The sequence below is a fragment of the Spinacia oleracea genome, chromosome 4 (genome assembly GCF_020520425.1).
Source record: "Spinacia oleracea cultivar Varoflay chromosome 4, BTI_SOV_V1, whole genome shotgun sequence".
Classification (NCBI taxonomy): Eukaryota; Viridiplantae; Streptophyta; class Magnoliopsida; order Caryophyllales; family Amaranthaceae; genus Spinacia; species Spinacia oleracea.
In genome coordinates, this window is record NC_079490.1 from 164193338 (window position 1) to 164263800 (window position 70463).

Here is a 70463-nt window from a genome sequence, read left to right on the forward strand (position 1 = left end):
GAGGTATAAAATGAACCTAGCACATCATATGGCCTCCCAACTCTTTTCTATAGCCACTAGCACACATACCCCTCGCATTACCGTTGGTGGGTTGATCACCCACATTGCCATGGCCACAATTAACTTTGTTGAGGCTAACCAAACCCCGGTTTTGGGTAGCAACTTACTTGATTTGGCCTATTTTGTTGGGCTCCGTCGCCTACAGGGTGAGCATGGGTTTTTTAGGTCGGGTGCCATGTGGTGGATGTTCGAGGGGAACAAGCTTTTCACCTTGCCTGACCCTCAGGGCCGCACCCGTTTCCGACCCGGTCAGGCTCACTATTTATATGCTGGATTGGAGGGTGAGCCCCAGCCTGACCCGCAGCCCCAGCCTGACCCACAGCCAGAGCCCCACCAGTTCGAGCCCGAGCCTCGCACCTACTTTAGGAGGGGGCGTCGAGGGGATGAGGGGAGGCCACAGGGTAGGCCTACACCAGAGGAGGAGCAGGGGTCCATTCACGAGAGGTTGAGCAGACTTAAGCTCGGTTTCCATGAGTTCGCGACTGATCACCAGAGGACCATGTTCCCTTTCTATGATCAGTATGCCAGGCAGGGCTACATTGCTCCGGATGCTCAGCACCCTTCCTGGTTTACTTATCCCGCGGAGGGATACGGAGTTCCCGGTTCCATGGGCACCTTCACACCTACCCACTACGGTGGGTATGGAGCGGTTACCAGCGGCTATGGTGGTCAAGGTGGTGATGGTGATGATGGTGATGATGGCCAAGGCCATCAGTGATGCTGTTGATGATGATGATGGTTCGGTACCCCTTGAGCCAATGAGGACATTGTCTGATTTGGTTTGGGGGGGGGGGGTCACATTACCTGTACATATTAGGTATGTTTTCCTTTTATTTCAGCATTTACTTATTGTTGTGTGTTTATTTTGGTGTGTTTATTTCTTTCTAGGGTAGTTTATTGCTTTGAAAAAAAAAAATACGTTCCGATGAATACAATATCATGCTTCCCCTGTGCCCCTTGATCGAAAATTGTTTTGATTCTTGGTATTTGATGATGGGAAATGTAGATGTGTTAGCCATGATTTGATATTCGATTGATTTGATGTCTTAACATGAGTCAACTCTGACTAACTATTTGTGGACTTGGTGCTTGACTAGTTGACTTGGTTAGGATGTGTAATAGTTTCCTGGTGTGTCATTGATTTTGAGTATTGATTTACGACTATTAGTAGTGTTTTATGACTCATATACACATGCACATTGTGGAGGACGAAGACATTTTTCTGTTTAGGTAGCCTTCAAATGAATCTAGATACATTTGTTCCCTCCTTTTCTACCCATGTTGTTGCTTGTGCCCTTTATTCGGTGACTAGCCACATTACAAGCCTGTGAAAACCCCATTGGTTACTAGTCCCAAGCCTAGTTTGGGGGAGCTAATAGTAGTGAGGTGAGGGAGTTGTGATGTGCTACATTTTGACCACAAAGTGAGTATTGAAAAAAGGAGTTCGTTTCATCATGTTGTTGTTGAAAATGAGTTGAAAATGAAAGAGATGAAAGAATAAAACAAATGTGAAGGTTACCAAAAAGAAAGAAAAAAAGAGAGATTGAAAAAGAAAAGAAAGAGAAAAATCTATTACTCTCGAAAAAAAAAGGAGAGTTCAAAGTATTTGTTCCAATCAAGTTTTGTAAATTCATACCCTTGTGATGATTGGTTATAATTGTCAAAAAAAGGGCAAGAAAGTATGGTGTTGGTGTTTGTTGTTCCATCATGTGTTGAGTGGGAGGTTTATGGTAATTATTTTGGTTGATCATGGTTGTATTTAGGATTTATGCTCCCCAAAGCCAAGGCTTTAAGCTCACATTTTACCCAAACTTACCACACCCTTACCTAAGCCTAACATTACAAGCTTTGAAGACCTTCCGACCTTTGTGCATAGAGTCGTACTTCTGTGAAAATAGTTGTTTACCAATGCAAGTTATGACATGACACATTCCGAGTCGACTACTAGGTTGAGTGTATGTTTTTCTAAACACAAGAGTGTTGTGAGTTTGGGAGGGCATTGTCCACTTATACGTTGGGAGGAGAGCGAACGGGTACATCTTTTATCCGCCACATAAATGAGTGACGAGTGTGTGAGCACTAGTCTTGAATTCCATTGTGCATTTGTGGTTCGCTTTGCGTGACGATTGTTAAGGTGGATTAGCGGTTGAATGAATTTGATTGGTTGACATTGATGCATGCTTGTTGGATTTTGCCATGAATTATGTTTTTCATTTTGAAATATGTTGGGGGTGAAGTTGGTCTTGTATTCATCGATGATTTCCTTGCTTAGGGACAAGCAAGGATCTAGCTTGGGGGAGTTTGATATGTGTATTTTATATAGTGTTTCACCCCCGTCCCTTAGCACTTTTTTATGTGTCAAATGAGCTCTTAGGAGCCATTTTTAGTACTAATATGCGTTATTGAGTGTGCCTTGAGTTTCAGGTTTGATTATGAGAAATTGGTCTTTTTAGACCCGTTTCATGGTGATTTAGGCCACTACACGAGCCCGAGGAAGTTCGGGACCTTTGTCGTCGACTTTCGGGAGCCTTAGATGCTTATGGTTGAGCCCCGAGAGTTAGACTCGATGATATGGACGAAGGATATTGAAGATTGCAAATCGCCCTGTGAGCTGAGGGCGAAATGCGACCATCGTGCGGAAAGAAGAGGAAATTAAAGTCATCTATGCGCGCCCGATCGGGCGCACTTCGCCCGGTCCGGATCGGGCGGCCAAATGAGAGCAGCTGTGAAGATTTCGCAAACCGCCCGATCGGGCGGAATTTGGCCTGATCGGGTCGACTGTCGAGCACTTCGCCCGATCGGGCGAAGCGTCGCCCGATCGGGCGACGCCAACCTCCAGCAGTTTTCGCGCATTTACTTTTCCGTTTTTAGGCTTTATTTTGGCAAACTATATAAACAAGCCTTAGTTAATTTGAGAGGCATCTTATTTTCTAGTATTAGACCCTTAGTTTATTTGCTCTTAATCTAGTTTTTCTCTCAAATTTGTTCCAAGCACTTATTTTTAGTTTCAATCAAAGCTCCAATTTTTAGTTCATCCTTTTGTTCTACATTTAGGTATTGCTTTCTATTTTGCTTTATTAATTACTTTTGATCATGTTTTCCATTATGTTGATTACTTTGTTATTTGTTATTATGCTTGAGTAGTTTTTTTTCTAGGGTTTGAGGATCCTTAAACAATATAAAGGGATATTGAGTAATGGTGATTGTTGGCATTGTAATTATTTCCTATTGATTGGTTTATTTCACTATACAATTAGATTTGCGCAGGTTTAATTGTGGTAGTTATGCAATATCAAGTTAAGATTCGAGAGATGCAATTTGATGTTTAGGCTTGTGTCAATAGGTGGAATTTGAGTTAATACGTAGCGAGAGCCCGTTAATTCTAAGTCTATGATTAGTATCGATTCGAGAGAGCATGCTAGTCTAATTAATTACTTTGTTGATTATCGTGATTGTTTATTGTCCTGGATTGTTATTTGTTGGTGAACCTATACCCTAGATTCCTTAATATCTTGATTCTTAATTGTTTAATTATCGTAGTAGTCTTAGCAAACCATCAAACCAACTCTTGTTTCCAATAGTCTAGTCTGATTGAATAATAGTAGAAAGAACACTGTTTCCCTGTGGATTCGATCCTGATTTCCCTTGCTACCTAGCTAGTGGACTTAGGTTATTTTTGATTAGGTGATACGACTTAAGCCTGTCATGTTTCTAAGCAGAAGGTCGTGGGTTCGACCCCTACCGTGCTTATTTCTTTTTTTCCATTTCTTAATATTAATTATTAACATTACCAAATTTAACTTATCAACATCAGTGTCTGTAGCTCAATGGATAGAGCGTCTGTTTCATCGCTTCGTTAAAAAAAAATACCAATTTTAATGCTGACGTGGACGGTATGGTGAGAATTAAGTTAAAAAGTGGTGCATTTTGGAAATTTGACGTTCTCTAAGCGATATTGAAGGAAAATAGGAAATCGATAAGCTTTGTCGCTTTGACTTTTTCTAGCCGAGTGAGTAAAATTACACTCTCATAAACTTGGCCTTTTTGGCGCCCGCCACTCTCCCCGTCTACCGGCAGTTTGAGAGAGAGAGAGAGTGTTTTGGGGCAAAACCCCGCAAAATCAACCTCTTTAGATTCCAAAAGGTCTTGCGCGCACAAGGTGCACAATAAATTTATTGTACACCAAAATAACTTTAACTATTTTTTTTGTAACTTTAACTTAGTTTTGATTAACTTTTATATTAGTAAAAAAAATTGATAGATAAATATTTTAAAGGGTTAAATTGTTAATTTTATACATTATTAGTGATTTGGAAGAAATAAGTTTTACTAAAATGAAAAAATTTATCACTTAAAAATAGATAACTTTTACATATATATGCTTAACTTTTAAGCATTTTGAATTAACTTTTACTCCGGTGTACAATATTTATTGTACACCCATTGTAAATAAGAATTTGTGTTTAGATTCCCCCCTCTACTTTCTCTCGCCAATTTATTCCCAGAAATCCCTCGTCATTTCCCCATTTTCTCTCTCCTCCAACTTCATTCCACTTCAATGGCGTCCCAGCAACAGTCAGACGCCATTAAGGTAAACCTCGCTGTACATTTTTGCATAGCTTGCCCTAATTTTCCGCGTTTTCAATAATTAAAGGCTTTACTGTTTCGATTTAAGTTTAAGTGAATTACATCCTTTAATTTGTTTGATTTAATTCGAGTTATTGTTGTTTTTGGTGAAAATTAGGGTGCGAAAGTTTTGATGGTTGGCGCTGGTGGTATTGGCTGTGAACTGCTCAAAACCCTTGCTCTTTCTGGCTTCCAAGATATTCACATAGTGAGATTTTGTCTATTCTCTTCTTTTCTTTTTTGTTGAAATTATCGTTTTTACTGTTCCCCAGGTTAAATTATGTTTGGAGGTATTTTGGGAAGTTGAATTGTTGTACTCCCTCCGTATTTATTTAACATATACACTTGCCTTTTCCGGCCGTATTTATTTAAGAGATGTACTTGCCATTTTTATTAACTTATCAACCCACCCTCTAATTAAATAATATATCTACACCCCACCCCCACCCCTCTTTCCCTAAAATGACATGGTTCCCACTTGTTTTTCTTATTAAAATATCTACTCAACCCCGCTTGTTTTATTACTTTATTTCATTCAATTCTTTTTTTAATACGCGTGCCCGACCAAGTGTATCTCTTAAATAAATACGGAGGGAGTAATAGATGGATTTTAGTTAAATTTGCGCGAAAAGTACTGTATAGAAATTGATTATCTTTTTGCTAACTGCTCAAATTTGGGGAAAAAGTACATCACTGATTGTCTATGAGAATTATTATGTGATTTTTAAGAAAGTTTTAATGCCAATTAAGCTGCTTCTCTGATTTGCATGTAAAGACATACAGGTGAACACATTTTTTCTTGTAATGGAGTTTCTTTTGAAATTTGGCTGTTAACTTTTGTCAAGGATACTGAATAGTTTCATATGTAACTATGTAAGTGATGTCCGAAGACATGTAGGCAAAACATCATATTATTCCAGGTTTTTGTTTAGTAAATCACAGCATAAGCGATTTTTTAATGTGCCAGATTTATGTAACAGATCTGGCTTGTACACGTCTTTGGATTAGATTTACTACCTGGTTTGACTAAGTGTAGGAGATGCATCTTGAACCTGAAACTGAACTATATTTTGTGGAGGATCCTGTTTAATTCTTCAGTTATGGAAGTTATCGATATTTTCACTTGTGACACTGTTTCTCAAGGTGCCTCTTATATCTGGATATAAAAAATGTTGAATTTGAATAAAAAGGACTTTATTGGCAGACATGCTATAAGGTTTATGTGTTCTCTCCAAGGCTCTGACTCTTGAGGTATGACGTGTAGAGTCAAAAGTTCATGGACTTGGATGATGGTTAACTTTGAGGTCTATGTTTAGGATACATGTGTAATTGTATATGTACATTGCTTACTGAGTGGTCTGTACTATACATTTGAGGTGAATTAGCAATGTTCTGATTCTTCTCAATTATGTTGCCCATGTTGGATTGAATCAATTTTTTTGCATCATTGCTATTTTCTCCCGTGTATATGTTATACTGTTCTTTGGAAAGTTGTCAGAAACTACCTATAATTTACCGGCTTTTGTGATTAACTACCTAATGTATGTGTACTGTTCCCTTAGGCGTTACTTTAAGCATCAAGATAGCTCATTATACTGCTTCCTTCCATTAGATACACTGACATCCCCTTTTTTGTTTTTATATTTTCAAACTTGCCTTTAGAAAGAAATAGGAAAAGTATTTATAACGCACAACAAATTCTCACTCTTTTATGCAATTGTATGATGCCCTTAGTTTCAGTCCCCCTCCCCCAAATTGGAAACTTTATTCTCAAAAGTAGTCAAGCCTCCAGCAATTAGTAACCCTTAAACTACCTGCAAGAGCCCTTTAGTTTCAGAAATAAGATGATGGGACATGGTCAATTAACACTGAATTGCTATGCAGAGAAAGAGGGAGAAAGGTGAGGAAATAGAGGGAAGCTGAATTGTGGACCATCTTAATGTTAAAGGTAACAGAAAAAAATCTTTTTTTACAATGTTATGTAGTTTATAAAATAATGTTAAAGGTAGATGTTTATAAAGAGAGGTATGTGATAGGTAGTTTCTGTTTCTGAGAAATTTTCCCTATCATTTTCTCTGATTTAGGGTCTTTTAGAAATAGCTGTTAAAGTCAAAACGGGGAGTTAGGTACTTTTTAAACTATTACTGAGTATCTTATCTTGGGATTTTTCTTAAACAAAAAGGCAAACAGTTCTCTTCTTTTCCTTATCTTCTCTCTTCGTGTCTTTGGAATAAGAACTTGACACATACCATAAAGGAGATTATTATGATAAGAGAAGTTAGTGTAATTAATAATTATTGGAACTGGAAGTTTGAAATCAAATCATGGGAAGTTATATGTTCCATAAAAATGATTGCCTGCTCTAAATAATCCTCCTTTAGCTGGATTATTGGGTAGTTATTTACTTATTTCACAAACTCAAACAGTCAAATATTATTTATCTATAAGCAAGCACTAAATCCTAGAACATCACTTGACATTAAAGGGCTGGCGTGTATTTATTATTGTTGTTGTTGTTATTGTTATTATTATTATTATTTCTTATTTTTATTGTACTTTCTAAAAATGGTTTTACTATGCTTATTTCTTTTCTTTGGTAAATAATATCTGTTAATTTTGATTGCCGTACATCTTGTTATTGTTATTGCTGTTGTGGTTTGTTATTTGTGTCCACTTTTTCTGATGGAGAATGAGGGTAAGAAGGAAGTCATGAAAAGTAATTTTCAGTGTTTATCTGATGCAAAAACATCGAGATTCATTCTAAGCTCATTTCTATCCGCAGATTGATATGGACACGATAGAAGTTAGCAATTTGAATAGGCAATTTTTGTTTCGACAGTCGCATGTTGGACAATCAAAAGCAAAAGTATGTACTTTACCTCTGGCTTAGTGGTTTATGGTTTACTAGGTACTGAATCTATTTTACTAAAATGTCGGCCAGGTTGCTCGAGATGCTGTATTAAAGTTCAGGCCTCATATAAGTATTACGGCCCACCATGCTAATATTAAGAGCTCTGAATTTGACGTGGACTTCTTTCAGAAGTTTGATGTAGTTTTGAACGGTCTTGATAATCTAGATGCTAGGCGACATGTAAATCGCATCCGCTTGGCAGCTGGTGTCCCATTGGTAGAGAGTGGGACCACTGGGTTCTTGGGACAGGTAGTTTTTCTCTTATTTTTTAAATAAGTTATGACAAGAACATGAAAATAAAGCTAGGCATCCTTTTTTATTCCTTCAACATTGCTTACAAGCTACTTTTGTAGAAAGGCTACATGTCATAGTCCTCAATCTTGGTAACCAGGCTTAACTTGGCATGAAACTTGATCACTTGCAGGTTAGCAGCATTGTAGCCTTGACAAATGAGTAGCTTATGAGCTTGGAAACAGGAAATTGTGAACAAGAATGTAGAAACAAAGAATTGCAGAAATAAATCCTTTCAAATTACAATAAGGAAACAGAAACTAAAGCAATAAATCAATAAAACTTCTTAGAAATCTAATACTTCCCATTCTTTTGTTATTAACAAAAAAATGTAAAAGGGATATGAAAGGTAGTTTGGTTTAGTTAAAAAGATTTTACACATGAAAGATCATGTTTTGTTTCCAAAGATCTTGAAGGGGGGAAATATTGTTGGTCTTTAATTAACATCTTGAATGCCCTTAACTTTGGTTTTCAAGCTTGTTAGTTTTGAAAATTGAATATGTTCTTCATGAGGATTTTTCTGCTACGTAGTATCTACCCTGTTGGCCTGTTTGAGGTTTTGATTAATGATGATAATCTTTAAAATGATCATACGTAGGAGCTACTTTTGTTGCAACGAAGTATGTCGGTATGTCCTAGAGTTACACTGGCTATCTAGATCCTGTTACAACTTACATGAAGCCCTATTATTTATTTATTTATTTATTTATTTTATGTTATGTTGATGTAATGGATTATCTCAAATTTCATTATTGCATTATTGTTTTTTTGGGTGTGTGTGGCGATGGAATCAGGTAGCTGTCCATGTGAAGGACAGAACTGAATGCTATGAATGTTATCCTAAGCCCGCTCCGAAATCATATCCTGTTTGTACTATTACTAGTACTCCATCAAAGGTAATTATGTGTTTCTTAACAACCATTTGGCGCATTGTACTATTGATATCAATCTGAACTTTGTCCTGCAGTTTGTTCACTGTATTGTTTGGGCCAAGGATTTGCTCTTTGCCAAGTTGTTTGGTGATAAGAATCAGGAAAATGATCTCAATGTGCGTTCAAGTGATGGTGCAAGCTCTTCAGAACATACTGCTGACATATTTGAGCGCAGAAATGATGAAGATATTGATTGCTATGGAAGGAGAATATACGATCATGTTTTTGGTTACAACATCGAATTAGCTTTGTCTAATGACGAGACTTGGAAGAATCGTACCAGGCCAAAGCCAATATATTCTAGTGATGTTCTATCTGACAATCAGCAAAATGGGAACTTGGATAAAAATTGTTCCAGTAGTGATTTAGTTTTAGTCTCAGCAATGGCAACACTCGGGCTAAAGAATCCACAGGACGTGTGGAACCTGGCAGAGAACAGTAAAGTTTTGCTGGAAGCTGTGAAACTGTTTTTCTTGAAACGGCAGAAGGTTTTTGTCCCGCACTATCTGCTATTTTGATAAGCCTAAGATTCTGATTGGCTTTGGGGTATTAATTTTTCGTTAATGCCTTTAACAGGAAATTGGGAGCCTGACTTTTGATAAAGATGATCAGTTAGCTGTTGAGTTTGTTACTGCTGCTGCTAATATACGGGCTGCCTCTTTTGGTATTCCTTTACACAGCCTCTTTGAAGCGAAAGGCATTGCTGGCAATATTGTACATGCAGTGGCAACAACAAATGCTGTAGTTGCTGGGTTGATTGTTATTGAGGCTTTTAAGTTGCTTAATGAGGACTTGGTAAATGTGAGGTCGGTCCTAGATCTTTTTGTTAGCTATCATCTTTGCATCCCATTATTACTTCTTTTTTTCTATGTATCTTTTGAGATATAATTCAGATTTTGGTTGAAATTTCACACCTTTTATCTTTGCGATGTCCCAAAATAAACTTTTTAATTTTTCTTAAGCTTTATGATTTGTTATTTTGTTATCCCTCTCTATCCCATAACCACTTTTATTGCTTTGTTCCAATACATGCTCCAACTTTTATTTCTCTCTCACTTTTTTTCATTTTTTAACAACTATTAATCATTTGTGTCAAGTCACAAGGGACTAGTTGCTAATAATGGTTTATTCGAACTAGCATTGTGCATTTCCGCGTTCCATGACAATAAGCAATGCTTTTATGTTTATATTATGTTTACCAGCACTACTCTTTTCAGCCAATATGGCTTCAGATCCACTAGATTTATTTTTATTTTTTTTATTTGTTATTACCAGCCCTTTACGTAACTGTATTGACCAATGCCTTATTTGCCGTTTTTCTGTGTTGTTGGCTGCTTGGGCCTATGTTATATACTTTGGTTTTGTTTTCTGTGTCTTTTTTCTGTATTGAATGCTGAAAGTACTGTTTTGTAGACTGTGCATTAACATTGTGTGCCTATTTCTGCTCTAACACCTCCAAGTCTCTAGAAATTTTGTGGTGCATTAAACAAAGTTACTCAGTTTTTATCTTATGTAATGATGATTGACTAAATGCTTGAGTTTTGGGATGGATGCCCCCAAGTTTTTGGTGGCCACTTTCAATTTAATTTGATGTTTTCTTAATTAAATGCAATTCATTTAAATTGCATGTCGCTTACTTAACTAAAGATCTGTATTCTGTTGTGACCTCATGGTAAGTTTATTTATTTATTTGTTTGATTCCAGGATGACTTTTTGTAATGAGCATCCAAAAAGAAAGATGCTTCTTATGCCAGTTGAGCCATTTGAGCCCAACGAAACATGTTTCGTCTGTTCCAAGGTAATAGTTTTTGTCCTTCTCTACGTCATTTGATCTACTGTTGGAGTTCCTTTAATGAGTCTTCTGCTTTTGTCAATGGTGCTATGTCTCTAGACCCCATTGACACTTGAGGTTAATGCTCCGCACACGAAGTTTCGTGATTTTATTGAGAAAATTGTCCGAGAAAAGTTGGGCATGAGTCTGCCAACAGTGATGCAAGGTAATTTCTTGCTGTACGAGGATGGTGATGATCTTGATGAAGACGAAAGACGGAATTATGAAGCCAATCTTGAGAAGGTAAGTTGCTCCCCTTTTTGTTTAAGCTTGATCATCATGTATATTGTGGCATATGAAGTTCTGTTATCTTTGTTTTCTATTTCAGGTGCTTTCCAAGCTTCCATCTCCCGTAACTGGTGGTACAAGCATGTTGGTTGGGGATTTAAATCAGAAATTGTCCTGCGAAATCAACATAAAGCAAAGGTTTCTCTTTCGATTTATTCTAAATATGTCCAACATTTATACTTGTATCTAATTGCACTTATTAAGCCTGAGAAAAAATAGTCCAGTCTTCTGTCTTGTTTGTGTTGGTTTTTTTTGCTTGGAGGTGTCCACAACTGTACCGGTAATTCTCCTGCACAAGGAAACAAAAAAGTTTACTTGGAGAGTTGGAGTCTTATTAGGGTGCTGCCTACATAATTTTGATTGATTTTATTTCTTCATGTTTGGTGAATAAGTATTTGCAGTTGTGCTTTTGGTCTCAGCAAAGGTGGCCATGATTTATTTATTTATACTCTATTTATCTTTTAACTTTGTTGCTTGTAGACGTCATGCAGTCGTTGATTTTCTTGACTGACTTATCCGCTCATCGTTATGACCTGATTACTCGTGGTACGTTGGTATGACTGGTACCTTTTGGTTTAGAAAATCAATGTTGAAGTGCCACATACAATTTGACTTTTGGCCCTCTGGGCAGGAATAAGTGGTTTTTGATCTAAAGGATTGATTGTCTTGAGGAGGATATGCAGGATGTTCATGTTTGTTGGGTCATTGATATCCTAACCAGTTTTGCTGTGAACCTAAAAGGTTGATTTTAACTTTGTTCGTGGAAGGAGTGGGAACATCTGTGGCTTAATTGCCCCCCTTAACTGACCAATGGTGGTTTGGGCGCACTTCTGGCAAGCAAGTCTACAGAGGACAACGAAATTGGAGGGATTTTTTTTTTTTTTTTGGGGGGGGGGGGGGGGTTGACTAGAGACTACGACAACTATTTTGTGGTGGTAAAGAGATCATTTAAACTTGGGACGCTAGGGTTTTGCATGACCTCCTCTCTCTTTCCTGCTGTAGACAGATCCTTCCTTATTCTCCTCAGCTAGCTTGTTTGCTTAGTTTGTGACTTATAAGTGTTATTGACCTAAGGGATCGTGTTTGATTTCTCTAAAACTTCCTTTCCGGTTTCAAACGTAATTCACTGTATGTATATATTAAGATGGATTCTCCCAACCCGCATTCATTCGTTTACATTTTGTGCAGAGAGGAGTTTGATGAGGAAAAGGAGCCTGATGGCATGGTTCTCATTGGATGGTTACAAGCTCCAACTGATACAGAAAATAAAGCTTCTGTTCAAAATGGTGAGAGCACATCAGGTACAGGTGCAAATCAAGCAATGCCTTCAGAGATTGCAGAAGCCAAGGAAGCTGAAGTCAATGCAGCATCTAAGAAAAGAAACTTTTCCGAGCTTTCAAATTCTTCCTTTTCTCACCCTTCAAGTGGTAAAGATAAATCAAGCAAGAATAAAGAGGTAATTTTGGAAGATGAAGGTGATGATCTTATCGTACTTGACCATTTGAATTCTGAAATGGCCAAGAAGAAAAGACTAGTATAAATCATTCTGGACATTTTGACCAAAACTATTTCCCCCTAATTTACATCAATAGAGAGATCTGTTAGATTCGCCCAACACTTGACCGGAGTTGGATCTAGCCTCTCAAGCTTTTGACCCTAACACAGTCTACTTTCGACGTTCGTAATGTAGAATGAATTTCACGGTTTGTCACTCTGTAAATTATTTGACTGATGCACGTTGCTACTGTCTGAACCTATTGAAATCCTGTATTAGCCGACACATGATTTTTGTGTGTGCTAATTTTAACTTTTAATGTTGATTATCAAGCTGTTTTGTATTTTCTTCACTTCTCAGGATTTCCTGTTAGCTGTCTCCTAACCCCATTTAGCATGATTTAACTGATGAGTTTTCATGTGTAAATTAGGGTTCTTCTGCTGAAGGATGTAGATAGTAAATTGAAACCTATGTCTTTCACGACGAATGAAATGGGGTAACTGAACCTCCTGCTTCATTTTGTCAATGATTTGCTTCATTTTGCCACTTGTAAGAGGTTTAACATCATCCATCTTGCACCTTCCAGTTGCAACCTTTTTATGCCTATGATCAAGACCCTGGTTTACTGTACTAATATTAATGTGTACGGAGTACGTTTTAATTTTGGTCATTAGTTAGAATAGTGTTCAATGATTTATTGATTTCCCTGCTGTGGCCTAGTCTTTTCTAAACATTGTGTTTTAAAATTTTCATCTTCTTTATTGGATCTCTAGGAACTACGAAGTATAAGTTTTGAAAACCAAGACCGGCCTGCTTCTGCAAGTAAAATCTTTTGACGGGTGTTGGAAATTTGGTGTTTATACAGAGCATTTTTCTGCTTTTACGAATGCCTTATAAATTCCCTTTCTTTGTTATCCTTTCTTCTGGAACTCAGACGCCGTGCATTGGTAGAAGTTCAGCTACTGGTTGCTGGATCAATCTTTTGTGCATGAATTCAGATATCTTCAGTTCCAAGATCAAACCTGTCCATGGAATCAGGTTAATTCTTGTTATAATGCTTGGTTTTGCTTTTATTCCTTCCTCTCTTTCCCCCTGTAGTATATTGTGCCATTGTGGTGGATTCAATTGCGTCAGAAATATGTGACAATCAAAATGCAGGTTGTTTAAATATAAGGGGATTACATCTTACAAACGGTATTTCCATAATGAAGAATACCTTATCCAAAATCTATTGCTTATGTTATCTTTTTTTCCTAGTCCCTATAATAGTAATTACTATTCTTTTTTACCAAAGATGAACTTATATTAATTATCTAACCGGAAAAAGAAATGAAAGGAAAAGGATTTGTCGCATCTTTTTCTGAAAATTATACTGTTATGCCATTTTGGAGAGGCATTTAAACACCTATGCAAGGCATAGGAGGTTGACTGTTGCTTGACATTTGCCTGCATTGTAAAGGAGGAGCATTCATGGTTTCTTCATCTATGTAGTTCTTCCTCTTCTTTAGCTTCCTATGATCATGTTTCTTCAAGTCGTCCAATGTATGGACATCCGCCAAACACGCAAATGATCTTGATTTCTCCGAGTAGTATCGGGATAACCCTCTCCTATCAACCAAATCAACAAATAATTCAAAGATTAGAATTGAAGTTTGATTCCTTCAATTGTACGAAAGTTTATGCCAACCTTGATATAACAAAACCAAATTTATTTGACCTATTTTGATCATGCATATCAATCTACAGTACCATTGTAACAATATATGACCCGCCCCCGTTCATTTTTACTAGTACCGTTTGTCACTGTCACGCATGTCAATGCACAACTTTGATCATTAATATATTTAATTCTCTTTAAGCAAAAATTATAAAAAGTTAATATTTTGAAAATATATATTAAGACGAATCTAATAAGATCCCACGTGACTATGTTTTAATTTACGTATAAATTAAATCACCAACAGTAGTCAAAATATAATACTTCCTCCGTTCCGAAAATATCGCACCATATTCACACTATGACTTTGGTCATTTTTTGTGATTCGTACGTAAAAATTTCAGTCATGTGGGTCATGTTAGATTCGTATCGATATATATTTTATAAATATTAATTTTTTATAATTTTTACTTGCACGCGATTGAGATATTAAGAGTCAAATTAATGATCAGGGGAGTAAAAGTCAATCATGGTGCGATATTTCCGGAACGGAGGAAGTATGTGAATAATATAGAATTTACCAACATTGCGAGTATTAAAAGTCAGAGGAAGTATTACTTACTTATGAGGAAGATTCGTTACTAGATCATCCATGTCAAAAACATCTGTATTCTCTTCTACATTTTTTTCCATAATTTTTTGAGAGAGGTTTTTGGGGTTGGGGAAGCCTTCTTTGTTTTTTCTATCAATCATATGAGGGATGACATGCACGAGTCAATATAAGCTGGTGGTTGAGGAAGAAGAGTTTGGATGGATAGATTTATTAAATAGTCATATATGGAAGTTGCTAATTTATGATGCGAGGAACATAATTTGATTGGAAAAAATTAAAGAAAAAGACTAATGGATTGAGTTTTCAAGCCTCTAAAATCTATGCATATAAATCACTCTTTAATGGCTGATGCCGCGTGTATTTTGACCATTAATTTACCTTCTTTTTATCTTTAGACGTTTTGACTCCTTGCTCTATCTTTGGCTATGTTTAAAGCTTATCTTAATTTCAAAGTACCATGTATTTTGATGTATGTACCCTAAAATTATGTTTTAAGGCAAAGGGGAATCATGTACTTGAGAGAGTACAATTACTTCTGGTAGCTCATGTTCTTTCTCAATATAGATGCAGTATCAAGTACAAACTTTTATATAAGTCGGTGTTACACAAAAGACCACCTTGATGTCATATAAGTTAAGCAATGAAATTATTTAGTTAAACACTTGAACTAATTAGTTAAACACTGGAACCAATTAGTTAAACAATGAAAATAATTAGTTAAACACTAGAACTAATTAGTTAACCAATATAACCAATTAGTTAAACAATCAAAGTGGTCTTTCCGGTAAGGCGGTCTTACACAAAAGTTGCCGAGTATCAAGGTTCTGGTTCCATATTACGGAGTAGATACATATTCTTTCGTTTATGTCTTAGGAGCAAAGCACACGCACATCCAAGTGTATCACATAGGTTCTTTTTTTGGGTGCTCCTGATCCATAAAGATTATATAAATTACAAATAGGGGAAGATGATCTATTCGAACTTGTGACGTATTGTACACAAGCCCTCGCGATTATTTTGGTCGCCGGTCATAAATGATGCAATGAGAATGAATTTGTATGTAAATTTGTAAGCAAAAATCAAGTTCATTCTCATGATAATGCTAATTCATTCCAAATTATCTCTTTTTCTTCATAAATTTCCATTATCATTTCGGTAGAGCATTTGGTGGGAATGCAAATGAAGAAAAACACCAAATTGAGATATTTTTTTTTTTCCAAATAACTCTTAGATTTATTCCTATTCTTACCATATATCTACTAAGAATCGTCAATGTATTCATACGTTCATGATTCATTCTATTGGCTAATCGGCACGTTTAGTAAGGAATCTTTTAACCAAATTGGCTTATTGAGTATTTATGCTTATAATTGCATGATCTGGGGACTTTTTTTCCCCTCTTGGAAATATCTGAACAGTTTGGCTTTAATTGTTAAAGTGATGACTTCATTTGTTTTTTTTACCCCAGCTCCTTCGTCAAATAAACAATAATACGACCAAAAGATTGAACAAGGATGAAAGAAATTCATTAATTTACTAATATTTGTATTTTCATCAAAGTATAAAGGATGACACAGTCGATTACTTAGTATTTTGTATGACGTATAAAATTGTATATCCTCTTAAATGAGGTCATACTGAGTACTCCGTATATAGTACGGAGTAGTAATAGAATTATGATGATATATCGTTCACTAAAGTCACAATAATCAAAGATGTTCATTTTAACGAATGAATTTGTGACCAGATTAATAAGTTTTGTTTTATTATGTACCTTTTCAAAATTAAGAGGAGGATATGCAGTTTTTGTTAATTTAAATGAATTTTCTTTTTGGAGGAAAATGGTAATGATTTATGAATTTATCTATCTAAAAAAAAAAACTAAAGTGAGCAAGAATAAAAGCTTAGCTGAAAAAATGCTAATACTACTTTTACATGGAAATCTTCTAAGCACAAAACTTTCTATTGCCACTCATCTCTGACATATATATACATGAATCAATGAAGACGAAATCAGCATAATAAGTTATTATCTGCAAGTAAGAGTAAGTTTACGATACACTCATACACCGCGCCAGAGCTTGAGAGAGAAGTAATTTTTTCTAGACATGAACAAGCTATAACAACATCACTAAATAACAGCCATTGAATTGTTTTTTTGACATAGGAAAAGCGAAATAAAACAAAGCCACCATTCATCGATCATCACCGGTACCATCAAAACTCAAAAGTATCTGTACATGAGAATTGGTTTGCAATAATCCAAAAGTCATTGGAATTTTTAAAAAATATAATTTTATCTTCCACTGAGGTTGCTGAATTGTGCTAGTAAAGCAGTTCCAGATCGTTCATCCATGGCTCGTGTCTGTTCAGGAATAATGGCGCTAGGGCGAGTTTCAAGGGTTGTATCTGTTACAACAGGTGTAACAGTAGTAGCAGTAGGATTAGGGTTCAGATTAGGGTTTGTAGTAGCATCGTCTAACTTACCCTGAGCCGATGCCTCTTGAAGTTGCAAAGCATACTCCAGATTCCATAGTACATCACCCATTGTAGGCCTATCACTTCCATACTCAGCCAAACATTTTTCTGCTGCTTCAGAAAATTTCTTCATGGATTCTGGGTTTATCGATCCTACTAAAACCGGGTCTAGGATTTTTTCCAGCATATCCTTCCTCTTCCAATTCATAGCCCATTCAGCAAGGTTGACTTGCTCTCTAGGTAGAGCAGGGTTGATAGCAGGACGAGCACATAAAACCTCAAGCAACACTACTCCGAATGAGTACACATCTGACTTGTCAGTAAGTTGTTGTTTCCTGAAATATTCCGGATCAAGATACCCGAAACTACCCTTAACAGCTGTACTGACATGGTCTGCTTGTTGGCCTGGACCGTCTTTGGAGAGTCCAAAGTCTGCCATCTTTGATACAAAGTTTTCGTCAAGGAGGATGTTGGTTGTCTTGACATCTCGATGGATGATTCCTTGGGCTGAACCTGTGTGGAGGTAGTGCAGCCCACGAGCTGCTCCAATGCTTATCTCGAGTCTCTGCTTCCATGATAATGGAGGCATGTTCTTGCCATAGAGGTGGTCGCGTAGAGGTCCATTGGACATGTACTCGTATACTAGAATCATCTCATTATTCTCGTCACAATACCCTATTAGGGACACCAAATGCTTGTGCCGAAGTTTGGACAACATTTGTATTTCAGTCATGAATTCATTGATACCCTGCTCAGACTGAGGGTTGCCTCGCTTGACTGCTACCTGTTCATGATTGTGAGATCAATGTTAATGTCTATATAGTATATATATAAGGGTTTGTTTTCTTCAACCTTGTACAATATAGTTTTGACACTATGAAAAAAAACTTTGTTTTAATTAGGCTCTGTTATGTTCACCTTATTTCCACTTCTTTCAAGACAAATAAGTTGAGGAAAAATAAGGGTTGAACAAGCACAGTTTTATAATAAAATAAGTTTTAATAAATTCAGATAATATAAGTTCATTAAAAGTAAGTGAAAATCATGTAAATAGAACGCACCCTAATCAATAACAATATATTAGGGGTCGTTTGGTTGATCGTGGGAAGTAGAACCTCATAGGAAGAAACTTTTCTCATGTATAAACATTTCCTAGGAAGTGAGTGATATTGTTTGGTTAAACATGAGAAGTAAATTCCCATTTTCCATGGGGAAAGTTCAATTACCTAGGTTCCCCTAGGTAAACAACTTCCTCCATTTTGTAGGAAGTGTGACCTCCCATGTTTTTGTGAACCAAATAATACTTGAAATGATTTTTCATGTCAACCAAACATCACATTAGTTTAGTTCATCCAGGGTCAACTATACCTTAATAAAGTTGTAACAAAAAGCTTAATAAATAATAATGGCTTAAAAAATAACTTTAGGCTAATAACCTGGGTGGCATCCAACGTTCCAATGTAGACATTGCCAAATCCTCCAACACCAATGACACCACTAGCTTCAAAGTTTTTGGTAGCATCCTTGATCTCGTCGAAGGTGAACCTGCGGCCAAGACCACCGGTGGTGAAAATGCTGCTTTTGTGAGACCCATAATTACTCTTACCGAAGACAGTTGAGTCCCCTGCATGAAGAGGAAGTAACCAAGATGAAAAGCTGTTTCTCCTTTGCCAATCTTGAGGCCTCTTATGCCACTTAATCACCATTGCGCCCAACCCAACAAAGGCTCCAAACATCATAGCAAACCCAACTGCGGCGACTGTTTTCTTATGTTTGCCATCAAAAGCAGCTTTTCCATCTGGACCAAACTCCCCATCCAAACTGCTAACCGTGTTGTTCATCTTGAAAACCTCAACCCCATTGAGGATAGCGTTTTTAGACCCGGAATCAACTTTAGCCGGTCCAATTTGAACAGAGACTTTATCTTGAACCAAAGAGGAATCAACAACAATGTCTTGGTAATTCGGGGTGGCTAATTTACCCGTTATTGAAGATAAATCCAATGAAGAAATAGCGGTTTTCCCATTAATATAGACATTGAAATACAAGTCATTAAGGGATGTACTAACAATGTCACAAAAATGTAGCCTTACTAAGTAAGAGTAAGACTTCTCAACGGTAAAATCCCATGAGACGTTGAAGCTTTGGACCATGGTGTTTGAATCAGCCATTTCAGCTGCAGTTGCATAAACCGTTTGTGGGGCTATATAAGGGGTGACTCCTTGAGGGTACTTAATAACAGAGGTTTGAACATTAACATTTTTCGCCATAGCTTTATTGTTGAGATACTGACCATCTTGAACCCATGTTCGACCAAGGGTGTCATTATCAGCTGTAACTAAATTTCCACCCACATTAACTCGATACATGGTTTCAAGTGAGTTTTGATTCAGACCATTAAACTCACCTACTGGAGATAAAGATTGCCCAGAATCACCAATCAAGGTGTCTGGTGCGGTGGAAACTTCAATGGCATTAATGAAAGCAGCCGAGGATTTTTGAGGCTCAAACTTAATAGAAAACCTTTGTGACTTAACATGGATAAGGTACTCCTTCATTGTAAGGTTGGTTGTACTAAAGCTATGAAGTAATGTGACTTCATTAGTGTAAACATTAAAACTCGCCGTTTCAAGCTTGAAAATGTCGGTCTTAATGGGAAGGAAATGGAGTCGAACCCAATGCCAACCAGAATCCTGCAATGTAAACGTGTAGGTTGCATCCTTTAAGAAAACTCTTGCAGAAGAATATATCTTTGAAGGAACAATTGCATTCGGGTCAGAAACAAGGTACTTATCTTCTGCAGAAAGAAACCCATGAGCGTCTTGATCAGATTGGTAGGATTTTCCATCAGGGGTGCCTATTTTATTATTGCTTCCACAAGCAATGAAGAAACTATCTTTCGGGGTGAAGGCGGTAGGGGCCGCGAGGGTGGAGGTTAGAAGGGAGAGGTAAAGAACAAGGGGTAAAAGCGTGGATATAGACATGGAAATGAAGGATAAAGATGATGATGATGTCCGGGAGGAGGAATGAAGGATAAGTGGTATTTTATTCTTGTCCAACATCATTCCTCCTAACCCAGGAGGGGGTAAAGTGTAAGACTAGGAGAAAGAAAAAAAAATTGAAGCTAAGAGCAACAGAATTTGGGAGAGATTTGGGAGAAAACATCAAAGTAAAAGGAAATTTTTGCTGTTTTTTTTTTCTCCTAGTCTTGAAAATCGGAGATGATTTTGTCTTTGAGGATGTTGGTTGTTGTTTTGTGTATTTTTGATGGATGGTAGAGGTAAACTAAGGTTATTGTCCAAATTTTTTGCCAATTTTTTTGGTTTGATGGTGGTTTTTTTAGACAATAAATATATAAATTAGCATAGATTATGTGTGGGCTATAATTAGAAAAAATGTGATGGTTAATTAAGGACTTAAGAGGTTGTCAATGATCGACTAAATAGTCTTAACATCATTGACATAATCACAACTCAACTCCAAAACTGGATAATTTTAGTATAAAAAAAACTTTGCATGCGATATGGTAGATTAATTATTCATTTATTCAGATTTATTATGCGGAGCCCTTAATAATATAAGGGTATACAAATTATAATTATAGAAACGGCGATTCGGACTCGTGATCTATTATATTCATATATATCGTACCACGCACCAAGGTCTATCTCCTTGGTATAATTAATAAACTATTACAAAGTATTTTGTATTACATTTTGCATTCCACTTGAATGATGTAAATAATTTTATTATCTACACGGGGAGAAATGACATTTAAATTTGTAACTTATTTACTTTCTCCGTTTCTTAAATATTACACCATTTTGATTTTTACACTATTCACAATACCATTTTAGCCATTTTTGGTGATTCATACGTAAGAAAAATTGTACTCATGTGAGATCATATTAGATTCGTATCGATGTATATTTTCTAAATATCAACTTTTATAATTTTACTCACTTTATATACTTCTGTTAACTTTTGAGTATTTTTTCCGTTCTTGTATCCGTTTAACTTTGAGAAGACATACCTAACAAAAACGAATTAAGTAATAAGAGTCGTATATGTGATTAATTTTTTGAGTTGAGATATAGAGTGAAAAAGAAAATTAACCCCACACAGTTATATATATTCGAATATCTCTTGAGGAGGAATATATTTATTTTAATTACTTTTATAAAATATAGTCTTTTTCTTTTAGTTGAAATAAATACTCCGTAGTACTTTGCACTAGGTATGTTCTTTTTCTTTTATAAAGGTTAAAAATCATAATGTAAATATTATAGAGTTTTTAATATATATGTTAAAGGTTGTTTATAGTACTTATGTTCTTAACATATTCTTTTAAGTACACTTTTATGTATTTTATTTAAGCTTGTAGTTAAAAAAAAAAACATGAAAGTGGTTCCAAAATACTTAATTTTCTTATGTTTCTTTGTATAAGGTGTGTTCTTTTAAAGGTCTAGAAAATATTTTAACTAATAAATAACTAGTATGTGGCCGTGCTATTGCACGGGTACCTATAAAAAATACAGAGTATAAAAAAACTCTTAAACGACTATGTTAATTATAATGTTTATTATTTGACAATATTAAAAGGTTTATAGATATTGTATGTCCCTTATGCAAAACTTAAAACCAGAAGTAAGAAACTAAAACAGTATCCAAAATTAAGTTATAGATTTATGAGAGTCTAAAAAAGTGTGAACATATTGTCTACCTTCTCTAGCCAGAATAATCCTAATATGCAAATCTCGATATTCACATTGGTCACGCAATATATGGTTCGAGCATTCCGAAACATCGCCACATATGGATTTACATTGTCAAGCATTTTTGTAGTCCTTCTATATAGGATAATAGGGCTTATCGTGGAAGATTCATAACCATCTATCACATGCATGCGATTTTGTACTTCATTATCAATGTCATAAATGTACAATTACGCAAACTTTAGCAAATTCCTTGGCTCTGGGATTAAAGACCCAATTTTTTAATGATTACTACCACTTATGCGGAAGACATATAGGGCCTTTACCGTCATTAACGTGAATGCCAACAAAGAATTGAATGTTCGAGCTTTATCTATGAAATGGCGATTCGACAAAAGGGAATTGAATACCTTCATTTTATTTATCATTACCTTTTACATTATTTGAATAGCTTAATACCCCCACTTACCCACTTGTATTTTTATTTTAATAAAATTAACTCACCCTCTTAAACTTTGTGCCGGTCAAGTGCACCATTTATTATATATGGATGGAGTATGTTGTTTTTTATAATCATATCAACCGCACGTTACTATAATCCCTTCATCCCAAACTAAGGCAGATTTAATAATGTTTAGTTGGCTATGATATTAATGTTCATCTTTTAGTTAGGCTTAAATGTTTCTTCGAGAATAATGTAGTTATATAACAAAATTAAATTTTAAAAAGGAAGAAGAGGCAAGAGCTGCAGTGATCAACAAAGTGGCAACTACTTCAAATGCATCTCAAAAAGTTTTTGGTACGATAGTTAGGAGGTCATTCAGGTTTCAAAGGACTCTAATATGGTAGAAGGCTTTTCTTCGAAGGCAAAAGACTTACTCCTTTTGTTGTTAGCGGTTCAACAGTGGATAATCCGATTACCATTGTTGAAATGAAAGATGGAGAAATCACCAAAAATTAATTCTCCCAAGTGTCTTAGTAGTGTTTCATCGTTGGCTTGTATAGATAACCAGAATTTTTTGTGGCCTCAAGGTTTATCTAGGTTATTGGGATATTTTGTACAAGGGAGGTATGATCTTATCGTTATTTGCTTCACCAGAAGGGAAGCTGGTTTTGTACCAAACCTACCTTAATGTTTTGTTAATATAATCGTCTTTTCATGTGTTAAAAAATCTATGTGGTATAGTGGTATACCAAGCTTAGTCAAAGGATATCTAACCCAAATTATTAGCATAAGTTTCATTCTTTCTCCTCTTTCTAAGATTTTTCTTTCAATCTTCAACAATCTATATACAATTACTCGTGCTTACACTAGCAAAATTAATAGGTTTGCTGACTTGTATAATTGCATATATTTTTATACTTGGTAAACTAAGAGTATTCCCTTTTAAAAAAAGAAAAAAAAAATCTTTAAGGGTATGTTTTGATTCTTCTTCGGCAGCTTCTTTGGTAGTAGGTGCGATATTGAAGGAGTTCAAGGCTAAGGATCGCTCCTTCGACTGATTGTTCGCATCGGATCTCAGGTTCTCTATTGCACTCCAAGCCATAGGAGTTCAATACTTGTAGCAAGGGTGATGGACTGCTGCTATCCAGAAGAGAGCCTTACTCTATGGGAGTGCTAGCGCTCCTGCTACTAAGACTAGAGCCTTGAGCATTGTACAAAGAATTTGCAGGGTTTTTCTTTGGACTGGGGGTGATGCGGGTTGAAAAGGGGATTTGCTCTTGAAAAATGTCATTTATCTAGATTTAACAACTTCTTAGATCTAGTTTCCCTTATTCTGTTTTTCTTTAGTTGTAAATTTATTTTTAACTAATCTGATCCCCGGTTGATATATTTTTTCTTCATATTCTTATGTGTTATTTTTTTTCCTTTTTCTTGGAATTTGCCGATTTAATTTGATTATAATGGCATGAGATTTGGTAGAATATATGCAATATTACAATAGTAGGGAAATTAATTAAAATGTAGCGATAAGTGGAAAATGCAGAGCTATTGATAATATGTACAATTGTGCATGTAGGCTTAGAAGTGATTTTGTGTAATTTTATTTTCAATGTATAATTCTGCCAAATTTATAATATTTTTATTTTTATTTTCGTATTGTGTAACTATGTAGAATTCGATCTTCCATTGCTAAAATATGTTTTTTTTTTGTAGCAACTAAAATAAGTAACCTTTTCATTTTGTAACATAGATTTGTCATGGAATTTGAAAGTGAATAATTGTTTTAAATTATTTCCTTATTCTTTCATGTCCACTAATTACTCCATCCGAACCTAAATGTTATTCCCGTTTGTCATTTTACGCGGTTATTAAGGAAAAAGAAACATTATAAGATTAACTATTATTAATGTAGTTTTATGGGGAATTGTTTATTTTTGATTCCATTTTCACAAGAAAACAAAATAGTTGAACCAATAGAATTTAAGGAATAAAAATGCCAACTCATTAATCCATCCAAACTTAAACCAACCAATGAGACTATAAGGTTTTTTTATTGATAAACCAATAGAATTACAGAGTTAAAATTACAAGGAAGAGATTAAAAAGGAAATAAAAGAAATGGGAAGATTATTTTGGGACACTAAAAAAGGAAACGGGAATAACATTTAGATTAGGAGGGAGTACCTTTTATTATTGCGATTTCCAATTTAGTCTCTTCATTAATTGTGTGGGGGGTGATTTTGTTGATTTGTTAATTTTTTTTTATTTCCTAAGTTTCTTTAAATAACAAATCATGAGAGGTGAGAGTTGGGGTTTTGGAGCCCTCACATTCCTCACCACTCTTCTTTAATAATATAGATAACCACGTTATTTTGAGTTATTTGATATGTTTTTTTTCCAGTGACTTGTTTTTCAAAGTTTTAGTCAACTCCGTTAAAAAAAAGTCAAAGAACATAAAATTCATTCTAAAAGATAATTTAATTTTCTTATGCTATTTTGTTGAATGTGTATGTTAAAAGGACTAAAAAAACCAATAAAAAAATAGCCAATAGTAGTTATATGTTCTTCTGAATTTCTTAATATGCTCTCTTAATAGTTTGTTCTTTTGTTGAAGGCTTATATTATTTTGTTCAAGTCTTATGTTCTTTTGCGACGGAATTTAATATCGGACACCCATTTTATTTCTTTTTCTTTCTTCAAAATTTCTTAATATGCTCTCTTATAGTTTGTTCTTCTTTGATCTTATATTCCGTTCAAGGCTTATGTTCTTTTGCAACCGAAATTTAATATCAGACAGTCAGACACACATTTTATTTCTTTTTCATGTCATTTTAAACAAAGTAAGGGTGACTTTATCCCCAGACTCATCTTCAATCTTCAGACTCTGCCACATCAGCTTTCCACTAACTTTTTCATTATCCAGACTCACACAAAACTCACCCTATTTTTACACATTATCCACAGACTCACCTCAGACTCACCTAACTCTTAAAATAATATTTTATGTACATATGTTTTTTTTGGTACATTTTCTAAACAATATTGAAACTATGTTTTCTCATATACAAACAAAGTAGACTTGATCAAAAGGCGGGCTGAGCCGGATTCGGGTCGGACCGAGGACATAAAAAATTGTCCATTATGTCGGGGCGGGCCGGGCAAATTTTGTATGCCCAAAACCCGCTATTTCGGGCTAAAAATAGCGGGCTTTTCGGGCCAATTTCGGGCCCGACCAAATTTATAACTAACATTGTTGTTTTGCGTTGTCCAAAGCCCGTATTTTTTTAAAAAAAATCAGGCCGGGGCGGGCCTTCTGCCCAAAACCCGGTAATTTTCGGCCCAGGTCAGGCCGGGACAGTGGGCAGGGCCCATGTTGATCAACGCTAAAACAAAGTAATTTATAATTCGAGAAAAAAAAACAGAAAATGTTAATTTTGAAATTGACCTATATTCCGTACAAATTAGAAATAATAATACAACATATTAAATTCAAAAGATCTAGAACAAAAATTTAAAGGCAATTGAAACAAAATAATACATAAATCATCAATAATTTAGTTAGGTGAAATAAGATAAATTAAGTTTGATGATGTGACATAATTTAATTGGAGGAATAAAAAAGTGGAGTTTTAAGTGAGTGTTGGATTTTCAAACTCATTTCAAGACTTAGTGTAGTATTTTACCACATTATCCCAAGATTTAGACTTGAGACTCACCTCGAGACAATCTTCAAAACTAGGGATAAACTCACCCAAAATACGCGGTGAACATCATGCACAAGCCTGTACAATCCGATTACCTAAGTGGCAGCCTTTGGTCCCTTTCCGACTAAATAAAATAGGATCTGTTTCTTTAGAAATCAGGATACATATTTCTTTTTCAAAAGTTTGGTCCAAAGTTGAGCTTTGTTCTAATGGCGACGGAGGAGGATGTCAAACGCAGGGCCGCCACTTCCGAATATAATAAGAAGCTCCTTCAGCATCGGGAGCTTGAATCTCGGAGCAGGAAAGGTTCTACACAATTAACCCTAAATTTCTCATTTGCTCTATTTTTTCGATTTTTTAGGGTTTCGAATTTACTGATTGTAGTCTCATGGTTTGAAATTGAACCTTAATTTTAGAGGGAATTCGTTTTGGTTTTTATTTTCGTGATTTCTATTCTGGATTTAATTTGGAATTGCTCGTTTTCTTAGAGTTAGGAATTGGTTTACTTAGAAATTGGAGATTTGAGAATTGTTAGTTTATGGTAGGGTTTGAGCTTTTTAATGAAAATTTATGGTCATTGTTAACAGTTAAGTTATCAGTCTGCTGAAAATGATTAACTTTGATTTAATGGTCGAATTAAGGTTTAACAAGGATCAAGAGAATGATCCCTGTCTGCTCAAAATCAGGCTTTTTGAGTTAATACATTGTAGTCTAAACACTGGTTAAGTTACAATTGAAGCTTTATTGAGCCTCGAGAGAATGGTCTCACTTGCGTTTCAAACTGTATGTTGTATACATATGTCACTTAAGGTGAGCAACTGAAATTTTATTAAGGCATGAGATAAGAAATAAGGAATTGGGGGTTGGTAAGGGTAGCTTATCTTGTCAATGGACTCAATACTTTTACTGCTTTTTAAAACTACTCCGTATTACGAAGTACATAGTTTTTCTCCGTCTACGATCTACACGAGTGGAGAAATTGTAATAATATGGTAAGGTTTTGGGTTTATTATGAGCTTGTTTTTGTCATCAATCCCAGTCAAGCCAGAAGGCAATTCAAATTAGATTTTGTTACTTCTCTGTACTAGTTTGTTTGTCAAGTTGCAATAGTCATGAATGGGTCTATGACAAGCCTAATAAAAACAGTCACTTTGTGCTCGGAGTCACATGATTTACCCCTTATTGATCTTGTGCTGGTAGGAGTGTTCAATTTAAATTGTAAGCTTTCTGTATTCTGATTAAAAGTCCACCTAGGTTTTGTGTCGATATTAAAGAACTGATTAAGGGCAGTGTTTTATTAGTGACATAGGGGTCGAATATGTCTATTGCACTGGTACACATGATGATTTCTAAATCTTAGCTTATTAACTATAGCAATACCAATTTTGATGTTTCCAGAGAGGTTGGAGTAGGTCAGTTGTGTGAATATTTCATAAAGAGAGCGATGGCATGTTGATTTTGTAACATAGTAACATACTGTTTGCTGTATCTTGTTGGTGTAGATTGTTTGTGCTGTCGTTTTGTTGTGTTATTATTATTCCAGGTTATTTGTTATAGCTAACGTTTTTGAACTCAATGTACTCAGTGAAGGAGGAGCTGAGAAGTGCAAAAAAAGATTACACTAAAACAGAGGATGATCTTAAGTCTCTTCAGAGCGTTGGACAGATCATTGGAGAAGTTCTTAGGCCTCTTGACGATGAGCGATGTAATTGATCACTTCTTCTTGTCTGTTACAAATCCGGTTGCGTGTAATGAAATAATCTTGTGGGCTTATTGCACCCAGGTTATGCTGGTCTTCTATCACTGAATCCTTGTTGCCAGAGTAAAATGGAGTAAATTCTTTCATCAGTAGGAAAATACGAGCTTGCTAAGTTTGTTTCTAGGGCTTTGACTAAGGCATTCACGTGTTTCCTTTTCCCAGACGCAGACTTTTGTTTCATTCCAAAGAAAATCATTTGTTAAATGATTGCATGCCTTTAGTTGGTTTATTTTTCATTTTTCTCAGCGTCCCTTTTGCTTTGTTTTTCTCTCTGTATCCAAGTGTTGTACACTTGTTCCTGCTTTGTCAAAGACTTTTTTTGCCACTTTTCTTTTTTCTTGATCACCTAGTATTGAAAAAGGTACAATAATTTTTTCACTGAGGGTTGTTTTTATCTGTGCCAGTAATTGTGAAAGCTAGTAGTGGACCAAGATATGTGGTTGGTTGTCGTAGCAAAGTAGACAAGGAGAAACTAACTTCTGGAACACGAGTTGTTCTTGATATGACTACCCTCACTATAATGCGTGCTCTTCCTCGTGAAGTAAGTTTCTTCCCTCTTCTCCTGTGCTCTATTTTTTCCTCCCTGCATCTGTGTTACTTTTATTTATATTTGTTGGAATTCCTTTTTGTGCAATGCGTAAGACTGGAATTATAATTGTTTTGAATATATGGATACCTATGCCTTTATTGAACAAAGGTTAATGTCATTGCACTGCTACATTTAAATACTTAATTTGAGTTCTCATCCTTTGCTTTGAGATGCGTCTTCTTCCCAGGCGAGTGAGACAGGGAAACAGAGTATGCCTCAATCAGTGTTGTAGGTAAAACTCGTAAAAGCATAATTATGAGCAGTGTAAAGGATTTTTATTCTAATGTGAAAGGCAAGGCAAACTGTCCACTCGGGAAGGCCCTTGTCTAACCCAGTTACTTATCATACTTATGATATAATATGCACTGCTATGGACACCATTTTTAAGGTTCTGAGATTTAGTATCTTCACTTATTTGAGCACAGATCTTCATGAATTCCTCTGTAATTTATGTGGACTTCAGCTACTGCAGAGCCGGATAGTTAGGGATATGGTAGGAAAATGGGTCAGGTGTTGAAGGAAAATGGGTCAGGTGTTGTAGGAAAATGGGAATGTGAACAATGACAAGTTAATTACTCTAGTTGCAATGCGTTACTTATTTACTTACTCGAATTCGTCCCTCATCCGTCTAACATCCCTTAGCCAAGCAGTTTGGAGTAACCCACAACCAAGTTCTCAGCGAGTCTACCCTCAGCAGAACAAGTTAGATGTCTCGTCATAATGTCGTCAATGTCGCACATCTTCCCAGCCATTATGTCCTCATACCACTTGTCCCAAGCGTCCTTCGCATTAAACCCAAGTGTTTGAAGCATGCTAGCCCTGCGAAGGGAATTTTCGAGTAAAGAATCCTTCACGCAAGGCCGCTCATGTAAGACATTACCTTTGCATGTATTGGATTATTCTTCCGTAGGCCATGGCAAGGGGCCGAATCGACGGGAGTAGGAACAGGTGGTTGGACCTGAGCCTTCGATTCACCAACAATACCATTCAGTGAGATCGCATCCAGTGATGCTATTTTCGGGATACTCCTAAGGTTGGAAGAAATTCTCTTTTGTTCCTAAATACCCAATGTTGTAGCCCTTGAGTGGTTACAACTTGATGGTAACCGCCCGACAGTTTCAGCAACGAGAAAGGTGTAAGTGGCGACGGTTACTTCCGAGAATTAAGAAAGCACTACTATTGGTGGGCGGTTACTTAACCACCTACGATCCCCACAAGACGGGGCAAAGACCAAGTCAGCAGCATCCCCTATGGGTGACAGTTATAGACTTATAGACTAGTGGGTAGTTACCAACGTTAGTGGCGGAGTGGGATGCCTATGTGGCCGGGTTGTCGCCAGCAGCCATTAGTATAAACAGAGGGCCTCCCTTAGGGTTTTAATGAGCAATAATCTGTATGCTTGTACTCTCTCTCTCAAGTAAAGTCTTGTGTGTGTATCCTCGTAATCTTGTTAGTGTTTGTATAAGCTGGTCTTTGCTTAGTAAAGACGCCATTACGGAAACCTCCATAGCTGTGTGCGAATGAAAAATACTGCTCGAAAAAAAAATCCGTAACAACTGGTCTTGACCTGCCGGAAACTATCGTGCATTCTTTTTCCAGTAGCTCTATGCCTCTATGTACATTAGAAAAGATTGCTTAGGCATAAAAGCATGTCGTTAAAGGTGGTGTAAGAACTTTTTTGAACTGGTTTACATGTTTATGGAGGGAATTTATTCTTCTGGTTTAGTGAGTAGCGAAAGAATCTATCTACATCAGACGACTAGCCCCATTGGAGAATTTGAATTTCACATTGAGAATAATTAGATTACTGTATTTTATTGCCAAGCATGCAGGATTGTTTTTTGAAACTTGCTCACTAGAATAGGCTTTGTTCTTTTGGGGGCTTACTCTCAATGCCCATTGGTCTACACTCTACAGTCACCCTTATTAGTTATTACAATAAATTATTACACATATTTGATTACTAATGCTAAAGTTATATATGTCCTTCTCTCACTCCCCCAAGTGTCACATTCCAGATTGCTCGTATCAATACATTATGAAATGCATGTGGGATCCTAAGTTGTTGATTTATGTAAATGGTAGTTTTTACTTAAAATTTGCTATGCACTTTCGATTTTTTCTAAATCAATGTACCGCTTGGACTGAGAATGCAGGAGTAAAGCTTTAGTTCATTGTATATGGCTTCTTTTGCCAGTTTGGCAGTATAGAAGACTATAATTCTACCTGCCATGTCGCTTTGTGAAATTGCATTAAGCTCCCAAATATTATATATGTAGGTTGATCCAGTTGTATACAATATGCTTCATGAAGATCCTGGGAATATAAGTTATTCTGCCGTGGGAGGGCTGTCTGATCAAATCCGTGAGTTGAGGGAATCCATCGAGCTTCCACTAATGAATCCCGAGCTTTTCATTCGGGTGGGAATTAAACCTCCAAAGGTATGGAATTCACGTTGGACAATACTTTGTTAGTTGATTTGTGTTTCTTTAGGCATTTTCCATGTTCCTGTTCCTTGTGTGGATATTTGTTGGGATGACATTAATTTGGGAGTTACGTTCTTACTTTACAGGGTGTTCTTCTCTATGGGCCTCCAGGGACTGGTAAGACATTGTTAGCTCGAGCTATAGCAAGTAATATAGATGCCAATTTCCTAAAGGTATCAACACATGCATTTGAAAACTGATGTTATAAACGTTACAGAGTAATTTCTTTTGCAGCTTACTAACAATCTTGATTTCTCATGTTGATCTAGGTTGTATCGAGTGCAATCATAGATAAATACATTGGTGAAAGTGCAAGATTGATCCGTGAAATGTTTAATTATGCTAGAGAACACCAGGTGAGATAGTGACATATAATCAACTTTTCATGATATATGATATTGGTTTGACAGGTTACTTAAAGTTAATGTTCCTGTTCGCAGCCCTGCATCATCTTCATGGACGAGATTGATGCTATAGGAGGTCGTCGATTCAGTGAGGGCACAAGTGCTGACCGTGAAATTCAACGAACCCTCATGGAACTGCTAAATCAGCTTGATGGATTTGATCAACTGGGCAAGGTATTATGACTAATTGACTCTTTTGGGTGGGGTAATTTTGTCATAACAGCAGTTGATCACTTTGATGTGATGTTTTGGGAATTGAGGTCCTTTTTTTTTTTACCACTTTGTACATGGTAATTGCAGGTCAAAATGATCATGGCAACAAACAGACCAGACGTGTTGGACCCTGCACTTCTCCGTCCAGGGCGTCTAGATAGAAAGATCGAGATTCCATTGCCAAATGAGCAATCAAGAATGGAAATTCTTAAAATTCATGGTGCTGGGATTGCCAAACATGGTGAAATCGATTATGAAGCAGTTGTTAAGCTAGCAGAGGTGAGCAATTAGCGTAAAGACTTGCATATCACTTTCTGTTACCACATCAATCTAGGGCTTACAATTGTGACTTTTTTCTTCAGGGATTTAATGGGGCTGATCTACGGAACATTTGTACTGAAGCTGGCATGTCTGCTATACGTGCAGAGAGAGATTATGTGATTCATGAAGATTTTATGAAGGTAAAGTTTGTCACGATTAAACCATCAAACATCACGAGTAAACTGCCCAAATAAAAAAGATCATGATTAGTTTCTATTCCATTCTCCTATTAGGCTAAGAATTCAACATTTGGGTTCATTACCCCTTTGGGTTAATAACATTGTTGAAATTAATGCACAAATGATGAGTTTAGTTGACTGATTCTGTTCAAAGTCACAATTTAACCAGTAATGTGGAATGATTTACTGATGTTCATTTGCTCTGCAGGCTGTTAGAAAGCTAAATGAAGCAAAAAAGCTGGAGTCAAGCGCTACGTATAGTGCAGATTTTGGAAAGGACTAGAAATAGTATTTCACTCTTTTGGTTATTTTTTTGTTGTATCATGAAATTTCAAGGTGTAACTATGTTGTTTTTCCCTGAAGTCATTAGCATCAAGATACTCCTGATTCCTTTCCTTTACTCCTCCATGAACCAAACGCCAGCATACAAACTAATACATATAGTGGCAGGACACTTGGTTCCATTTTCACTAAATAGGATTCTCTGCACTACTATTTCATTTTCTACATTCCAGTACGAGTATCAAAGACAAGGAAAAAAAAGAGTGAATGCCAAATTCCTCTTTCATTTTTCTCTCCATCATGCACATATGAACGTCACCTGAAGAAACGGATTAGGACTTCCATAACTAGAAATAGAGAGCTTGTGTTCCATTGGAGTAGGGCTCACTTCTTTTGTTATTTTGTAGTATTTCTGTTCAGTTTAGGTCCAATAAGCTTAAACTAGTTTTGTTCATAGTTAAGTAAAATTCAAATTCTTCCATAAAAAAAAAGTAAAATTCAAATTCATATCCTAACATGTCTACAAAATAGCGTAGATGTAAGTTTTTTTTTTTGAGGGAAGATGTAAGCAAATCTAATGTCAAATGTTTGTGTAAATACATCTCAAATTACGACTAGACTTAATAATCATGCCATTGACACTTCTCCCTCAAATCTTCCTCTTACAATTAAGATATCTACTAATACTTCCTAGGCCTAACAAGGAAGTAAGAAATCAAGCAGTGTCTTATGTCTTGGCCTAATAAGAAGGATTCTACTTTCCAGTCAAGTGGTTGATATTAAATCCCCATCAAGGGCACTTTGAGGAGGGTCGGGGGTTTCCTTACCATTTCCCTCACTTTCAAATTATCTAGCATGCTAACCCGAACCGCGTTGATAGGGAAGAATTCTGGCCCGATAGGGCATTTCATCTTACCTTGTTAGGGGGAGAAAAAAAGAATGAATGAACCTTAGAAAAAAAAATTGTTTGTAACGAATAACCATGTCTTTATATATCTTACTTCTTCCACACTTATGTTTATCACCATTGGAATATACAATACTTATACAATAACTAGGTATACAAAATTATTTTTGTAAAAATGTTACTTAAAAGTTAGGAACTTACCATTTGTGGTAAATGCTAGAAATGATATGTTGGATGTTGGATTTACATGTAACAGGAAATAGAAACCATATGCGTTTTAATTGATAGTTCGAAGGTACAATATATAGGAAATTATACCCAAAGAAAATAATACATTTTGTATAGCAATGGAAGGGTGAAACCGTAAATGCTCTATTGTTAAGAATAAGACAAAATAAAACAAAGAAGGAAATGAGGGGCATGCACGTAAATGCACTATTGGGTGAATAGTAATCAAAGTATGAAGCTTTATAAGTGTTAGGATATGAAAACCTATCGACTTATTTTTTTTGTGACTTTATTAATCTATATACTTGCTTATAAATTCTATATACGTAGTAATAAATTTAAAAGCGTTCCATTTATATGTTGGAAATAATGAATATAATTTTTTTACTCAAATATAAATATTACATAATTCCTCCGTCTTTTAATACTCGCAACGTTTGTTAGTTTCACGCATGTCAATGCACAAGTTTGATCATTTATATCTTAAATTCTCTTTATGCAAAAATTATAAAAAGTTGATATTTTGAAAATACACATTGAGACGAATCTAACAAGATTCCACATGACTATGTTTTATCTTATACAAAAAACACTACGAATAGTCAAAGTAGATTATATGAATAGTGGCAAAAGTCCAAACGTTGCGAGTATTAAAAGACGGAGGAAGTATAATAATACCTTTGATATTACACAATGTCAGATTTTGAGATTATTTAAAGAGAATTATCTTATTCATCAAATTTTGTATCACTATATAATTGTGTATGTTTAAGTTTTAATCAAAGTATTTATTTATAATTTTACCGTGTGATATATCATTGATATTAGGATTTCCCTAACTCTGGCACTTCAAAAATCAATTTGGTAAGGTTCCCTAATTGTTTCAATTGGGTTTCTTGTCGATATAAATAGAGCGAGTATCACCACTTCAGAGGTTCCATTTTACTTTCTGTGCAAGTCTCAAACATATCCTCTCTCTCTCCACTCTCTCGCATCGGAGATCATCAGCAAAGCTCTCTCCAATGTCGACTGAAGAGGAGGTCAAACGTAAGGCCGCGGTTAGCGAATACAACAAGAAGCTTCTTCAGCATCGGGAGCTTGAATCTCGCAGCAGAAAAGGTTTTACATCTCTAAATCCCTCATTTCGGCTAATTTTCTATTAGTTTTCTAATTTTTCGAATTTTAGGGTTTTGAATCTGCTTCTAGTTTATCTCTTGAATCTATGTACTGTTGAACAATTTATTATTGCGAATTTGCATTAATTTTTTAATCTAATTTGGCTTGAGATAGTGAAATTGGATGAATGTTTAGTCTTTCTAGTTAGATTGCGTTAATTATCTACTATAATTGAAGTTGATTTTGTCGTAATCGAGTTTAATGTTCGATTATCCTTCTTCTGCTAGAAAATTAAGCTTGATTATCTGGAATTTATCTCGTTATTCAATTTTGTGATTTCTGGCTGTAATCTCTTATGTCATTTTAAGCTTCCAGTGGAGTTGAAAGGAATTGTTGATCTTCGGAGAAATTTAAGCGAAGTTTTGTGTTTATTAAAGGTTTACTTCTGTCTTTATGAGAAATTTTAGCTTATGCTAGGGTTTTATTCTTCAATAAGTATAATATGAACTTGTGATTTGGGTTTGCGATTAGAACCTGTCAAGCAAGAATCCTGCCTGTTGCTAACTGTAATCTAAGCTTTAATCAAGTTACATAGATGCACGACAACACTTTAACTAGGCTCAATAGAATAATCTTAGTTTTGCTTGGAGTAGCATGCTTTTCTTTTCCTTCTTAGCTGTTATTTTTTGAGACCAGGAAAAATATCAGTTTAGGTGCTCCGTCAGAATTTTCATAAAGGCATAAGAAATAAGGAATGAAGGAGTGACTCGAGTAATGTATCTTGTGTATTCTTTGACTGTATTTTATCTTTTTGTAACAAGTTTATCTCATCTATGTGAGTGGAGATTGTTGTTCGTAACAGTATGAAGGCTATAAACTTGTTTTGTTATTGAACCTAGTCAAGTTGGAAGGCAGTTCATAATCAGACTTCGTAACTTGTATTGTACTAGTCTTTGGTCAAGCTGCATATATTCATGAATGGGGCTTTGGTAAGCCTCAAGTGTACAGACAATTGCAGTCTATTAGTCTATGCTTTCTACCTTTTTTTGTTCTTAGTGTGGCGAGATTTTGTTAGTCTAAACTGCATGCTTTGCATTCGAATGAAATTTCCCTAGGTTTTGTGTTATAAACAAGAAATTCAAACCAGTGCTTATTAAAATAATTGAGCGAGGTCAATGTAGAGAAAACACAAGCATGTGTTGAAAACTTGAAATTCAAACCAGTCCTTTTAAAAATAACTCAGCTAGGGAAATGTGGTACAACAACAAGTTCTATTAGTTGTGGCAGTTATTTTAGAAATATTACTTTTGAGTCTTGGTGTATTAACTGTGAAGAAATACTTGCAAATCCAGTGAGGATGCTCCAAAGTGATTAGAGAGGCCGAGTTTTGTGTACTTTCATAAAAAATTGTTGCTGTTATGTATGTAACTTATTAATTTGCTGTATCTAGTCGCGGATAGTATTTTCTGTCATTTTGTTGTCTTGTGGATTTTTGGCCGTTGCTAATGTACTGGAACTCTATTTTCTCAGTGAAAGAGGAGCTGCGAAGTGCAAAGAAGGACTACACTAAAACAGAGGATGATCTAAAGTCTCTCCAGAGTGTTGGACAGATCATTGGAGAAGTCCTTAGGCCTCTTGACAATGAGAGATGTAAATGATCTCTTGACCTCTTCTTGTCTATTTTACCACTAAATCTGGCCGTATTTAATAGCATGTTTTGCAGGTTTATTCCCTTATTGCACTTAAGGTGTAGATTTTCTGTAATTACTCTTTCTTGATGATAGAAATAAGAATCTCTTTCATTAGTAGCTGAATTAGAGTTGTGATAACTTTGTTGCTTGGTTTTCCAGTTAGGTGCCCATGTGTTTCATTTTCTTGGTAGCAAGCTTGTTTTTTTCCTTTCGATGATGAGGATCTTTAGTATAAAATGCATGTATGGTGTTTCATGCTTATGTTCTGAATTTTTCAATATCTTCTTTTCTTCATCTTATTTTATCTACCCAAGTGTTTTAACTTGTACTTGTGCGTTTACATACTATGTGAACAACATTTTTTGCCACACGTATTTTTCTTTGCAATCATATAGATGGCTGAGTAATGTGTTTTGTGTGTGCCAGTAATTGTGAAAGCTAGCAGTGGGCCAAGGTATGTCGTTGGTTGTCGTAGCAAAGTTGACAAGGAAAAGCTAACTTCTGGAACACGAGTGGTTCTTGACATGACTACCCTCACTATTATGCGCGCTCTTCCACGTGAAGTAAGCTTCTTTGCTGTTATACTGTTTGTTTTATCCTGTTCTGCATCTGAAATACCATGTTTACTTCTTCTCCTTTTTGGTAGAACATATTATTGAACCGTAGTCGTTTATTAAGTATTCTTAAGCATATGCCTTGGAGAAAAAAACTTTAATGTCATTGCCAGCTAAGTTAGGCACTGATGTACCTCAACACGAGATGGAGTCGGTTCATTAAAAATATTATGGTAGGTTAAAACATAAATCAAGAGTAATGAAGGATTTTTTTTTTTCTTTTTTTAATCTGAAGGCAAACGGTTCTCAGGCCTCAAGGAAGGGCTTTGTTTAATTAAATAAGATGACAAATTCTGTTGTAAAAAAAGCAGCGATGCAGACATCTTAATTCTAGTAACTAGTCTTGGAATCCTGAATCATCAACGAGTTTAAAAGGTCTGTATATATTACGGGCCTTGCTCCGTGTTTTATGTGAGTTGCGGCCACTGAAGATCTAATTTATGGTTGATAGAGGATCTGTAGAAAAACGGGCTAGGTATCCTTGACTCCTTGCAACTTTATGGGGTGCCTGTAGCCCTGTACTATATATGATGTATTCAGTCTTTTCATTAGTGTTATGTAAATTAGCGAGTATTGTATTGGCACTAAGTCACATTGTCAAACATGAAGGATAACGGGACAACCTATATAAACTTACTCACATTCCCATTCGGGAATCTATGCTTCTAGCTGACTGGCTTTATATCAGTGAGGACTGAGGAGTAACTTGTGAAATTAATGCATCTACCAGATGCAAAGGTTTGGAGCTTCTCTACGTTAGAAGACTAGATGCAGTGTAAAATATCAACTAACATCACTGATCATTGGGCTAATGCATCGATTCCTACAGGATGCTTTTATGAAGCTTGCTCATAACCGCAAGATTCATTCTTTTCGGTGCTTCTTTTTAATGTCTCTGGACTGTATTTTGGGCTTTTTCCTTATCTATATCTTACACGGATTTTTTTTTTAAAATCATTAGAACACTGAACACTAAATCTTTCACAGATTAAATTACGCCCTAGCTTACCTTTGGTTCTTCGGTGCCCTCCCCCAACAATTGCCAGATTTAAAGTTGTACATGCATTGAATTGAACTTGGCGATCCCGAAAGCTTAATCAAATGCAAGAGTTGATGCTCAAGTTTGCAAAGCACTTATTAAATAGTGTAATTCATGTACATGTAAAGTGTGTTTTTTCTTTCGATAGAAAGCCAGAAGCCCAGAAATGAGTTAAGCAGCTCTCGGATTGGGTGACAGGTCTGTTACAATTCAGCCGCAAGGGGTTGGGGGTGTTAGTGATTGAAATACGATGGATCAGGGGGACATATTCTAATGGTTATGACTAGATAGATTCTAGCTTTATATAGTCGCCTCCTCTTCCTCGATGATTTATCTTTCTCATCTTGTCATCTGTTATACAGATTTGGATGTCAGAATCTTCACTCTCACTGCTTCCTGTAAGGCAGCTTTTAGAGCCATGAATTTGTTTAAGGTGGCACCTTGTGGAGTTGTGGTGTGATAGCACATCTATTTGAGACCATACATATCCCACAATCCTTGAGAATGCCTGCTTGATTCAAACCCCTTTTTTGTCCTGCAAAGATAACCACTTTATCAAAGCATAAGAGGTTATCAATGACAGAGTTTGTTGTTCCCAGGGAATTGATAAGCTTGTAGGGCCTTCGTCCATATCCTTTCTCTTGTTGACTCTTGGTTCTTTTCGTTGCGGTTTGTAGAAAGACTGTCATTTTAAAAATATCCATGGGGCATGTTTTCTCCAAATCCAAGTAGACTACAGCTTGGAGCTCAAATAAACGTTCGGTTCAAATGTTGAACATCACCAGTGTCTATCTTTTTGAAATGTGTCAACCAGTTATCTACCCAATTTGAGAGGTTGGAAGTATAATTATTCAGGACTTGTATCCCGAATCTACCCCCCTCCTGTACATGCTTTCCGATGTAAAGCAAGACTTGCTGTTGTTTTATTGTAGATACATTGTTTTGCAAAGACTACTCATGTGAGACTATGGTTTTGCTTGCCATGCCACTTTGTGAAATTGCATTCATCATTATCATTCATCATTATCATTACCCCATTGCCTCAAAGAGGCTCCCGCAAGAAGCAGGGTAAGGGAAATTGCATTATTTTCTCATATATTGGATATGCAGGTTGATCCAGTTGTATACAATATGCTTCATGAAGATCCCGGGAATATCAGCTATTCTGCAGTGGGAGGGTTGTCTGATCAAATCCGAGAACTGAGGGAATCCATTGAGCTTCCACTAATGAATCCTGAACTTTTCATTCGGGTGGGAATTAAACCTCCAAAGGTATGGACTTAGTTTGGGACTCCGCTTTCTTTGCTGATTTATATTCCTTTAAGCTATTTTTGTGTTATTGTTCCCTTGTGTGAATATTTGTTGGATTGACGCTAATTTTTGTGTTAACGATCTCCTTTACAGGGTGTTCTTCTCTATGGGCCTCCAGGTACGGGCAAGACATTGTTAGCTCGAGCTATAGCAAGTAACATAGATGCCAATTTCCTAAAGGTATCAATGCATAGTCATTCTTAAACTGTTGCATTCTGTGAAAGTTAATTTTTTTATATTACGTAATAACATGTAAATAACTGTAATTTCTTATATTGTTTTAGGTTGTATCAAGTGCTATCATAGATAAGTACATTGGTGAAAGTGCAAGACTTATCCGTGAAATGTTCAATTACGCTAGAGAACACCAGGTGAGATAACGGCGTTTGTAAGTTTTCACTTAAGGATCATGTTTAAATGGTTTCTTATGGTTCGTTTCTGTTTCAGCCCTGCATCATTTTCATGGACGAGATTGATGCTATAGGAGGTCGTCGATTCAGTGAGGGAACAAGTGCTGATCGTGAAATTCAAAGAACCCTCATGGAACTGCTAAATCAGCTTGATGGATTTGATCAACTGGGCAAGGTATTATGACTAATTGACATTTCTGGGTGGGGTAATTTTGTCATAGCAGCAGTTGATCACTTTGATGTGATGTTTTGGGAATTGAGGCCCCTTTTTTCTTTACCACTTTGTATATGGTAATTGCAGGTCAAAATGATCATGGCAACAAACAGACCAGACGTGCTGGACCCTGCACTTCTTCGTCCAGGGCGTCTAGATAGAAAGATTGAGATTCCCTTGCCAAATGAGCAGTCAAGAATGGAAATTCTCAAAATTCATGCTGCTGGCATTGCCAAACATGGTGAGATCGACTACGAAGCAGTTGTCAAGCTAGCAGAGGTGATCTTCTAATGCATAAAGGACCTGCATATCATTTTCTGCCACCACAATTACATCTAGGTTCTGAAATTGTTGTTATTTTCTTCAGGGATTTAATGGCGCTGATTTACGGAATATTTGTACTGAAGCTGGCATGTCAGCTATACGTGCAGAAAGAGATTATGTGATCCATGAAGACTTCATGAAGGTAAAGTTTTTTTTTCAATCAGACCATTAATTCTCGTTGTAAAAAAATAAAATAAAATTCAGACGATTAATTATCTTGATTTGGGGCACTTGGGTTTCTCCCGTAAGGCTGAGTAGTTTTTATGACATTCATTGCAGAAATTTACGGTCAAATAATGAAATCAGTAAACACTGATTCTGTTCAATGTCATAGTTTTACCATTTATGTGGAATATGGAATTATTATATGAGCAAGTATTTTAGTGTGATTGATGTACTTATGTTGTCTACTTGCTTTGCAGGCTGTGAGAAAGCTAAATGAAGCAAAAAAACTAGAGTCGAGTGCTACCTATTCTGCAGATTTTGGAAAGGACTAGAACTAAAATGTCACAGAATATTTCTTAATTTTTTCAAGTTGGTATTAATCTTTTTCTTAGAACAATTATTGGCTTTAATTTTAACAATCTCTTGATTTGCTTCAACTCGAGTACTTTAGGTTACATTTTGCCATTTTGGGGTATGGTATCGTGCTAGAAAGAATTATTTACATCATTTCTTTAATCTGAAACTTTTCCAACAGACGTTGAGCTTGTAAAGAATCTTGGTAAAGCTGCTAATATCATCGAAATTGATGGTTGTTCATAAACGAACAAGTCAAATATGTGTATCATAAATAAAAACACAACTCTTATGATGCTATTCGCTGAAAGTTCTGAGAGTTAATATAAGCTAAAGTAAGAACTGAATTGCGTCGTCACATGTCAGAATAAGCTTCACTTCCATTCCAATGATAATACAGTTTGTTGGTGAAGATTGGGATCTCCGGCAGCTACCACATTAAAATCTGCATTGATCTCAAAGGGTCAGAACTGGTATTATTGTGCACAAACATATAAGAATATGAACATTACTTAACTACAGTGAATTAAGGTTCATGCTTATGCACCTGTTGCCTGAGAGTCTGGCGAAGCTTCCCAGTGGAATTCTTCGCCTTTCCAATCAGTTATGGTCCCACCAGCGCCTTTTATAACCGGTATCAATGCAAGGAAGTCATACGGCTAAAAATCACCAGAAAACTATATCAGTCAGAAAGAAATAGAAAGTAACCACGATTACAGGTTCGATGAATCTTAAGATCTTTGGAAAGATTAGGAGCTGACCTTCAACCCAGATTCAACAACGAGATCTACAAACCCGGAAGCCAGGAGGGCATAAGCATAGCAGTCACACCCATAAAGTGGCACTTTAACCTGTTTTCACCATTCGATATTAGACTTGCAAGGTAGTTGCAAGTGGAAAGAGCTACAAACTAGATACAGTATAGACCACCTTATTCCTGACGCGAATGAATGCATCTTCAGCTACTCCGGCAAAAAGATGGGGACTTGTAGTGTACCTTAACAAGGAAAGAAGAAATACAGCTAGAACTTAAACTCGACCCAACTTTTTTGTCATTAAAAAAGGTCCATTAGGGACCTGTGATTCTAACTACTATTTGTGAAAGAAAAAAGAATTATAAGAAGACCTACATATAAGCTTGTGATAAATCTGTACAGCTTCGTGTTGACACTTCTTGCCCATTTAATGTAGTCCTCTTACCATTTATACCAATCCATCTTTCTCTTAGGATAGGTTGATCAATTATACCCAGTATCTGCAAACATCAATGATACTTGTAGAAAATATTGGAAAGGGAAGCTATAGAAATTATAGCACCAAAACAACTGCCAGTCATGTCATGTTTTAGCAATATAAAAGCTCTTGTAAAGATAAGCCTTAAGCGCAAAACAGCACATGGAATTTCTCTTAAAATGTTCTTTTCACAAGAATGTAACATCCTTATTTCATCTATTCAACATTTACCTAGATTCACATGAATTACAATTGATTCATACCGGCTTACCCTTGTACAGAAGAGCTATGAGAGTACCAAACACAGGTTTTCCTGGAGATATGCACAAGGAAAGTTGGTCTTAACTTAATAACCAAATCACCAAAGCTTTATTTTAATAGAGTCAGAAAATTAACACGAATTTACCAGTTATAAAGCTCTTTGTGCCATCAATAGGATCTAAAACCCATACATAATCTGAGTGTTTTTCTTTACACCTCCAACCATTCTCTTCTCCAAAACTGCAATCAATAACAAATTATTATAGTACTGACACTCTAAAAACATTCCATTACTCAGCCCCTTTTAGCAATAAGGCAAAGCCATATCTTGAGGGGGAAAACACATTCATGATCCTGAAATGATATTTAATTAAAGGATATACTTTGATCGGCACGTAGTTTTAGGAAAGTAAATTGAATTTATTAAAATAAGATGAAGTGTGGTAGTGGTTGAATTATTTATTGTAGTAAAAAGATGATTTGAGTAAGTATAAGGACCACAAAGAAGGAAAGAAATATTAATATAATTGAAAATGGAAACCATGATAGCAAAAAAGAAAGTGTATCCTTTAATTAAATTCGACCGATTATAGAAAGTGTATACTTTAATTAAATATGGAGGGAGTAAGTCACAATACAAGCTTCCAACTTCAACTTACACTGCGTGAGACGGGAAATGTTTCATAATAATGGAAACCATAGATTCCTCTGCAGTTCGATCAGCAATAGTAACCGGACCTGGAGTTCACATTATATCAACGTCAGAATAGGGGGATGATCCAGTTTCTGAAGTAGGGAATGGTTCAGTGTCATTCAGGGGAGAAGAGAAAATTTATTCTCCATTAATTATTAACTTTCCAACCAACAGAGTAATCCAACAAATCATGCATAAACCAAGTCAGTCCAATAAACAGTTTGTTAGTTGGACATATAAACAAGGTTTGGAGTGGGTATCAGGCTTCCAGTAGTGCTAGCTGGACCTGGAGATGTATTTGTAGGGTAAAAAATGAGATCAGCCTTGTCGTACAAGGTGATCGGTGGTTGAATGAGCCTACCTATAAGATTGCTCTCGTGTATGCTAAGGCTTCAAGGGCCTCATTGGAAACAACATTGGGCTAACTGGCTAAGTATGTCTGGAATAGGGTTGTTGTTCCTAAACATAAATTCATTCTCTGGTTGATTATGTTGGGAAGGCTCCAAACAAGACAAAATTATTCAAGTTGCAGATTAGTAATTCGGATAAATGTGCAATATGTGATAGACATTGTGAGTCTCTAATCATCTGTTTTTTTATTGTGAGTTCAGTAGAAAGTGTATAAATGAAATTAAAGTTTGGTTGGGAATTGGTGCAAGAACTACAGATGTGTATATGGTGTTGAGATGGATATGCAGATCAAGGAAGTCCAAATTAAGGAAGGATGGCTGCAGTTTCTGCTACCACTTACAAAATATGGACTGTTAGGAACGTAGCATTATGGAATGAAAGTGGATTCAGCCCCTTCAGTGATTTCAGAAATAAGAATGTGGTAAAGGGGAGAATTCATAGTATTATGGGAAAGAAGGTTCTCAGGTCGATAAAGAATGGTTAGATAAGTTGTAGTCTCCCTAAGATAGCTTTTTGCTGTATAGTTAGTCTTTTTTGGTTGCTTTGCTGCTTCCATTGGTTGTTTTGTGCCTCTTGGCTATAGTTTTGGGTGGGGATCTTGAAAGGAAGTATGCTTCCTGTTTGATCCTTAGGCAGTAATCATTTGATATGAATAATACTTCTCTCTTACTAACCAAAATAAAAAAGTTTGTTTATATGTACATGAGTTCCACATAAACGTTAGCTAAATACTCTAAGCTCTGGTTGGTTTGGTGTAAAATAATTTTCCATGGAAAACATTTTTCAAAGGAAAATACAATTCCAAACTAGTTTTCCTTCGTTTAGTTCCTTAAAAGAAATTGGGAGAAGATGGGTGAACATTGACGGAAACAAGGGGGAGGGATGTAAGGAGGAAAAGTGGAAAAGTGGTTTCCCTCCCTTTCAAATGGAAAAAGTTTTTCCACCTTTGAGGTAGTTATGGAAAATTGTTTTTCATCCCTTGTCAAACCAAACAACGTAAAATGATTGAAAAGGGAAAATCGATTTCCATAAAAACGTTTTACACCCTACCAAACGGAGCCTAATTGGCGAGTGATAAAATCTTGCCAAAATATCTGCAATTCTATTCCTATTGCAGTTCCAAAATGTTAAGTAAAATAATTTGTTCTACTCCTATTTGATTTGTAGCAGCATACATTGGCATGAGAAACAAAAAAGAAGCCATGATACAATTAATTGATCGAGCTAATTGACATTTCATTTTTTGCTTGAAAGTGAGGCATCTTTTGGACATTTAGGAGCTGAATTGTACTCATATTTTCTTGAATTGACTCAAGAAAAATGTCCAGAAGTCCAAAGTATCTAAAAGGAAAATAAATTAACAGAACACGTGAATTTCAACACTTGGCAGTTAGATCAAGTATGATATAGAAAGCTGAAAGGTCGGCCTTGAAAAAAAAAAAAGAGTCTAAGTGAGACAGTCAGTTCTGGCAAAGGAGTACTATCTTATGTCCTGTGTTGTGTCATGTGTGCATCAGCTGAACATAGATGTTCCAGGTTCAAAAGTCGACACAAATTGAAGTTGGAAATTTGGATGACTGCTTGTATAGTCACTCTTGATTAACGAACAAGATTGGTTAACAAACAAAATTAATCTGTTTTCATTATATTAGGTCTTGCATTACTCTGATGTATACAAAATCTTTAGAATACTCAAATCAACAGTCAGCAAAACATAATACTATGCGCAAGAAACAAATAAGAGATTGTGGTATCCAGTAGGCCTAGGGCTCCATGGCTCAGCTTCTATTCCAAACTCATTAACACAATTACAAAGCTTACTAAAACAGCCATGAAACACCGAAGTTCCACAAACCAAAACTAAAACAACATACTTCATATCTCTGAGCAAAATTAAGAGATCTCAAAACAAATAACTCAAAACCTCAGAAGTAGTTGAGCAGTAATTGTAAGTATGAACAAGTGAGAAAAATCCAAACTAGAACTCGAATTTCAACTTGACGATTGTTCAGGTTAGTCATGTAACCTAACAAGAATAAAACCTCTTAAATTTCAAACACAGTGGAAAAGCTTGCTGATGTCATCGTTATGAAATATTGCAGAACATACAGAAACAAACACGAGACACAAATCACACCGAAGTACTGAAGCTCCACAATTCATAGAGAAATGTGCAAATTTCAAAAATCAATTAGAAACTACAGCAATTATCAAATAACTCGGTAATCAATCTGAATCTGCAACTAGTCGGAATAAATTCTACACGTTAAAGTGTTAAGCAATGGCAATCATCTTCCTAGGCTGCAGAACTTACCGAATTAATACAAACAGCTAAAAATTGAATTTGTGTTATAAAAGTTCACTTTTCATACAATTTCGAATTCCTTCCTGAACTTATTTCTGATGCTAAATATATTCAATCAGTCAATTAAAATCAATTGAATTCGCATTATATGTCGGAGGAAAACGCTACACAAATCAAAACTCGCTGAAGCAATCAAACCGCTAAAAAGTTCAAGCTAATAATTCGAGGCAGTAATTGTAGTAATAGAAACTCACTTAGATCATCTTTATCAAGGATCTCGAATTTCTTCCGGAAGAAACTGCGGATGACTTCACCGGAAGCATCGGCGAGCTCATTCGCAACATCGGAAAATCGATCAACGTTTCCATTGTCGAAGCCTAGAAGGTCTCCGTCGGTCTGATGATTCAAGAGGTCCGGATTTGACGCCGCCATTGGAGTAGGAATGAGGTTTGTTCGAGAAGAGAGAGAGTAACGCGAAGAGGAGAGAGAGTAGGTGGAAGAGAAATGGAGCGATTGAATTTCACGATGATTGGGGATGAATGCGGAGGAATTTGAGGAGAGAGAAAGAAAAGAGGGAGATTGAGAAAGGAGATGAGTCTGGGAGTACATTTGCGCTGAGAAGAGAGAGAAGGGGCGGGAAGAAGAAGAAATGAGAGAACTGAAGTGGAAGTGAAGTGGAGAGCAGAAGCATGAGGGGGTTTTGTTCCAAATCCTCCTAATTCTGTACCGAGAAGGCGAGGAGTGTACAAAGTTGTTGGTGTTGCGTTTAGAAGTAGAGTTGGTCATGAATGAGTCTGAGGCATGGCCCGATATGGCACAGCGTTGGGCTACGATTGTGTATGAATATCATTTTAGAGTACTATGGGTCGACCCGCATAACACGCTTATTTTTAAGATATTTTTCTTAAATGAACTTGGTCCACCTATAATTATTGTGGACCAAGCCCAAAAGAGGATGGTTCTCCACTTTCCCCTTTCATTCACACGTGTGACTGAAAAGAGGAAAAGAAGCCCAAATTAAATTTAACCATTTTCTCGTTCTTTCATACTTTCCCTCTCCTCAATCACAAACATTTTCTCTCTCCTCATTCTCTCCATCTCCTTCTTCTCTCTCCTCATTCACAGACATCTTATCTCTCTCGAGCTTCGTCGCGACTTCTTCGTCAATTTCTCTCAATTTCAAGGTTCAATTTCTCTCTCCTCCATTAGCCATGCTGCCAAAAACTAAGGGAGTTACTTCGGTTGGAGGTAAGAGGCCTCCGTAATTCACCTACTCGCAACGAAAATACATGTTTGTTGTTCTTCTTCAATTTTTTTTTGTAATTCCTTTAAGTTTAGTTCGCTAATTTTACCTCAAGTTACACACATATTTTTTTGATGTTTCGTGTATTTTTGTGCTAATATTTTCTGCATTGGTGTTTTTTGGGATTATACTAGAGGTTTTTTTTAAGTTTTTTGCTTGATTTGAAGTTTTGTGGCTAAGAATTAGGGTTTGATTTTACTAATTTTCAAAATTAGGGTTTGATTTTACTAATTTTCAAAATTAGGGTTTCTATGCATTTTGGGTTATTTTTTGCGATGTATAGGTTTGATAAGATGCTAGTCGTCAACCTTCACAATTTAAATGTCACTATGCGACCATTTTAAGTCTTCGTATGTAGAATTGAGGAAATTGTAATTGTTATAATTGTATAGGGTACTATTCCATCTTTAACGGACACTATATGTAGCAGAGTGATGTTTTGGACTATTTATTATGCATCAATAGTTGGTTTTGTTAAGATGTTAATTATTGATACTTAATTGACAGTATATGCTATCTTTGGTTTTGTTAAAAAATCCCACATTAATTTGCTTTTATGTAAAATTATGTGAAGCAACTAGGTATTCATGTGTGCATGGTGTCATATCATCGCAAGCATAGAGCTTACTGATCTGATTGGCAATAACAGTGGGTGAGTGAGTCATTGCGATGTCTAGCTGGTGCAGCTACAGTTTGGCCGGTAAGTAAGTCTGTGCATGACTGCTATCTTTGGAGTATATTTGGGCTTGTGTAGTTGTTGTGTCTGTGTGGAAGTGTTGCTATAGGCTACTTTAGGTAGAATATGACAACTATGATTCAAAAAAAGGCTACTATATCAGAAAACAAGGTTAGTGTTTTGCTGGATTGAAGTTAAGGTTATGAATTTAAAACATGTTCCGTATTTGATAAGAATGGTTCGTTATATTGAGATATAGTGATTCTTTTTAGCCAAAGTGATTCTATAAAGGTCACTATACTTGGAAAATTGTGTTTAATTATTTATTTACAGGTCACTATGTGTTAAAATAGAGAAACTGTATATGTTTTTGGGAGTTGAGTTAGTTGTTAAAGAAATGCATTTCTAAAAAGGTCACAGTATTTGGAAAATTGTGTTAATTATTTATTTACGGGTTACTATGTGTTAAAAAAGGGTAACTGTATATGTTTTTGGGAATTGAGTTAGTTGTTAAAGGAAATGCATTTCTAAAAAGGTCACTATGCGCTAAAAAGGGTCACTACATATGCTTTTGGAATTGGGTTAGTTGTTAAAGGAAAAATTCATTTCTAAAAAGGTCACTATGTGCTAAAAAGGGTCACTATATATGTTTCTGGGGTTTGAGTTAGGTGTTAAAGAAAATGCATTTCTAATTGTAAAGCCTATTAGCTCAATTGGTAGAGCAATGTTCTTTTGCATATGATGTAGGTTCGAATCCTACATAGGCTATTCCAACATATTTTATTGTCTATATTTTAAATAAGGTAACTATATGTTAGAAAGGGTCCCTACATATTTTAATTAGGGTCACTATTTATTAGATTCAGTAATTTTAAAAGAATGTGCAATTAATTAACAAGGGTCAAAGTGTTTGACATTCGTTTGATGAGCACAGATGTTAATGTCATCATCTTGACCTGTGAGAAAACATGTAGCAGGGGAGGAATTCTCCAGGAATGGTAATGGAGCAGCAAATATGGTAAAATAAACTGTATAATCATGTGATTTTCTCTGATAAAATGCTCATTGAGGATGACTCTGGCAAAGATACCACCTATAGAAAGACTAGCAGTCTGCTTTGTTCCGAAGAAAATCAAGGGACAAACTAAAAAATGCAATTCCTCAAAACATGTCAGTAAAACTCGAAAGTAATTTGGTCAATATGAGGAAGTTACCCCTGATTGATAACTTGATATAGCAAAGGAGAATGGAAGCTCCTGAGATATAACCTATTTTCTCCTAAAAAATCTACTACTATTTTTAACAGGATTACCACCTAATAGACACATAATTAGCTACTTGCCCCTACACTCATGTTCACCCTATGACCTATGTCCAAGTTTACATCACAGGATCAGCTACGCCAAATACACCCAAACAATTCCTGAAATTAAACTCGAAATGACCACAAAGAATAAACCCAATCACAATGCATATACACTGATCTTATCGGAGCTTTTTACAAAAATACAAGCAATAGCCTATGTAGGATTCGAACCTACATCCTTTGTGCAATATAAATACACAATGCTCGTCCAATTGAGCTAATAGGCTTATAGAAGATCCCTAGGTCTACGTAGTGTACACCATATACAAAGAAAAGAGGTACTATATCACAACCCATGCCAGAATCCGGCTTCTGGCCTGAGCCTCTGTGCCTGCAAACTGAAAGCATAGCCACAAATGATACATCATCTGGATTAATTCCTCGGTGCTCCATTTCCTTAAACCTTTCCAGGGCCTGAAAAACAAAGCCCTGATGCCCAACTGCCCAAGAGCAGAAATTAAAGTGGTCCATGTAAAGCTACAAAGCTGCTCTGACTTTTAGAAGTGATAGCTACAATCAAGTTGTTCCATGAAACCACATTTCTATCACATATTTCATCAAAACGTTGAGCAGAAACTAACATATTGCACTACCCATAGAAGTCAAGCAAAGCACTACCCACAAAAACATCAATTTCCATCGAGTTTTTTGTAACCTTTGAATGAATATACTCTCCAAACAGTTGTAGCTTCAGATTGGCAGAACGATTAATGAAATTAAACAATAGGCATAAATAATTAAAAGATCAAACTCCAATTGCTCAATATCATCTAATTGCTATATAGTGTTTTTGTTTACAAGTATAGTTACCTTTATTTGTTGCATAGTGCATAAAAAATTGAACGAAAAGTAAACCAAACACAAACATGCCCAAAAGAATCAAATATCACCACATCTAGCAAAATTAGTTAAATTCATCAAAAATTAAGTAAAATACCACCATAATCGGCAAAAGATCAATCTCAAACTATTCATATAATTGATTTTAGCGAAATGAATTAAAAAAAACCCAAATTAAAATTAACCGAGGAAGCCTGTAATTGAAGAACAAACAATGAAATCGAATGAACCACAAGCGAAAAAGAGGGAAGATATCATACCTGGATATCGAAATATAGGAAATTAGGGTTTCAGATCGAAGACGATTTATGATAAATCTACCATGAATTTGTGATATCTTGAATGTCGTTCGTTATGTTTTAAAATTCTTTGCAAGCACTAAGCTAGGTACATCCTTAGATTTGATGAGTTCGAATCAAGATTTCGATCGGATTTTCTTCATTGAACTTGGTTAGAAATTTTTGTTCATTAAGGAGATACAGAGAGCCGGAGAATGGCGAGAGAGGGGAAAAGTGAGGAGAGAGATTGAGAAAGCGTGAGACTGTGAGAGGCAACCGTAAGCTGGGTAAGGATACTGGGCACGTGTGACATTTGGGTCCACACTAATATTAGTGTGGACCAAGTCCACACAAGAATTTTTCATTTTTAAGCAACTAACAGAAAAATCTTAAATTAGATAGAAGACCATTGGAGGAAGTATAAGTCACAAGTGACTTGTGTTCATATGGACACAAGTGGGATTAAAATAAGGAAAAATTACTTTAAATAATCCAACTTTTTGACGATTTTCCGTTGATAATCCAACATTTGGATTATTATTTAATAATCTAACCTTTGCACCCCCATTAACTTTTATTGCACCCAACCAGTCACCAACCTGATACATCAGGTCACCTATACACGTGTCATGCAACCATTCGTTGTAATTTATTTATATTTAAAAATATTTTTTTTCTTTTCTAATTGTTTGGTTGACTTTTTTTAATTAAAAAAGAAAAGAAAAACTAATGTTTAAAAAAACAAAACAATTTTGCTGCAACATCAAAATGAAGACATCATCTTCAACATTTATGCAAAGAACATGATCAATCAACCGTTCAACACCATTAACCATGTCCAACACAAGTCTAACAACAACGATACGTCGATACCCCTTTCTTTCTCCTCCCCTCAAACACAACCTCCTTTTTCTCCTCCCCTCCAACACACCTCTGCAATTGCACGCACCACCGCCGCACCTCCCGGCTCCAGTGCTCCACCACCAGTCCACCACCATCTTCAGCCACCACTTACACCCAGAACACCTCAAGCCCCAGTTTGATTATTTTAGATAATAAAATCTTTAATTTCATATGCTGAATTGTTAAATAAGTTTAATTTGCTTGAAGTTAAAACACCGCCTACTCGAATTCGTACATAATTCCAACAAAAAATTTCAAGTTTTTTCCAGTATCGACATTTTAAAGTTTCTGGTGTGACGTGTGGGCACGACTTTTCGACGGATCCTGGACTCCTGGTTTCGCAAGTTGTTCCGCGGGTCGGCGGGTAGGTTTGCTAGAGAGTATGAATCGTGGTGGCGCAAGTTATGGATTCCGAGTGTGACCCCGTGAATGGGGTTTGAGTGCGAATGATGGTCAGAGATGAAGACGAAGATGGGGAAAGAGAGGGTTTCGAGGGTGGGGTTGCTATTGGGATTAGGCTTGCTGGTAGGATCGGGGAAAGGGATAGAAGAGACGACATCACATGGCTAGGATGGAGGAGAGCTTAGAGAAGGTTATGGAGGAAGAAGGGAGGAGGAACGAGGTCGGAATTAAAAGTTGACCTTTTTAATCGGTTACCGGTCGTTTGGGTTCAATAAAAGTTAATGGGGTGTAAAAGTTAGATTATTAGATAATAATTCAAAGATTGGATTATTAACGGAAAATCGTCAAAAGTTTGGATTATTTAAAGTAATTTTTCCTTAAAATAATATAAAATGAAAAATAAAAAAAGGAAAAGTAAATATCTGATAACGGAGTTTGTCAGGGGAAAAGGGGGGAAAGAAAAAGGGGGAAAAGAAAATGGTGGAAACAAATTGAAGAGAGAGAAACCCCTTCTTCTTCCTTAATATTTCCGAAAAACATTCTGATTTTCTTATCTTCTCACAATTTCTGCAGAAAATCCATTATTCAAGGTAAGCTCTCATCCCTATTAATTTTTTTTGTTTTTACAATTTTAGTTAGGTGTTAACAATTAGGGCAAACAAAAATTGGAATCATAATTGTTGAAATTGGGATGAGAATTGTGAATATTCGTAATTTATTGTTATTGATTATTGAAATTAGAATCATAATTTATGCTTACACATGGCCATTTGCGTATTTACGCTTATTAATTGTTGAAATTCGAATGATATTTTTTACGAATACGTAGCGTTAATTTCATTGTTTTGCAAATAAGTTGTTGAAAATGGTGGAAATTGGATTTTTTTTATTGAAATTTATGGTTTAGATTTTTGTATATTGGATATGTTACTTTCCATTTATTAGAGAAAAGAAATCAGGAAGAGAATCCACCATATCACAGATAGTTGTCAAACTCGACTCTGCTCTGCTTTGCTTATGTATTGGTACTGAAATTATATGTATCGATAATATATAATCTTGTATAGGTATTGAATAAATGGGAAAAACATGGACTTGATTTTGCAAAATATTGTTATTGGTTGCTTTGCTTATGTATTTTGGTACTTAAATGTTATGTATCAATATCATATAATGTTGTATTTGGTATTGAATAAATACAAAAAACATGAACTTGATTTTGTAAAATATTGCTAATGGTTGTTCTGCTTATGGTTGGTGCTTAAATGTTATGTATCTATATAATGTTGTATTGGTATTGAATAAAGGCGAAAATGATTTTGTAAGTTGTTGCTAATGGTTGTTTTTCTTATGTGTTGGTACTGAAATGTTATGTATTAGTACTGTATAATGTTGTATTGGTATTAATATATGCGAAAAACATGGACTTGATTTTGTAAAATGTTGCTAATGGTTGTTTTTCTTATGTGCTGGTACTGAAATGTTATGTAGTAGTACTATATAATGTTGTATTGGTATTAACATATGCGAAAAACATGGACTTGATTTTGAAAAATGTTGCTAATGATTGCTTTTGTTATGTGTTGGTACTGAAATGTTATGTATCAGTACTATATAATGTTGTATTGGTATTGAATAATGAATATATGCGAAAAACATGAACTTGATTTTGTAAAATATTGCTAATGATTGTTTTACAACATTATGCAAGAGATAAGGAGTAATTATCTTCTAAGGATGAGAAATACGGAAGAGAATGATGGTTCCTTCTACTCCCTGGATGTCCATGATGACACCTCCACAAGAAATTTCGGAGTGAGACATGTTGGTGTTTGGGACGTTTATATTATTATCACGGTGTATGGTTGGATTCATTGTTTTGTGAGGAACTTATGTTGTATTTTACTTTTGTATTCTCCCATTTGGGGCATTTTATATTGTATTTCTATTAAGTATTATGACGTGTTCTCGCTTTTGGATTCTACCTTTTATGGACTAATGAGTTCAAATAACTATAGGAGTAATCACATTGTGTTGTCAATTACCTCATGAATGTGACATTTATCCATAGAAGTTCAAAAACCTCAGAATATGACTCTTAACTCATTCAAGTTGGAATACTATATTGTATTGATACTTATTTTAAAGGAAATAATGCATTTACAGGTCAAAAAGGGGCTCATTAACACTCAATTAGTACACTTGGCAATCATAACTGTACCAAACTGTGTTGTATTGGTACATATTTTTAAGGGTTTGTCATAGTTTTAAATAAATATTTGTGATATTAAATCCGTGACATTAGAAAAGGTTAATATTTGTATAAGAATATAATAATGAAAAACATTAATAATTAGAAGTCATAACCATTCGATCTAGTTTTAAGGGCTTATCATAGTTTGAAATAAATATTGGTGATGTTAAATATGTGATTTTAGAAAAGGTTAACATTTATATAATAATAAAAATAATTAAAAAAACGTTAATAATTAGAAGTCATACATGTTCTTCTAGTTCTATTTGAAGTTACACGTCAACTATTAATATTTTTGTATCTCATATTCTCATGTGTACATTATATGATAATAACCATAGATTACATTTAATTTACTTGTTACACTTAAAAATTATAAAATTTTATAACCATAGGTTGCATTTAAGTTACTTGTTAGTATCTGGTTCAATCCCATATGTGTTTTATAAAATGATTCACTTCATATACTTCGTGCTAGATAAGTATTACTATTAATCGCACTCATATATTTCTAATACTTCATACAACTTTACCTCTCAATGTGATTTTGACCAATTGGCCATTGAACACTATATTTTATTATACTTATTTTTTGAATTTCATTCTATATTGTATTATACTATATTGAACACTATATTGTATTATACTTATTTTACAGTGTGGAACCCTTTGGTACGAGAAATGTACCCTCCTTTGTTGTATTTGCATTCATTTTTATGAAATGACCACTTCATATACTTCGTATTAGATAAATATTACGATTAATCGCAATAATATGTCCTTTAATTATGTGATTTGACCCATTGGCCATTAAAGTTAGATCACAAAATAGGGATAAACTTACAATTGTTAATGGAGATGAGTTGAGAGGAGAAGCACTGTGGGAGTTGAGAGGTCTGGTCGACAATGGCAAGGACTCGAGGAGGAGAGAGAAATTGCAAGGGCGAAGCTTCAAGAACAGGGAAGACCACTTGCCTTTTAATTTTCAGAAGATTTTTTTTTACATTTTGAAAACACTCCAACTGCAATCCCGTTACGGAGTCCAAATCAGCTTGTGGGGTTCAGTTATAAAAGCATATGAAATTACGTTTTTAGCCCCGCTTGTGTCCATATTGGACACAAGCCACTTGTGGTTTAGACAGACCCAATATGAGGTTTGATGCAGGCCTACAACGTGCATAACCCTCGTTTATGGAAGATATCCACGAGACCAATACAACACAATTCTCCCTTTACCGTTCTAGGCACTAGACCTGGTTATCGGGCGGGTCGGGTCAGGGTCGGGGCGGGTCAAAAGAGGGTCGGGTATTAAAAGGGTCATTTTTAGCGGGTTGATAATGGACGGGTCAAAAGCGGGTTGCGGGTCAATAGCGGGTCATTAGTGGGCGGGTCAATAAACGAGCAATGAAAAATGAAAAACAAAAGAGCCATTTGCAAGTACAAGTGAATACGAAGCTATACACGTAATTTTTTGTATCATTACTATTTTAATTTTCAAAATAATTGTAGTATAAGTTTGACCCTATAATGACCCTGTCCAATAAAGGCCCTGTCCAATAAGAGCCCTGACCAATAAAAGCCCTATTAACTTGACCCTAACCCTATATCCATTGGACTACCCTGTCCAATAACCAGGTCTACTAGGCACGAACCCGATGGCCGATGCCTTGGGCAGTACATGGTCCGACGAGTGACCTGACTCAATATAGAAGAAGGTCGTCGAGAGAACACTAGAATAGTTGACTGGCTCTCACTTCTAAACGTAAATATCAACAAAAGGACTGCACCCCTCCTAGAATGGGTCTTCGATCTCCTTATAAAATACTACATCCGTTTTTTATTAGATGACACAATATAATTTTGATACTATTCACACACTCCTATTCACACAAACATTTTTTACTTTATTTTGTGATTTATATTTGAAAAAAATAGTCATGTGAAATATTATTAGATTCGTATCATTGAATATCTTTCATATCAACTTTTTACCAATTTTTTCTTATCCATAATTGAAGATATTAAATTTTAAAATCATGTATCGACAAACGTGCCTCAAAAATTATGTCTCTAGAGAAAAACAGAGAAAGTATTTCCTCCGATTCTTTTTAGTTGCAACACTTTGTTTTTCACGCTTGCTAATGCATATCTTGAACAATTAAAGCGGCCGGCTAGAAAGTGCAATCAATACCTCGAAAAATGGACAAATTCCTTTTCTTAGGAGCGCATATCTTGAACAATTAATATACGCCCTCCGTCCCAGATTAGTTGTTACACTTTTCTTTTTCATCTGTCCCAATTTAGTTGTTACACTTCTAAATTAGGAATGACCTCAAAATTATTATATTGTCTCTCTCTTTCCGCTAAATTTTTTTTGTCCCACTCTCTCATTCAATTAAAAAAATACTCCACTACCACTCCACTACCTCTCATCACATCTGTTTTTTCAATAAAAATAATAATTGATAACCAAACAACCATTTATCACCTAAAACTTTGTGCAAAGGTAAATGTAACAACTAATTTGGGACGGATGGAGTATTTTGTTACCGATAAAGTAAAAATTATATTAAAATAAAATTATCAAAATATACAATTAAGACAGATTTAACAAGATTTCACATAAATATGTTTTACTTAGAGTATAGATTATCAAAAATTAAACAAAATATATTATGTGAATAGTACAAATTACAAAGTGTTGCAACTACTTTAAAACAGAGAAAGTATGTAGAAATTAAATGGTTATGAACCTTGTGATCAAAACATAAGTGACTTTTATGTGTAGGACTGTAGGTACGTATTAGTGTATTACTAGTACCGCTCAAAGTCGATCTTTGTTCATCACAATTCATCCTTAGCTACTAGCTACTCCCTCCGTCCTAAAATATAATGCCTATTTTTCATATCAGGTGTTCAAAATATTGTGTCCACTTGTAAAATTTCCTATTTAATCCATTGATTTTTTTTCAATATATATACCTTTATCAAATAATTTAATTTATCCTAATTATCATACTTTTACCTACAAATATAGTCTCATATTTGATGTTTGTACCTCGAAAATATATAGTAGTATGATCCTATAATTATTGTTTCTATCCCATGAAAATATAGTCCATAATTTATTATCTTTCATCTTTTTATTTAAAAAATAAAATACATTGTGCACTTTTCTAGTATATTAATAATTACTTAGTATATTATTTCTCTAGTTTCTTAATTTCCGTAAAAATTGTCAAACGGGAATTACATTTACATTATGAGGACTAGATCACAATTCATCCATACGGAGGTAATAATCTGTAACTTTGCGGTATTTATTAGCTGTATATGTCCCCCCAATTGGTTTTCCTCTCATGCATCTACTTGGTAAATGTTTGTAATTTTGTACATACCTAGTATTAGGCACTCATGAATCATTAATTGACATTACAACCAAAGATTAAAGATTGCTAATAGTTGATAAATTTTCCAATCCATAGGTTATCCTTGCAGAAACTGAACACCAAATAGAATACAAAACCTACATTCGTCTTACACAACTGAAACCCATAAACACACTCTTAAAATGGGAAGTTCAACTAAACAAACAAAAGAAAACCACATCTGGAGAAGTACAAACCCTGTGCTAATGCAATATATGCAATGCACATGGATTATTCAACAACACAAGCCTTCATCTCCTGTACATGATTTCACACCCAAAGGTAGACAACGGCGACTTAGAACTTTGGTGACTAACTAATGGTGCCCAGACCCCGGCAATTTGTCCTTTATCTTATCCATTATACCTTTCTTCTCGTGCTCGTCCTCGTGATGCTCAACTCTGGTAGTAGTGGTCATCCTTATGGTGGTGCTATCAATATGTTCTACATCATGATCCTTGTCCTTGTTCTTCCCTCCCATCATTAATTTCTCTTTTATTTTCTCTCCAATTCCTTTCTTCTTCCTTCTCCCACCTTCGGAATCATGTCCTTCGCCCTCCGACTATAACAAAATCAAATTAAGAACGTTAATTACTTCAAAAAAAATAAATTAAATTAAAACAGGAATAATTATGTAGCATAAGATCGTAAAAAAAAAGGAATATCTAATCTAATTCGTATCAGGATACTCCCTCTGTCCCTTAATACTCGACTTGTTTTGAACGGACACGTTTACTGATGCACAACTTTGACCACCGATTTTTTAACTACATATTATAAAAACTTATAAAAATATTAATATTTTGAAAATATACATTAAGATGAAACCAACAATATATTGTATACTAACATTTAATTTCATATACTAGAAATAAAATAGGGTCAAAGTGAATTATGTGAATAATGCAAAAAGTCAAAACAGATCGAGTATTAAAGGACGGAGTAAGTACAAAATAAATTTGAAAGTTTACATATGCACACGTATTTTAGCATAAGTGACTGACTCAAAGTAATTGTAGGATTATGTTACGTTATGATTATGTTACGTTATGAGTAATGTGATATTATGTCCAATTTTAGACAACACTCCCATCATTCCTAAATAATCGTAGCTTTAACATTTGAAAAGACAATTTAGCCAAGGGAAGTAACTTATTTTGGTCTTATAACCAAGACTATTAATTAAAGACAACGACCGTTCACATTTTTCTATACATATCTTTATAATTCTCGAACAATTCGAATAATGACCAGTACAAGTTCTTGTAATATTACGGAGTATGTAATTTATCAACTATTATTAATAACATTTATATTATAAAAGAAACAATTACTACTTCCGTTTTACAAAGTATCTACTGTTACCATTTAAACGAACATTAAGACAGCAGACGAAGTGAGGGTAAAAGATACTCGATCCGTCACTTAATAATCGCACTTTTTTATTTTTTTTGTCCAAAACTTCGCATTGGTCCGGTACGAGTATTAAGAGACTAAGACTTTGTTTTGTTAACCTTATTTTCACTTATTTCAGGAAAAATAAATTCAGATAAGTTCAGATAAGATAAGTTCATAAAAAAAAGGTTGACCAAGTACAAATCATAACTAAAATAAGTTTTGATAAGTATTAATAAGTTCAGATAAGTTCAGTTAAGTTAAGAAAAAGTAAGTGAAAATCAGGTGAATAGAACGCAGCTTAAAGAAGTAGTTGAATGATGTGTAGAAATGTGATTGGGTAAAAGAATATAAAGGATGTGGGCGTTAAGTGGAGCAAGTATTCCTCTGTTCTGTTCTGCAAAGGATCTCATCATTTCTTTTTACACATATGCCAATACGCTTCTTTGAAGATTAATATCTCTAAATGCGTATAAATAAAAATTATAAAAAGTTGATATTTAAAATCCTTGCATTAATACAAATCTAACAAAATCTGACTTCATTATGTTTTTTTCTTATACAACTTTTAATAAAAAAAAATGATTGTCAAAGTTGATTGATGAATAGTGCGCAAATGAGAAATGTGATTGGGTAAAAGAATATAAAGGATGTGGGCGTTAAGTGGAGCAAGTATTCCTCTGTTCTGTTCTGCAAAGGATCTCATCATTTCTTTTTACACATATGCCAATACGCTTCTTTGAAGATTAATATCTCTAAATGCGTATAAATAAAAATTATAAAAAGTTGATATTTAAAATCCTTGCATTAATACAAATCTAACAAAATCTGACTTCATTATGTTTTTTTCTTATACAACTTTTAATAAAAAAAAATGATTGTCAAAGTTGATTGATGAATAGTGCGCAAATGAGAAACGATGCATCTATCGTGATCGTGAAACGAAAGAAGTATTAATTTTCATGTCTACTAATAGTATAAAACACAATATGAATAACATTTTAAAAGGACTAAAACGAATAGCGGGACGATCAGTACCATGTAAATGGTGTGCTTTATGTTAAGTAAAAAATTATAAGTTCGTTTGGTTGACATAATTAGAGCACATGCATTCATGTGATTTCACGAAATTACTAACCGAGGTGTCGCTAGAAATGTCACCACTTCGATGGATCTCCCCTATCTCTCTCCTCGGCTGGTACTGCCCACCTTCACCACCTCCCAAAACAGCTCCTAGCGTCCCTGGGACTGGATGTCCCGGCTCATGATGACCACCATGTACCGCGCCACCAAGAGTAGTAGACTTCATCCCATGAGTAGCCATAGGGTTGTCATGCACCTCCCCACCACGATAAGTCGTCGTAGAGTGCATCCCTTGACCAGTCAACGGTTTGTCATGCATCCCAGTCCCACCACCATGAGTGGTGGTAGAGTGCATCCCTTGACCAGTCAAGGGTTTGTCATGCATCCCAGTCCCCCCACCATAAGTGGTGGTAGAGTGCATCCCGCCAGTGGTCAAGGGGTTGTCAGGTAACACACCACCACGATGAGTAGTAGACGAATGCATCCCACCAGTAGTGGCCATGGGGTTGTCATGTAACGCGCCACCGTGAGTGGTTGTAGACGAGTGCATCCCGCCACCGGTCAAGGGGTCTCCATGTTCATCAGTGACAGCAACGCCGGTGAGGTGAATAGGGTTGCCATGCTCGTCCGTCAGCTTAACTGGACGGCCATGCTCGTCTGTCAGCTCTACGGGGTTCCCATGCTCATCCCTTAAATGTGACATCTTCTCCACCAAAACAAAAAGATTAAACTTACTATTTTTTCCCTTTTCCTTTTCTTTTTAGTTCTTAGTTTTGTTCTTACTTTGGATAAATGCTGGTTGTGAAAGAGGGGAGATAGAGATATACACGAATTTTCAAAGAGCGATTGATTAGTGGAGGTTTGTGCATGGGGGTTATAGGAGAGAGTGAACACGTATGTTTGCTAGATTTTGTGTGAAGCTTCCACGTACGTTTGCAATAAAATGGTCACGTAGATAGGTGTTTTGGTGTGAGGATAACACGTGGCGCGTGTGCTATGGAGGTTTTGGGTTGGCTGGTTGCCGGAATGTTGGCTTTTTCCGACAGTAAAAAGTGTTTTCGTATTACGTTTTCAAGACATACGGATATGTCATATCTACTACCCTAATTATTTGTCCTGTCCCTAATTATTTCCCTCATTTTATTAATATTTGGTGGTGTAGAATTAAAAAAGATAGTGGTGGGTCATATTTTTAGGGGATTTTTATTCGACGCCCTAATTTGTTAAAACCGCCTTTATTTATGGGATAAAAGTACGAATCTGCCCTTTCCTCCTTTCCTCACTCACCCTTCCTCTTCCTCCTTCACTCCCCCCTCTACTCCTTCCCTCCCCTCCTTTCTTCACGACGGTATCCACCACCCACCTCGCCGGAAGCTACCACCCACCTCGCGTTTCTCCGATCGTGTCGTCGGCGCTGCAAAGAAGGCCTATTGCACCCCCTGTTTCGTGGCGGTGTTCAAAAGTTTCAAGGTTAATTTGGGGTATTAAGTCATTTGTGAGGGGTATTTGGTGAATTATTGAAATTTGATGGGCATTTGGTGAATTAAGGCAAAACTCGGGGGTATTTCATGAAATATCCGTATTAAATATGTTACTACATTTTGTAGGTAAAAGTAGAATAACTGGATAATTAAGTTGTTTGATAAGGATATATTGGGGGAAAAAATCAAGTGATTAAATAGGAAATTGTAATTAGAAAGCACATTAAGAACCCAATATGGAAAACATACACTATAATTTAAAACGGAAAGAGTATATTACAGAGTATTACATATGAAATCGTTCATTGGCAAACGTGCCTAAATAAGTGTGTCATTTAAAAGAGAACGGATGAAGTAGATTTTGAAATATAAGTGGATTAAAAAATTGCCGGTTATTGTACTTAGGTCCAATTATTGTTGGTTCTTGTACTAGGTTGATCTTAGTTCTTAGGTCCAGTTGTTATTGTTGGTTCTTGTACTTAACTCCCAATGATAGACAAAGTTTTGCTAATCTCAAGCCACCAAAGTACGGAGTACTTCGTACCCGTTAGTCCTCTTTAAATACGCACTCTTTAAATGGAGTCGTGCATATTGTTTTGTTGATTCTGTACCTCTCACTTCACACACTCACACAACTACACTTCCTCCTACAACTACACTTCCTCCTGCTCCGATGATGGTTCGTTGGTATCCCTTTCCATTGGATACCTTCAAATTTAACTTTGATGGTTCTTGTAAATCTTCTTCAGCAGCAACATGAATCATTATCAGAGACAACATTGGTCAACCTATTACAGCCTGTTTGGGCTCCCAATTGATTCTCAATTGGGCCACTAAGTCCAAAGCCCAATGGCTCTAAACAAACAGCATCAAACCTACCAATGGCTAGTCAGCCATCCATCAAGGCCCAAGGCCCAAAAGCAATAAATGACCTATGGGCATTTATTATGCAAACACTATAAATAGGCCGCCAAGGCTCACACCTCAAGGTACGTCCAATTTATCGCCTTAAGACTACTCTTCTAGAGAACTTCTCTCTAGAATCCGAGCATCGTTCTTACTTAGGCATCGGAGGGGCTTTCCTCGGAAACACCCCCGAGGCTAGTGACTTTGCTCTTGTGCAGGTGAATTCGGACTCTACTCATTCAAACAGTCAAGATCTTCAACACATACGAAAGGGCCTTCATTCGAAGCCCATTGTTTCCATATTTACAACACCGGAACAATTTGGCGCCGTCTGTGGGGACAAACACTTCAAAGCCTTTGAAAGACATCAATCACCTCTTTCCGCGAAAATGGTGAATGATGTTGTTAACAACAATGACGACGATATGATGGTGCGGTCAGATTCAGAATCTGACCAAGAGGAGCACCCTCAATCGATGGCGAGGTCACAGCCAAGCAGAGCTACGACCGCCACAAATGCAGGACCTCCGATTCCAACTAGGGAAGAGCTCACTGCGGCCATGACCATCATGCAAAACTTCCTCTTCAATGAGAAGCAGCAAGGACTGGCAAATGACCGCAGAGAAGAGAGGAGGACCAGGCGAAGGCTGAACGAGCCGCCCAGTGCGGAAGTGTCCAGACCCGAACGAGAACTCCTTCCCTTGACAGGTACACACTTGACGTCGAGGTGGATGGAAAGCACGTGGGACACCCAAAAAAGGGCACAACAGCAACCAGATTGGTTTGCGAGACCATCGCCTACTCCAACATCTCTCCAAAGCGAATCGACTACTCGTAACACTCGGGTCCGAAGCTCGGTGCTCAGCAGGTTGAGGCCCTCGGTCCACTCAAGGTTAAGACCCTCGATCCATACGAGACTCGGGGTGGGCGAGCCAAGCAGATCTGGCGAACGACCCGAGGTCAGTAGCCGAGAGAGAAGAAGAGACAGGAGGCATGATCGAACCCCTAGCCCCCATCGTACGCCCGAACGTTCTAATCACAGAACCTCGGCAAACGAAGGCATCAGGGCTAGACTCGGGAAAAGAATCATGACTCCCACGTCATCCCCTTTCTCGGACGAGCTGATCATGGAAGAAATACCGAAGGTAAGACTGCCAGCGCACCTAACCTACAGCGGAATCACAGATCCGAGGGATCATGTCATCTCCTACGAGCAGCAAATGTTCTTGAGTCCCTACTCCGAAGCATGTTGGTGTAAATATTTCCCAACCACGCTAACCGGAGTGGCGGGAGAGTGGTTTAGATCGCTGCCGAAGGGATCGATCAAGAGCTGGAAAAAGCTGAAAAAGAGATTCTGCACACAGTTCGTGAGCAACAATCGCCCCGAGCGAACCACAGCAGAACTGACCTCAATCCAACAAGAAAGAGACGAAAGTCTGAGAGAATTCATGGCCAGATTCATGAAGGAATCAACAAACATACCAAACTTGCAGCCAGACGTGGCCATCTTCGCCTTGAAGCACGCGCTCCAGGAAGGGAAGTTCCGTGACGAACTCTCAATGAAGAACCCCTCCAGAATAGCTGACGTGCTCCAAATGGCTGATGCGTTCATCAGAACCGAAGAGTTCAACAAGGCCGCTGCAAGACTGAAAGGATCGTCGGATCCGAGAGACACAAAGAATACCCAGAGCAAGCCCGAGGGCGGCTCAAGGAAGGGGAAGGAGAAAGTAGGAGCTAGAGAGATGAGCCCGAAGAAAGACGGGAGAAGGGGTGAACTTCAACCCAAATACACTAACTACACTCCACTAGCTCTGCCCCGAAAAGAGATCTTCAGCCTCAACGGAAACGATGAAAAGTGGAAACTACCGGGGAAGCTCAAGTCCAACCCAGCTCGGAGAAACAAGAACAAGTGGTGTGAGTTTCATGATGACTTCGGTCACCACACCGAAGAATGCAACTCGCTGAAAGACAACATTGAGGACCTCGTTCGCCGAGGCTACCTGAAACAGTACTTGTTAGACCGAAGGGAGGAAAAAGAAAAGGCCGCAAGTGGCAAACAACACGAGCAACCCCAGAAAAGGGTCTACGAAGCAACGGGGCACAAGAAGAATGACATCCTAGTGGTGTTCGGGGGACAGAAGCCTGGCCAGGCCAGCAAAAAACACCTAAGAGCTGAGCCCTCTCCCATAGGGTCAACTTCAGCGCGGTGGGAGACAACCAGCCACACCCCCCGAACATGACCTTCACTGCTGATGATTGCTTCGGAGTCCAGTACAAACATGACGATCCTCTGGTCATTTCCATGGACCTCAATAACCACAACGTACATCGAGTGTTAGTCGACGGAGGAAGTGCCGTCAATATCATCTTCAGAAACTGCTTCGAGCAGCTGATCCTCGAAGAGCCAGAGGAAGCACTGACGAAAGTCAGTTATCCTCTGATCGGATTCAACGGATCCGCAGCTATCCCTCGAGGAAAGATCACCCTGCCAGTCACAGTGGGTGAAGGCCAGGCAGCAAAAACCCTTCGGGACGAATTTTTGGTGATGGACTGCGACTCCGTATACAACGTAATCATGGGGAGAACCATGATTCACAAGATGCAAGCAGTCCCCTCCACATACCACCAGCTGATGATATACGTCTCGGATGCAGGATTCGCCGAACGAATCAGAGGTGATCAAGAAGTGGCGAGAAGAACCTGCCACACTGCTGTCCGAAAGCCCAAACTAGGGGACGGCCCCGAGGAAGAAAAAGGAGCTACGGGAGAGGAAAGCGAGGCAAAAAGGAGAAGAGCAAGCACGAGCAACTTGTCTCCCGCAGAAGTTGATGCCCGCCCCGAAACCCTATCTCCCGAACCAGATCAAGAAATGGAGGATATCTTCCTCGAAGAGGATTCAGACAGGAGCGTCCGAATAGGCAAGGGCCTAAGCTCGGGGCTCCGAATCGATTTGATCCGATTACTCAGGGATCACAAAGACATCTTTGCATGGTCAGCAGCAGATATGCCAGGGATAAATCCGAAGCTGATTTGTCACAAGCTGGACGTCAACGTTGAAGCTCGGCCAGTCAAGCAAAAAAAGAGGAACTACTCCTCGGAGAAAAACAAAGCCATCGCCGAGGAGGTGAAAAAGTTGCAGGAGGCCGGATTCATTGAACCATGCATGTATCCGAAATGGCTGGCCAACGTGGTGATGGTCAAAAAAGCGAACGTCTCCTGGCGAATGTGCGTGGATTTCACAGACCTGAACCGAGCCTGCCCCAAAGACTGCTATCCCCTGCCAAGGATAGATCAATTGGTTGACTCCACCAGCGGCCATGCACTGCTCAGCTTCATGGATGCCTTTTCAGGCTACCACCAAGTATTCATGCACCCCGATGACAGAGCAAAGACAGCATTCATCACAAGCGCAGGAGTGTTCAACTACAAAATGATGCCTTTCGGCTTGAAAAATGCCGGAGCCACCTACCAGAGGCTAGTTGATCACGTCTTCGCCGACCAGAAAGGGAGGAATGTGGAGGTCTATGTGGATGACTCCATCGTAAAAAGCATCAAGGAGGAAGACCACGTCAAAGACTTGGCAGAGACTTTCGGAAATCTGAGGAAATACAGCATGAAGCTGAACCCAAAAAAATGCGTCTTCGGGGTGAAGTCAGGGAAGTTCCTCGGAATCATGGTGAGCGAAAGAGGAATTGATGCGAACCCAGACAAAGTCCAAGCGGCATTGGATTTACCCGAGCCGAAGACCAAGAGAGATGTGCAGAGGCTAACCGGCAGGTTAGCCGCACTAACAAGGTTCATATCAAAAGCCTCGGACAAGGGAGCCCCCTTCTTCAAAGCACTGAAACCAAAGAACCTCCCCGGAGGAGAAGCAGAACCAGTCAAGAAAAAGGGGGTCCCGAGGAAAGTGGATCCCGAACTGATATGGGAACAGGAGCAAAAAGAAGCTTTTCAGCAACTCAGAGCCCACCTAGCTCAACTGCCGACAGTGGCCAGACCAAAGGAGGGGGAAACCCTGTACCTATATGTCGCAGTTAGCCCTGGAACCGTCAGCGCAGTGCTTCTTCGGGAAGAGGAAAAGAAGCAACAGCCAATCTACTTCACCAGCCGAACACTCACAGGGGCCGAAACCCGGTACCCGCTCATCGAGAAAGTCGCATATGCAGTAGTGGTAGCTGCACGAAAACTGAGGCCATACTTCGACTCCCACCAGATCACAGTACTAACTGACCAACCGCTCGAGAAAGTACTCGACAAAATAGAAAGGTCAGGAAGATTGGCTGCCTGGGCCTTCGAACTATCAGAGTTCGGCATCAAATATCAGCCGAGGACAGCAATCAAAGCACAAGCATTGGCAGACTTCTTGGCCGAGTGCTCATACCAGGAAATGCTGGATGATACGAAAAGCACTTGGGAGGTCTTCACTGACGGATCTTCCACAATAAACGGCTCAGGAGCAGGAGTTGTACTAATCCCCCCGACGGGGAAAAACATAGAGTATGCATTGAAGTTCGGCTTCAAAGCAACTAACAACGAGGCCGAATATGAGGCCGCAATCGCAGGAATAGAGCTTTGCTTATCCCTGGAGGCCGAGCATGTTTGCCTCAAAACTGATTCCCAGCTTGTAGCCAACCAGATCCGAGGGGAGTATGAGGCCAAATGGCCCAGCATGACAGCCTATTTAGCAAAAATTAAATCCTTAACGTCAAAGTTAAGATCCTTTGAAGTCATCCTCATTCCCCGAGGACAAAACACGCAAGCAGACGCGCTGTCAAAGCTCGCAAGCTCAACACTCATCGACCTAAACAGGTCGGTCCACGTGGAAGTTCACCAAGAGAGAAGCATTGACTTGCTACCCACCACAGTATGCAATTTACGTACCGAATCCAGCTGGATGGACGCAGTAGTTGCATACAAAGAAAGGGGAGAACTCCCCGAAGATAAGCTGCAGGCAAGAAAGCTGAAAAGATTCAACAAATGGTTCATCATCAGCGCCGAAGGAGAGCTCATGAGGAAATCATTCTCTGCTCCGCTGCTAAAATGTGTGGGTCCAACAGACGCTGACTACATCCTAAGGGAAATCCACCTCGGGATATGCGGAAACCACATCGGAGGCAGGACATTGGCACATAAAGCCCTTCGGGCTGGGTACTGGTGGCCCACTATGGTTTCCGAGGCAAAGCAGATGGCAAGGAAATGCGAGAAATGCCAAAAGTTCGCACCAGCCATCCATCAACCAGCTCAAACCCTACAATCAACACTGTATCCCTTACCATTCGCACAGTGGGGGTTAGACATCATTGGTCCCTTCCCCTCAGCGACGAACCAGAAGAAGTGGTTGATTGTAGGAGTCGACTATTTTAGCAAATGGATCGAAGCCGAAGCTGTCTCCTCCATCACCGAACCTCAGGTCCGCAAGTTCATATGGCAGAACATCATCACAACACTACAAGAAAAGGTCCATTTAGCGACAGATTTTTGTAACCGTACAAAAACCCGTTGCTAAATTAGTACTGACCAAATATCGGTCGCCAATTAAATACCGACACATTTTCTGTTACTATTTAATTACGAACACATCTTTAGTCACAATAACTAGTAACAAATCAGTGACCACCAAAAACATAGTTACTAATTATTTATTGATACATTTGCAGTCACTATTTAATGACGAACTCATCTCCGGTCACGAAAATCAGTAACAAATTGGCGACCACCCAAAAGTTCGTTACTAATTATTTACTGACATTATTTTGGTCACTATTTAACAACCAAGCTATCTACGGTCACAAAAATCAGTAACAAAATACCCACCGCCCAAACGTTGGTTACTAATTATTTACCGAAAATATTTTTGTTTCTATTTAGGAACTAACAAAATTTTCGTCACAAAATTTCAGTCACAAAATAATCACAGAACATTTGTCGGTTGCTAATCACCAACCAACAAATTTCTATACCAATTTAGCTATGGATATAATTTCTGTTTCAAATATTCAGTCGCAAAATAGCTAATAAATAACTTTCTGTCACTATTAAAATATAAATAAATTCCAGTCACAAAAAGCTAGTCGTAGAATAATTATATCTAAATTTATGTCACTTATTAACTACAGATAAGTTTTAGTCACACATTTAAGTCACAATATATTGTATGATCGCTAAATGCTAGTCTCTAATTAATTACTGAAAACCTCCGATTAGAAGCTGTAAAATTATGTTAACAAATCTTGGAAAAACTTTATTCCTGACTTTGTGATAGGTTCTAATCAGTTAATTAATTATTAATTATTCCAGTTTAAGGTAGTTAAATAGTCGTACTTGTTTGTATTCCCGTATAGATTTATCCGTTAACGAGGGAAAAGTTGATATATGAGTATTAATTACAAACATAAGTTTAAAATATCTGTGTAATCTCCCTAACTGTAATCTTACACTTCCTCGATCTGTTCGGATTGGAGCCTTTTGCAATCCAAGTGGATAGATAATATATTACGTTCATGCCCCCATTTTCTGATATAATTAGAAAAATGGGGGTTATTGAATATGTATAAGGGGAGTTTGGTAAATTCAAGTGGGTAAAGTTGCCAAAAATAGAAAAGGTTACAACTATATATAACTAAAATATGACAGAAAAGTAGGTATGCTAGGAGATTAGTGGAAGAATATTTTTAATTGAATATGAGATGATGTGGGGCCATAGCTTTTGATAGTAGGAAGATTGATGTAATAAAATATTAGTAGGTCAATGTTAATAAAATATTGGAACCGACAAAAAAAGATATTTTTTAGGAGGTAAGATGAAGGACCCTACTGAACTGGTACCTCACACAGGTATTTCCAACCATCTTTGTAGGTCAGACTCATTGGAAGTGACGGAGATTACAAAGGAAATCCTCACTCCAATTAGTCCCTAGTGCGGTTTGATCCTATAACTTTGAGGTTATGAGGCTTTACCACTAGGCTAAGCCTTGCTTGGTCGAACGAAAAAAGAAATTACCTTGTGGACTTGGAAGTCACAGGGTTGAGCCTCATCAACTGCTAAATGTTTGGGAGTGGCTCAACAGAAGATCCGCTTAGCTAGGCTGACTAACATGTCGTAGGCACGTGTTGATTCAGTAGGGTCCCTTCTTCTTACATATTAAAAACGAAAAAGGAAATTGCGACGACTAAATTAAGACGGGTGGCGTATGGATATGTATTTTTTCATACGTCCCATAATTAGACTCTTTTGCACTTTTATTTTAGAAATGACTATGGTATACAACATAGTCATGTAGAGCACACATTCTTACTTACTAGTTTCTACGCACGCGATGCTTGCTTGTAATTTAAAATGTACCATGATAACAATTAACTGGTTAGTTATTTCTTGCCCTTTTTATTGATTATTTTTCTAGTTTTAGTATTTACTTTTCTGATTTTAATAAAGGGTAAAATAGGAAATCACTTTTTTGACGCCACCTCTGGTGTTCCTTTATATTGTAGAGATCTTGCCACATCTATCATAGTTGCAAATAAATTATATGGTTAATTTAGTGTGTGTGTTCTATTCACCTGATTTTCACTTTCTTTTCTCGAAATTATCTTATATTAACTAAAAATATATTATTTTATTTATGAATTGTTCTTGGATAACCTTATTTTCCCGAACTTATCTTCTTTGAACCAATCAGATCATGTACAACCCATAACCAATTCGTCAATATCAAACTCAATTTATCCTGATTATAACCTACATGTCTAGGTCATGTCCAGATCAGAACTAATAGATTATGTCCATAACATAACCAATTTGTACACATTATGTCCAGATCAAACTAATTCAAATCACACAAGGTCACTTCAGAACTTCAGAGACTAATCTAGACAAGACAGTCCATATATATCATATTAAAATAGACCAGCGCATATCATATTAGAGTTGTCTAGATTTGAATAAATTAGTTTTACGAGTAGTACATAGTGATTATGACATTACTCATTTAACCTACTAATAATTTAAATCTTAATTCTACAAAATCATACCAGATCAGATAAAATAAGTTCATCTCAGATAACAACATAAAATAATTTAGTTCTAAAAAATAAGATTAGAATAAGTAAATTCATATCATTTCAAGAAAAAATAAGGTGAACTAAACGGATCAGTTCATGTATATGAAATTATTTATATTTATAACGTTTAATGAAATTTTTTGTATAGTCATAGAATTTTCACGAAGAACTATGAACATTTATATACTAAGTCCTTGATTTGAGCTGCCAAAAAAAAAAGTCCTTGATTAACTAAGAGCATCTCCAATGGTTGTAGCTAGGGACTAGCTTGAAATTTTAAAAAGTTTCAAGCTAATAGCTAGACCATTTTAGAGTGAAGATAATAAATTAGCTTGGCCAAGCAAATTGGCTTAAACAAGAAATAAATAGAAAAACAAAGAAATAAAATATCCAAAAAGCTAAAAGTAATCTACTTCTATTTTCTTCATAGTCTCTAAAAAAGCTTTTAAAACAAAATTTCTTCATTCTTCATAGGAATTCACGAAGGGGGAGACCCAATACTTATTGATACTCCGTACTCCGTATGAAGCCCAC

At 36.7% G+C, this 70463-nt stretch overlaps 6 protein-coding genes and 2 long non-coding RNA genes across 11 annotated transcripts in view; 5 read left to right on the forward strand and 3 right to left on the reverse strand.

The window, feature by feature from the left end:
* The first annotated feature begins 4043 nt into the window (after positions 1-4043).
* LOC110792581 (SUMO-activating enzyme subunit 2) lies at positions 4044-13727 on the forward strand. Of its 4 annotated transcripts, none has more exons than XM_021997408.2 (13): positions 4044-4188; positions 4523-4651; positions 4805-4894; positions 7469-7552; positions 7628-7846; positions 8683-8784; positions 8856-9308; positions 9397-9626; positions 10525-10618; positions 10712-10894; positions 10980-11077; positions 12128-12395; positions 13369-13727. In XM_021997408.2, exons 2-13 carry the CDS (start codon positions 4619-4621, stop codon positions 13576-13578), a joined length of 2064 nt encoding a protein of 687 aa, XP_021853100.2. In that variant the 5' UTR covers positions 4044-4188; positions 4523-4618; the 3' UTR covers positions 13579-13727. The 4 variants fall into 4 exon arrangements, with proteins under 4 accessions (XP_021853100.2, XP_021853103.2, XP_021853102.2 ...); XM_021997411.2 differs by lacking the exon at positions 13369-13727 and adding an exon at positions 13208-13353; XM_021997409.2 differs by lacking the exon at positions 4044-4188 and adding an exon at positions 6571-6634 and having other exon boundaries at positions 4601-4651.
* Positions 13728-16642: 2915 nt separating this feature from the next.
* Positions 16643-21043, reverse strand: LOC110792577 (probable receptor-like protein kinase At4g39110). The gene is made up of 3 exons (XM_021997404.2): positions 21032-21043; positions 18619-20280; positions 16643-17966 (listed from the first exon to the last, which is right to left on the reverse strand). The coding sequence occupies exons 1-3, from the start codon at positions 21041-21043 to the stop codon at positions 17001-17003; spliced, it is 2640 nt and encodes an 879-aa protein (XP_021853096.2). The 3' UTR covers positions 16643-17000.
* Positions 21044-26055: 5012 nt separating this feature from the next.
* On the forward strand, positions 26056-32472 carry LOC110792580 (26S proteasome regulatory subunit 10B homolog A-like). The gene is made up of 10 exons (XM_021997407.2): positions 26056-26352; positions 27632-27751; positions 28210-28346; positions 30674-30835; positions 30967-31053; positions 31150-31236; positions 31321-31458; positions 31585-31776; positions 31860-31958; positions 32206-32472. The coding sequence occupies exons 1-10, from the start codon at positions 26256-26258 to the stop codon at positions 32278-32280; spliced, it is 1194 nt and encodes a 397-aa protein (XP_021853099.1). The 5' UTR covers positions 26056-26255; the 3' UTR covers positions 32281-32472.
* Positions 32473-34327: 1855 nt separating this feature from the next.
* On the forward strand, positions 34328-40735 carry LOC110792579 (26S proteasome regulatory subunit 10B homolog A). The gene is made up of 10 exons (XM_021997406.2): positions 34328-34533; positions 36061-36180; positions 36648-36784; positions 38985-39146; positions 39279-39365; positions 39470-39556; positions 39633-39770; positions 39897-40088; positions 40177-40275; positions 40556-40735. The coding sequence occupies exons 1-10, from the start codon at positions 34437-34439 to the stop codon at positions 40628-40630; spliced, it is 1194 nt and encodes a 397-aa protein (XP_021853098.1). The 5' UTR covers positions 34328-34436; the 3' UTR covers positions 40631-40735.
* Positions 40736-40842: 107 nt separating this feature from the next.
* Positions 40843-46357, reverse strand: LOC110792578 (bifunctional phosphatase IMPL2, chloroplastic). The gene is made up of 9 exons (XM_021997405.2): positions 45811-46357; positions 42806-42884; positions 42292-42386; positions 42149-42198; positions 41783-41907; positions 41583-41649; positions 41414-41503; positions 41200-41311; positions 40843-41097 (listed from the first exon to the last, which is right to left on the reverse strand). Exons 1-9 carry the CDS (start codon positions 46340-46342, stop codon positions 41027-41029), a joined length of 1221 nt encoding a protein of 406 aa, XP_021853097.1. The 5' UTR covers positions 46343-46357; the 3' UTR covers positions 40843-41026.
* A 235-nt stretch (positions 46358-46592) lies between these two features.
* LOC110792575 (uncharacterized) lies at positions 46593-53282 on the forward strand. Its single transcript, XR_002534458.2, has 3 exons — positions 46593-46804; positions 47434-47559; positions 53036-53282. It is a non-coding gene; the product is annotated as an uncharacterized lncRNA (long non-coding RNA).
* A 3782-nt stretch (positions 53283-57064) lies between these two features.
* LOC110792573 (embryogenic cell protein 40-like) lies at positions 57065-60379 on the reverse strand. Its single transcript, XM_021997403.2, has 2 exons — positions 59540-60379; positions 57065-57568 (listed from the first exon to the last, which is right to left on the reverse strand). The coding sequence occupies exons 1-2, from the start codon at positions 60185-60187 to the stop codon at positions 57323-57325; spliced, it is 894 nt and encodes a 297-aa protein (XP_021853095.2). The 5' UTR covers positions 60188-60379; the 3' UTR covers positions 57065-57322.
* Positions 60380-70360: 9981 nt separating this feature from the next.
* The window catches only part of LOC130459387 (uncharacterized), a 1367-nt gene continuing 1264 nt past the window's right edge, over positions 70361-70463 (forward strand). Inside the window, exon 1 of the long non-coding RNA XR_008918756.1 lies at positions 70361-70463. This exon is cut by the window's right edge and continues 311 nt beyond it. This is a non-coding gene — a long non-coding RNA (uncharacterized lncRNA).

Excerpts from the sequence above, each read along its gene's own strand:
- LOC110792581 (XM_021997408.2), top strand. The coding sequence starts at position 4,619 with ATGGCGTCCCAGCAACAGTCAGACGCCATTAAG. Across the intron at positions 4,895-7,468 it reads GCTTCCAAGATATTCACATA|ATTGATATGGACACGATAGA; the intron begins GTGAGATTTTGT and ends TTCTATCCGCAG. Across the intron at positions 10,895-10,979 it reads ATGAAGCCAATCTTGAGAAG|GTGCTTTCCAAGCTTCCATC; the intron begins GTAAGTTGCTCC and ends TTTCTATTTCAG.
- LOC110792577 (XM_021997404.2), bottom strand. Across the intron at positions 17,967-18,618 it reads GAACGTTGGATGCCACCCAG|GTAGCAGTCAAGCGAGGCAA; the intron begins GTTATTAGCCTA and ends AATCATGAACAG.
- LOC110792580 (XM_021997407.2), top strand. The coding sequence starts at position 26,256 with ATGGCGACGGAGGAGGATGTCAAACGCAGGGCCGCCACTTCCGAATAT. Across the intron at positions 26,353-27,631 it reads TGAATCTCGGAGCAGGAAAG|TGAAGGAGGAGCTGAGAAGT; the intron begins GTTCTACACAAT and ends CAATGTACTCAG. Across the intron at positions 27,752-28,209 it reads GCCTCTTGACGATGAGCGAT|TAATTGTGAAAGCTAGTAGT; the intron begins GTAATTGATCAC and ends TATCTGTGCCAG.
- LOC110792579 (XM_021997406.2), top strand. The coding sequence starts at position 34,437 with ATGTCGACTGAAGAGGAGGTCAAACGTAAGGCCGCGGTTAGCGAATAC. Across the intron at positions 39,557-39,632 it reads ATTACGCTAGAGAACACCAG|CCCTGCATCATTTTCATGGA; the intron begins GTGAGATAACGG and ends TTTCTGTTTCAG. Across the intron at positions 40,089-40,176 it reads CAGTTGTCAAGCTAGCAGAG|GGATTTAATGGCGCTGATTT; the intron begins GTGATCTTCTAA and ends TATTTTCTTCAG.
- LOC110792578 (XM_021997405.2), bottom strand. The coding sequence starts at position 46,342 with ATGACCAACTCTACTTCTAAACGCAACACCAACAACTTTGTACACTCC. Across the intron at positions 42,885-45,810 it reads CCTTGATAAAGATGATCTAA|GTCCGGTTACTATTGCTGAT; the intron begins GTGAGTTTCTAT and ends TGTGAACTCCAG. Across the intron at positions 42,387-42,805 it reads CATTTCCCGTCTCACGCAGT|TTTTGGAGAAGAGAATGGTT; the intron begins GTAAGTTGAAGT and ends TATTGATTGCAG.
- LOC110792573 (XM_021997403.2), bottom strand. The coding sequence starts at position 60,187 with ATGTCACATTTAAGGGATGAGCATGGGAACCCCGTAGAGCTGACAGAC. Across the intron at positions 57,569-59,539 it reads ACATTTCTAGCGACACCTCG|TCGGAGGGCGAAGGACATGA; the intron begins GTTAGTAATTTC and ends ATTTTGTTATAG.